A 60,948-nucleotide genomic window follows, 5' to 3' on the forward strand; every position below is an offset into this window, starting at 1 on the left:
GCCGCGACGCAAACGTTCGCACGTCCTCCCCTACCATCTGTTCGGCGTCACGGAACCTCTGTACTCGCACGTGACGTGGTTCAGTGTCAAAAATGCTCAAACGCGAGCTTCTTAAATTCCGCAAATGATTTTGTGGATTTTACTTTTTCGTCTCGCCATGCAAAATCATGAGCAGCTCCTGCCATCTTACACCTCGCCATTCCCAGCATTTGAGCATCGGACCATCCCCCCATTTTCCCAATCTCTTCTAGCATGGAAAAGAAATCGCAGATTGGAACCCCTGTCTTATCTCCCGTAAACGTCGGAATGACGCTTCCTAATGCCAGCATGCTTGCTCCGAGCGACGGCTGTGGAGTGGGAGCTCCCTCAGATACAGTCATTTTTTTTTTCAAGCCCTCCAGTGCCTCAAGCCTCTCAAATGGGGGTAAAAGTCCCACAATCAGTCCCGTGATTCCCTTTTGATTACAATTTTGAAGTCATGAATGTCACAGCATTCAGAGGACATTTGCTTTTGAGACCCCACTTCTGACACCAGTGTGATGACCCCCATAATGCGCAGGTCCACACGGGACGGAGAGGCAAAGAGACACCGTATGGCTCAGTTTAAACAAACAGGTATATTCAATAATTACACATGATTAAGATTATACATCAGAGGCTGGGGCGTCCGAGCTTACGTGCCGACGACTTCATGGGGGCGATGGAGTGGCTCCGGAGTTGGGCTCGAGCGGTTGCTGGCAGAAGCTGCACGCCGACGGGCTTCGGCGCTGAAGGCCCTCTTGGCAAACGATGTCGTCCTGAGCGTGCTTGCAGTAGAATTTCAATAGTCGTCCGTTTCTTCGAGGATGGTTCACAAACCCTTCCTCTAGTGTCGTTTGGCTTGGAAGATGAACAGGAGGCGAGCTTGTAGATGATGACAGCAGAACATAATTTTACAACATACATATACAGAGAGTTAAACTGGAAAAATCAGAACTGAATTTACAAAAGAACAAACTTTGCACTACTTTACTCATCGACCGGGCAGGTTAGTGCCTAAGTAGCATCACCTTACATGCTAAGCATGGAGCCCCAGCTCAGACTGGACTGCATCCGTTTACATGTGCTTTTAAGCACTTGATTAACAGAGGACTAAGGGCGGTCATTTCCAGTGGCCCGCCCAAAGCATCAATTCTCCAATCCAAAATAACATGCGAGATGGGGACCACCCCTTGGGTTGGGCTTAGCCTCGAACCCAGAGTCTGTTAACAATACAAACTAAATCAACAACAAAAACGCCACCACTCTCTCTCAAGTGAGAGTATACACAGGCTCTCTCTTCGGAGCTAATTCACTAGCGCCTGTCTTTCCACATTCTTGGCGAGTACTGCCTGTCCGCCATGACAGGTGTCCGTCACGGCCCTTCTGGGAATGCGCTTTTTGTTCACGAGGCACGGCGGGAAGCTGTGGGTGCCTTCCCGGCGATAGCCCACGTCGAAAGGGGAAGGAGGGAAAGAATGTTGTCTTCGCGGTAGCGCATAGCGTCGGCTGTGGTACGGCGCGCTCTGGCCCGCTGACAGCTACCTTGTCCTGGAATGTGCCCGGAAATTGGGGAGGATAAAGCCTGTTTCCCCGCGGCGGCGGCGGCGGGTCCGGTTGTTCTGGTCGTCACTCAAAGAGCATGGCTGGGTAATTGATGATGCCGCTGTCACGGCGGCGGGTCCCTTCGTCTACGCCGCGCCGTCGAACGTGGGTCATCGTAGCACACACAAAGAAATACCTGGGTTTCCGTCTACGCCGCGCCGTCGAACAATGTACCTCGTAGCACACAAGGAATGTCACAATGGTAACTCTACAAAAAATTAAGAAAAAAGCTACAGTTGCGGCTAACACACATTTATTTATCTCTGATAAAATGTACAAGACATGGAATAAAGCGTGAACTGCGTTGAGACTTTGTTAAAGATGTAATCACCACATTAACACGTAATAAAAGCTAGGGATTTTTCTTCAATCTAGAGATTTTTGGGGGTTCATTTTAGGGATAAAACGTTGACCTGAGTTGGCATCACTGCTGGCAACAATGAAGATTTACAGAAGTTGATAGACATATGTGGTACAGAGGGAGATAGATTAGGTTTCAAATTTAGTAAGGAAAAATTTGCAGTCATGATAGCTAATGATGAGGGTGGCGAGCATAGAATACATGGGTTCACGCTTGAAGTAGTGGATGAGTACAAGTATCTTGGCGTGTGGATAAAGAACGGTGCTGAGTAGCATAAAAAATATGTAATGAATAAAGCTAGTAGGAATGCAGCTGTCAAGAAAAATAGGGCACTGTGGAATAACAATAGGTATGAAGTCATAAGAGGGATCTGGAAATGGATGGTGGTTCCTAGTCTGACTTTCGGCAATGTGGTTCTGTGCATGAGACCAGATGTTCAAGCAAGGTTAGAAATTAAACAATGCGGCGTAGGGAGGCTAGCTTTAGGAGCACATGACAATTAATACACCAAATCAGGGGGTAGAAGACAGGAAATTGCGAAAGAAAATATCTGTGATAACTGTAGGGGAAGCTCTTTGCTGTTTGAGGCCAGGACGGGAGTTTTGCGAACTTAGATGTGAGAACTGAGTCAGGTACCGAGAGATAGACACGTTGTGTGGTGCTTGCGGAGAGGAGGGGGAAACGGCTGAACACTTGATACTTTTCTGTAAAGGGCTTCACCCTGCCGTGGAAAGCAGCGGTGCTGATGTATTCAAAGCATTGGGGTTTAAGAACAGTGAAGAGAAAGTAGATTTTAAGCGGGTAGAAGTAACCAAGCGAAGGTTATCTGATTGGTGGCTAAAATCAAGACAAGAGTAGAATTTCATAGGTCATGGCTAGGTGGCTTGAGCCACCACCCGATTTAAAGGGTTCAGCCTTATCTATCCATCCACCCATCCATACTTCCAATTTTCGGTTTCAATGGCTGGGAGACTGTGAGGCACGGCGCCCAATGATATGCTGTTTCATCATTTTTGCGGGCTTTGAGCAACTTTTATTTTGCTAATGATAAAAAACAAGTTTTTGAATGTCTCAGAGTGCAGCAAATGCTTAAGAAGTCTGAGCTGACTTCCACATAATACTCAAAGGGGATCATCAGTTTCGATTTCGGAATCTATAAAGCGTGCTGTGCACGCCATTCTATCGTGGCGTTAGGACCTTTTGTCTGCTGCATAACCAGTAACTTTTGGACGGTTTACAACAAAAGAAACATGTTCGAAACATCCATATTGCAACAAGTGCTTGAAGTGGCTAGAAATGTCGCAAAATAAGTATTTACTCTGCATGATGCATATGGTTGTATTGTACTGTTGCCAATGGGAAGAAATCAACTACTTCGGACAAGCAAAAAGGGAAAATGATTCATGAGATAGAATAAGGGCATGAGGAAGTCCGGAATTACCTGAGCTCTCGACCCGTGGCAAAGGAAGACTGCATATGGCGCTCAATGGATGGAAGCCGGAGGCGTCGCGGTAACCTGCATGGGGAGTCGTTGGCCCGCAGGGGGCAAATCCCAATGTTCTTCGAACTGTCCGAAGCGCGCCTCTGTTACAATCTTGCTGCGGAGCATTGCGAGAGATGTTTCGATCGGGTGAAGCAGGTCTTGGAAGGACCAGCCTGCGCTATTCCTGGTCACTTTTCCGACGAGCTTTCGCCGAGCGTACGGTACCTCCTGGAATAACGCTGACAAATTTCAAATAAACCCCTCATCTCTGTTCCTTTCGCAAGAAACACAGCTCACTAGGTTCCCTGTGTGATGCACACGCAAACAATGAATTTGGGAGTAACAATGCAGGCCGGATTTTTGTTGTTACAGGCCTGATCATACAATGGCACATGCCCACATAAGGGGAATGGCCAAGAATTGGCGGTCACAGAGAGTTTTTCAGATAAATATTTTTCTCCAAATGACAAGTACGTGGGTTGATGAAATGACAGCTGGAACAAGGGGATATTGAGCATCAATATGACATATGACGAGCGACTTCTGCAATATTAAAAAAAAACTGCGCTGGAACGCACAGACACATGCGCACTTACAACAAAAATCGCATGCGTCGGTGCGATGAAGGAGGCGGAAATCGTTTCTTACTGCAGTTTCAAGAATTTTCGGGAAAGAGGTTTCCTGTTGTACATCTTCGCAACTGCGTTAATTCTTAATTGTCTGTTATGTCAGGTGCATGGTTTGTTAGCAACGGTTTGATGAACTCCTTGCATATAATATGCAGTAGTGCTTCCCCATTGCCGCTATCCTTGTTCTCACAAGTCAGGACAGGCAAACCCGTGATTTTTATATTCACACTAGTGGTAAAGCAAGCATGTGTCAGTGGCCTTTGAAGATGTGTTCAGTCTTTGAACATGATATCGACGAACTTCTTGAAACCCTGTAACCCTCTTAGGAGCGCTGACGTCGGGTAAAAGATTCCACTCCTGTCTTGGTGGGCATGCAGTCAAACTGGGCAGTCAAAAATACAGGGAAAGAAAAAAAGAGGGCGAGGAGGGTACAGGAGGAGGAGAGGCGCCGTTGCGAGAGGGGTTTCGGCACGCCAACGAGGAAATTGCCGCGGCCTCTTGTGTCGCGTAGGTGAAAACTAATCGTGTCTGGCCTTGAATACATCTCATGCTGGCGCTGGGGCTAGTCTCTTGTTAACTTACGTAACAAAACGGAATGTATATTTAGTTTTCGTCATTCACGCTGCAGTTTCAACAAAAATTTAATGCTTATTCAGAAGTGCCTAGAGTGTGCATGAAGGGCAAAATAATAATAATGTCTGCTGCGACCGATGTCACTCTAGCAGGCGACGATTCTAACCAAACGGGAACGCCCTCTTGCAGACGGCGTTCGCATCAGCCGCGTCAGCACTCTTATCCATCTCCCGGCTTAATAATAATAATAATAATAATTGGTTTTTGGTGGAAAGGAAATGGCGCAGTATCTGTCTCATATATCGTTGGTCACCTGAACCGCGCCGTAAGGGAAGGGATAAAGGAGGGAGTGAAAGAAGAGAGGAACAAATAGGTCCGCAGTGGAGGGCTCCGGAATAATTTCGACCACCTGGGGATCTTTAACGTGCACTGACATCGCACAGCACACGGGCGCCTTAGCGTTTTTCCTCCATAAAAACGCAGCCGCCGCGGTCGGGTTCGAACCCGGGAACTCCGGATCAGTAGTCGAGCGCCCTAACCACTGAGCCACCGCGGCGGGGCATTTTCCAGATTCGGTTTTGCTACCGCCTCTCGTCAACGTGCAGGCGTAGAGTGTGCAGGTAGCGTGTCAGTCTGGGTCTTGGGTTGCTGCTGCCGGCAACCGACCACTTTGGCAGCTGAATACAGTGCGGCCATGCCGAATCTAACGATGACACTGGCTGTAGCCAGGAAGCGTCCCTAGACGGCTCCAGACATACCCTTTTAAAACAATTGAACACCTCAAACCCAATTGTGATGGTATCCATCTCGATGCAGGCACAGTCACTCTTCCTGAGTTTCTAGGGTTAAGAGATAACAATATTCATGTAAATAAATCTGCGGTGGAAGTTAGCAAAAAGCGATTGAAAGACTGATCTCAAAAGCAGAAAGGTGACATAAGGTTAGAAGTGTGGGAAGACGTATTTAAAAAAAATGGAGAATTTTAACAACAATTTACAACAAACAAAAAGAAAAATTTTTAAAAACCCAAGCATGCTGGCAATTGCCACCACCCTGTTTCAAAAAGGACGCTGCTATCTTCCATCCATCTGTACATAAACAAGCTCTGAGAGAGAGAAAACAAATACGTTTTTTTCTTTAGTGTGCTTATTTTTTGTCTGTGGATGCGTATGTGCATGCTTGTGTTTTCGTTACGCAATGCAAACCAATCTTCATTTCGACACAAGCGAAATATAAAAACACATTTGGTCTGTGCGATGTCAGTGCACGTTAACAAATCACAAATGTTCGACTTTTTTTTTATTGTGCTAATAAATAAAGGGCCCCAACTTTAATAGCTTATTTCTTTGGGACGATGTGCAAGACATTATTAAACACGGATCGCCTCGTAGAATCGGCTTCAGATCAGTAATTAATTCGTAATCTGCCTTTGTCACATCGCCGATTCGCGAAGGAGCGCCTTCTCCCCAGCTTCAAAGGTTGAAAATTATTATTATATTAAACCATAGGTGCAGCTTTATATAACCGCAGTTGGCAACAATGGGCCATGGTCTGCGGTGTGTTGTATTAAACCGCAGACCAGTCTGTGACCAAGTCTTGTTACCAGTCACAAGAGTAAACGAAATCAGCTTTTAAATGCATGACTGTATGAAACACGCGAGAGTCATCAAAATTATTGAGCACTTAATTTCACGTTATGATGCACTGATCTTTAAGGTAACAAGATAAGCTGTAACCGTCTACGATCTATTTTCTTGTTGCAAAGGTATTCTGAGCGGTGGCCATCAGTGTGCGTGGAGCTTCACCGCATACTTGTTATATCCGCCTATATTGCGCAGTTTACGCTGGCGACAGGTGCAGGCGACAGATGTCGGAAGCTGTAAACCACGCACCTGCCACTTCCCATACTCAGTTTCTGTCTCTAGGTGCCTGTTGAAGTGGATCGCACCTGCGTCCCCCACCTGCTATTGTTCTCAGCGATTTTTTTTTTTTGGCTAGCAGATATTTCCGCACGCTCCGCTGAAGACGCCACATGGTGTGAAAAAGACAGGTTCAGCTTTTTCCCTCCAATTTTGTTTACTTATTTTATTTCCACAATACTGCAGTCCCTCATTTGAGTCCAGGCAGGGAGGGCAGAAAAATACATTCACTCAATACAAGAGGAGCTAGATCGTAAAAGAAAGAATAATATTGTCTAATGCACATATATCTAAAATAGCCCACAGGGTACCTTGCCAAAATCAACAGCCGATATCGCTCGTAGATGTACGGCGTTGCATTTGTCAATCGTTCGCGGAAAAAAAAGAAAATTTAAATGCGTTAGTATGTGCGAAGTATGGCGCTAAAGTGTGATTATGGTGACGACGAGTTCTACGCATTTCTGAAAACTGCACATATATGTGCAGTCCCCTATAGGGTACTGGAGAAATGACTAGTTTTCCATGAATTAGTTGGCGAAGGAAGGATAGGCGGGCTATCTTGCGTCTGACGTGGAGCGGTTTAATATCATTTGCTGCCATTAATGAAGATGGGGAACCAGTTCTATTGTACCTATTAAATATAAAGCGTACTGCGCGTCTGTGTATTTCTTCTAATTCTCTTTTGTCTTTTTTTGCATGGGGGTCCCAAACGATGGAGGCATATTCGAGTTTTGGTCTTATAAGCGTATTGCAGGCTAATATAGCTTGCAGCCGCTAGGTGCGCCCCTAAGTTTATGGCGAAGAAAACAAAGTTTACGTAAAGCCGACGATTTAATGTGGTCTATAGGGTCATTCCACTTTAGATGCGAGTTTATTGCAGTACCAAGATACTTATACCTTGGCACTTCGTTAACTGAAACGCCATTGATGGAATAGTTGAATGAAAACGGATTTTTCTTCCTTGCTATCCGCAAGAGCACAGTATTCCGAGTATTTATTTCCAGCTTTTCGGTTTCATCAGCCGCCTGGTGGCAAAGACGGACGTACGAAAAGTCTGTGATGTAGTTTTCTGATTCCTTTGTTGGTTGCCCTGCCGGCCCTTGATGCAGACTGGCGTAAAAAAATAGGGGGAATAATAACGGGCGAAGCAGTCATTATATAGCAGTTTTTGTATACCTTGCCTGACGTCAGCGGCGTCCCAACCCGTCTTTGAGGCTGCGGTATGGCCTTGAGAGAAACGGAAAAATAAAACAAGAAACTCATTTATCCATTGAATTCGTTACTGAGCGCGAAAAAAAAATTCTTCATGGCGACCCATGCATACGTCGCCATGCAGAATTTCTTCGCTTTCTTACCATACATATGGTGACTTCCAATCGCAGAGTTGGAGCACTTCTGGAGCAACGTTTCCTGCTCTTTTCGGAGCAACTGTATTCGAAACGCAGATCTGAGGCACGGATCGAGTCTTCCAATCGTAGACAGGGAGCGGTTGCCGAGCCGAGATTGCTCCCTGGAGCAGTCGGGACTGCTCCGCCGAAATCGGCAGATCCGACCGGAAATTTGCGTGACGTTCTTTTTCAGCGGCGATAGCGGCGCCCTACATGCTCTGGCCTGCATGCTCTGGCCAGAGCAAGTGTACTCCAATCGCAATTTCAGGTCGCGCGCTCTGCGCCGGATTCAGGCGCTCTGTCACAGAGCGTGCAGACCGCTCAGGGCCTGCGATTGAAATTCACCAATACACTGCCGTAGCCGAGTGCATAAGCGTTCACAGGCGCGCTTCTCACTTCACCGAGCGAGCCAACACTGCAGGCGCTCCCATCAAAACAAACACGCCGCGGGTTAAGTGGCGCGCAGCATATTGGCTAGATGTCAAATTCCGTGCTGCTAACGGCGTCGACGGCTCTAGAACTGAGGAACGAGCTTAAAAGAGCCGAGGACATGACAACCGTATTAAAGCAAAAGCTTTGCGAGGCTATGTCGACAAGGTCGTGTCCGGAAAACGTGTCCGCAGCAGTTGTGAGAAACTTATAAGAGGTAGCGCCAAACGAATGGTTGTAATCGAAAGGGAATGATGTCGAAAAAAGAATGACGTTGATAAGTTGATAGGTAATTAATTAGAGCCAATAAATGTCCAAAATGTTGGCGGAGCTTGGGCAACATGTGGCGCCAAATTTGAAAAAATCGGAAGTGTGAGCGGGGCCAACGCGTGGCGCCAAATTTGAAAACTCAAAATGGTCAACTGATTGAACGTGATTAAGAATCCAATCCACGGAGCTGTGCTGACGTGTCTCGCATGGGCTCCCGCCTCGAAGCCACTTTTCGGCAGAAAGAGTCAGCCTTCGGGCTCGAATATTTTGGACGACATCCGGGCCATTGTCCAGTGCCTGCTGCAGCCGGATTTTGCCCATCTACGGACACCTAGGCATATTGCCGGCTGACTGCCGGCCTAGCCATCGAGCTCGACCTAGCTCGTCACCTCTCCGCCGGGAACTGAGCGCCCAGGGACCCGCACAAATGGAGTACGCCGTGGAAGGCGAGAAAATATCACCGTCGGAGCTCGAGGCCGGAAAATGGGAAACCATTCTTCGTTACCGCGACCGACAACGAGGCCTGAAGAATAAAGGGCCCGCATCAACCGACGACGAGCCTGCGCAGGGGCACGGCCAAGGCAAGCCTAATTCCAATTTTCCATCGCGAAAGAACGGGAAGAAGCTACTTGCACTCAGCAAGAAAGCCCTTCTCCCGCGCTTACCGACCGACGACTACAAAATCGTCTGCCGACCACAAGGTTGGAATCTGAGGGACTTTGCGCCCGGACTACTACTCTTCTGCGCCTGCGAGGTGGCCAGGCTGCCGTATGATACGGTGAAGAATGAAGACATTATCAGAGTCAATACGGCCAACAACACCTTTACGCTATGCACGCCCGATCGTCAACGGGCGACTGCATACGCCAATATTGAAAAACTGAACCTCCAAGATCAAACCTACAACGTAACGTCGTACGTGGCGGCGCCCGAAGACTCGGTAAAAGGGGTCATTTACAACGCCTACGCGGGAGACTCGCCCGAAGCGGTTCGCCAAGGCTTTGGAAACCGAAACGAAGGAATAGAAGTTGTGGATGCCCGAAGGATCGGGAAATCCAGAACCATACAAATCACCTTTTTTGGAAAGAAGCTACCCAGCCAAGTAATCTATCAGTGCGGCGTCTTTCGGGTCCACCCCTTCAGGGAGCAACATGAGGTATGCTACAACTGCAGGAGAGTAGGACACCGGGCCGATGTCTGCTACAAACCTACAAGGAACCTTTGCCGCCGCTGCGGAGAAAATCACTCGCCTCCACCTGAGGGAGAACAGCCAACCTGCCAACCCGTATGCATCGTCTGCAACGGGGGCCACAACACAGGCAGCCGGAACTGCAAATTCCGGCTGATCAACAAGAACAAACAAGGAACGCCCCATGGCAACCAGACACCCAAGCAAGGGGACAACGACTCATCACTACACGGACACCAGTCTAGGCCCAGGAAGAAGGAACACGGTGCTACCGGAAAAGGAGGAAGCCACAGCCGGAACAACTCCAGCTCCTTCCCGCCCCTGGGGAACCCTGCAGGGAACGACAAGAGAAGCTCAAGCCGCGGACGCAGCGATAGCCGCTCCAATAAAAAGGTGAGCTGGCCAGCAGAGGCCTCCCAATCTATTGACGCTCGAGAGAAGGAGTTTCAGATCCAACTACAATCCCGAGACAGAGAAATTGCCAGCCTTAAAAAAGAGTTGGCTGACATTAAACGCCTGTTACAAGCGCATCAGGTACAGAATGCCACTGCGGCTAGAATGCCACCCACCGCGTCCCAGGATTCGACCAATAATGCGATGGAAACAGACGCTATTTGCCACACTCCCTCCAACGCGTCCCAGTCTTCAGCCCATAACGCGACGGACACAGACGCCAGAATAGCAACTAAAAGACCGCATCCTACAAAAGAAGGCGAGGAATCCAAAAGAAAGGCCGAGGCTTCGGAAGCCGACACCCCGCAGCCGTCGAAAGCGCCTACCAAACTCAGGGCAGACATCAATACTCTGTCAGAGAGAACTAGCGCTATATCAACAGAACAAGCAACCTTCCAAGGCCTCGTTACTACCAAATTTGCAGAGATAGATTTTCGCTTTGCAACACTAGAGGGACAGGTATCCCAAATAGCCACCTGCATGCAGCAAATAATGGATAGGCTTACAACTATCGAGGCCCGCCTACCCCCCACCGTGGATCTGTCCACGACGCCACAACCATCTATAACCCAACATGGCACCACGCCAAAAATTTGAAATTTGGCAATGGAACTGCAGAGGCTTCCGCCGTAAGCGGGCCCACTTGCAGCTCCACATCCAACAAGCACCGTCTGTTCCAACCCCAGACGTGATTGCATTGCAAGAAGCTAGCGGCAGGGCTACACTGCCAGGCTATAAAGCATATCTGCCACCTCATTATGATACTAGTAACGCAGCCGGCTCCTTCACAGCCACTCTGGTGCATAGAAATATCACCGCAATTCAACATTTTATAAGTGATTCGGAAGAAGATTACACCCTACTTGAAATAGTACCAAGGCAAAAAGGAGGCTCAAATCTCTTCATCCTTAATGTATACAACCCTCCCAGAAACAAAGGCAATGGACTCCCACACTTGTTGATAAACACAGTAAAGCTGGCTGCTAGGGCTCAACTATTAATTGTGGGAGACTTCAACGCTCAACACCCAGCATGGGGATATACCAAAGCAACTCCGAAAGGGAACCTGCTCTGGCAAATCATACAGTCACTAGGGCTCACAACGCTAAACAACCCGAGCGACCACACACGCATGGGTAACAGTGTATGTGTAGACACATCTCCAGACTTATCCCTCTCTAAAAACGTCAAGGACGCAAAGTGGGTCAACACCGGGCAAAACCTTGGTAGTGATCACTTCATCCTTAGCATCACCTTCCCCACGACAAAACTTAAAAACAAAGCAAAAGAAATACGAACCACGGATTGGGACAAGTTCAGGCAACTTCGCGACAAAACAGCTCCAAAGGAGATCTCTAACCTTAGCGACTGGGTTATCTCCCTGAATGAGGATGTCAGCTCCACTAGCGTTGTGGTGCCAGTTGAGAAGGAGGAGCAGATTGCAGACTCAAAACTGTTACACCTGTGGCAGGCACAAAAAGGCCTCCAAAAACGCTGGAAGCAGCAAAAACACAACAAGCGACTACGCAAAAAGATCGCTGAAATCGAGAGGCGAATCGAGGAACATACACTTACTCTCCAAACACAACAATGGAACCAAATATGTGAAAGCGTCAATGGACAGCTCGGAAATAAGAAGACATGGCATCTTCTAAGACACCTGCTCGATCCAGAACAAACACGTCCCGTGCAACAAAGTCAACTGTACAGACTCATACATAAATATGAGGGTACAACTGAAGACCTAATCAAAGAGCTAGCAGAACGTTATCTAAACACGGATGATAGTACCACACAACCAGACTACCGGGGGACTCCTAATCCAAATTTAGACGCAGACATCACAGACGCAGAGGTCTGGTACGCAATTGGAAAACTGCGGACAACATCTGCGGCAGGACCAGACAAAGTAACAAATAAGACTCTCAGGAACTTAGACGCAACGTCGATCGCGGCGGTTACAGACCTTATGAACAAATACTGGCATGCAGGCAACATACCACCAGAGTGGAAACACGCGAAAATCACTTTTATTCCTAAAGCGGGTAAGAAACTCAGCACTGAGAATCTACGCCCAATTTCATTAACATCATGCCTAGGCAAACTCATGGAGCATGTCATCCTCAATAGGCTCCAAAACTATGCGGAGGACATGAACCTCCTACCTGAAACAATGTTAGGATTCAGGGCCCAACTATCTACCCAGGACATTCTCTTGCAGCTTAACAAGGACATAATTGAAGCTGACGAAGGAACAGGAACGAAAGCAATATTGGGTTTAGACCTTGTTAAAGCTTTCGACAACGTCACCCACAAAGCCATCTTGACAAACTTGTCAGAAATCAACCCCGGAGAAAGGACGTACAACTACATCCGATCCTTCCTCACTAACAGAACAGCAGTGATAACGGTCGGAACAATAGAGTCTGCCCCAATCAAACTAGGAAGTAAAGGAACGCCACAGGGCTCCGTCCTGTCCCCTTTCCTTTTTAACCTCTCCCTCATCAAAATTCCCCCCAAACTGGCACAAATACCAGACCTACATCACACGTTCTATGCAGATGACATCACACTTTGGGTAACCAAAGGATGCGAAGGCTACATAGAAGACACACTCCAAGCAGCAGTGGACATCATCGAGGCATGCGCATGGGATTCCGGCCTCACTTGTTCTGAGCAAAAATCTGAACTCTTCGTGATCCGTCGTAAACAAAGAGGTAGGCGTACCACGACATCCCCCCCGCAAATAAACGTCTATGTTAATGGACGATCTGTCAAGGAGGTACAGACCATGAGAATACTGGGGTTGTATTTACAAACAAATGGAAAAAATACTGACACACTCACTAAGCTAAAACGCACGGTAGAAGCGACGGCGCGATTACTCCGCCGCATAGCTAACCGCAGACAAGGGGTGAGGGAAAGAGATTTATGCCGCCTAGTGCAGGCCTTTGCGCTGAGCAGGATACTCTACGCCACCCCTTATCTGAAATTTTCGAAAGCAGAAAAGGACAAATTGGATAGCATGATACGGCAGGCCTATAAGGCTGCGTTAGGACTCCCACTAAATGCCTCAACCGAAAGGCTTATGAGGTTAGGAATACATAACACCTACAATGAACTGAAAGAAGACCATTTAATGGCTCAAACAGCGCGATTAGCCAATTCCAGAACTGGCAGGAGTATTCTTACCAGGCTCGGAATTAACTTTCAACCTACGAATAACGATGCTAAAGTAGACTTACCCCGCGCCTATAGGACGGCCCTACTAATCAAACCACTCCCCAAAAACATGCACCCCTTACACCATGAGGGTAGAAGACAAGCACGAGCCAAAGCCTTACATAAGAAATACAGACAGTGCGCTGCAACACTTTATGTAGATGCGGCAGAATACAAAAATACCAATGCCTTTGCAGTTGTGGTTGTGAACGAGAATGGTGACCACATCGTCTCGGCGACAATCAAAACGAAATCCTCTGAAACGGCAGAAGAGGCGGCTATAGCCCTCGCCCTAGCACATACTCAAGGGAGCATCATCCTCAGCGATTCCAAAATGGGTATCAATAATTTCGCTAAAGGGCGAATTACAAACACCTCCCTTAGAATCCTTAACGCAACCAAATTCTCACCAAATTATTCCGAATTGATATGGGTCCCAGCCCATTCGGGGAATCCGGGGAACGAGGCAGCCCACAATAAAGCCCGAGGTTTCGTCGACCGGGCAGTGGATGAGTCTGGCTCCCTGAATCTCACGAAGGACTCAATGATCACATATCATGATCTCACCAATCATTTTAAACTAGAGAGGAGAATTTTCCCCCCTCCAGACAAAAGACTTACTAAAGAACAAGAGGTTACGTGGCGTCGTCTACAGACGAGATCGATACGCACCCCATCACTCCTCGCGCACATTTATCCAGATCTTTACAACCCAAACTGCAAACACTGTGGCCAACGTGCTACCTACGATCACATCCTGTGGGACTGCAAAATAGAGCCACCTCCGGGTGATCTAGTTACAGCTCCTTCTCTCGAGCGGTGGGAGACCGTGCTGGCTAGCTCTGACCCCAGAACGCAAGTTTTGGCGGTGGAGTGGGCTGACAAAGTCGTCGAGGGCTATGTACTCTCGACCACTTAACGCGACCTCTTGCCAAGCTCTTCCCGGCGAATAAAATGTTTTACAATCAATTGAACGTGATTAAGCAAGACTATTAATATTGGTATTTGGGAAATTGGATGAAATTACATCAGTGCTTAATCGAGTAAATGTGAGGGGAAGGGACAAGTGAAGCAAAGAGGGGCCGAGAGAAACGAGGAGGCGTCAGTGCTTTCGCATTCCTCCAATGCGGGTTACCGCAGTGACCTCGATTTTTTTTTTCTATTTGAAGGGGCGATTTTCTGATGACGAAGAGACCACAAGCACACGGAGAAGCTATAAGGCAGATCTGGCAGAGACCACGAACGGGTGCGGACAGCTCAAGCTGGAGATTCGCGCGCGGAAGATCGGCGATTTCGAAGATACGCTGCTGTAGGCGCTTCATGTTCATCGTCTTCCTTGCAACGTGCGCTGCGGAGGGCGCCGGAGACTTCGATAAAGCGAAACTCATGAACAGTATAAGGAGGGTTAACGCTCTGAAAACAGTGAACACCGTTGCTTTTTTCTCCGAAACAGGTTCAAATATGCATGCTTCTCCTCTCCCTCAATCTGATACCCAGTGCTTCCCGGTGATACAATGGGTACAAGCTTTCCCCTGGTCTGGTGCTCGGCTTCTTTAGGGTGAAATGCCTGGGAAATGTGTCTCTGACCCCACCTTGAGTAATCAAAATACCTTGTGCCATGGCGCCCTTTGGCCATAGATGCCCTTGCGCCATAAAAATACATAATCATCATCATTGTCTGAATCATTCCCTCCGAGAATTACATGCAAGTCCTCCCGTGAGGACTGCCCCCGCGTATCGGACATTGACGTGCGGGTATCGATGCTTGACGCCGCGTCAAGAAATGTCAGAACTGATAACGCTTATCTTTTCAAGGGCCTAGCTGATAAAAAAATGAATAAACACAGCTGCTCTACATCATTATTCAAACTGAGGAGGGGATTTGCGTTAGCGTGTGCAATTGGTAATGAGACAAGTTCTGAGATAACGTAAGCAGCACAGTGTTTGATGTCCTTACTAATTGCGAGAATACTAGGAAATGGTTCAGCCGAATATGATTATTGCTGTTGACTCTACAATGAGAAATGGATGGCAAGCTGGCCTGTTTTAGTGTACGTGAAATCACTCCTTAAGTACGATTGTCAATTGCTTCATCGCAATAAACATGGCAATAAATATAGGTCACTGAATCTAACATACCGGGAACGAGTCCCGAGGAACACATGCACCAGTAAAAGGCAGGATTACAATCAAACATCAATTTGAGTACATTTTTTTAACTTTCGAAACTATACTTATCTCACGATTCCTTGCTTATGTTCATTCATATGGCCGCACATCTGGCTGAATCGCAGGTGCACTTCGTTCCAAGAGCACTCTTATTTTCATACGTGGCCCAACTGCCATATTGTTGGAGGTGGGTCAAGTAACGAACTTTGGAGCTGGGCTACAAGTCAAATTTTCGCCTTGGACCAACTGCCGAATTCTTGGGTTGGGCCACCTGCCGAATTTCTGGTCACCGCCCTGAGTGCCAAATATGTGGGTGGGCCAAGTGGAAAATTTTTGGAGGTAGCCCACCTGCTAAATTTTGGGTGTCATTCGGAATTTCAAGTTTGAAACTGCTCTCACCGAGTGCCAAATTTTGAGAATTTCAAATTTGGCGGGGCTCTCTGATCGGTTTCGGTGGGTTCACGTGACCCTGATGATGTCATCTCCCAAATGACCAAACAGGGAATTTCGTTACCTAGAGACCGGGTGGTTTTTGCAAGACGAGACTATAAATGCGTCGCATTAAAACATATACGTGGACTTAAAAATTCTAACAGTCCTAGCAATAAGTCAGTTCTGGGGCACCTATAGAAATGATGTTAAATATCTTTTCTGAGAATGGTGTTAATGATATGAAGAGTAAATTTAAATTTGCTAGCCATTTTTTGCATAACACACTATTCCGAGTAAAACTACTAATATGTACCGTAATAATCCATGAATTGCCCATGAAATAATTCACTGATTGAGCACAATAAAAAGGCTTACAAGGCACTCGACGAATAATTATGTCCGTCACAACTTATTCATATGCTTGCGTAAACACTTCGCACTATAGTTGTTAAGAACGCAGCTGTTTTCCCCCTAAAAGGACCCCCCACCCCAACCCTCCAGCCAATGGCGTCGGCCGATTCTCGTGACCCTGCTAGCGCAACAAAACAGGGAGTGGTAGATGAGTCCCTTTCCTCCATGGTCGGGGATAGGCCCTTCTCTCCATTGTGGCGCCGCTCCCTGCATTTTCACACTAGCAGGGCCATGACAATCGGCCGACGCCATTGGCTGGAATCGTGTCGTCTGACGTTGAAAAGCCACTGCGTTCTTGAGTTGTGTCCAACTATAGTCAGGCGTTTTATTCATATAGTATATCAACATTACCGCTGTTTTTCAGGAGCGATCCTTCCAAATTTTGGAGTCATCTTAAACCTGAAGCGTGCAAAACCGTTGAGCACGTCAACACGAGAAAAAATGGTGGGGTGTTAAATGGGGAAGTTTGTTTAAACAAAGTGGGCGTGCTAAAGCACGTCTTTAACCTGACGGGCTGATGGTTTTGCTTTGCTGGGTCGTTGGCACGTCTGGCGACGATGTTAGGATAAGCTCTGATCGAGGCTAAGCTGATCTGATTTGTTCGCGCCGCATATGGAAGTTGATAAAGACGACGATCTGCAATTCACAGCGTGAGAGTGTTGCAGTAAATTTAACACGAGGCGTGATCGACTGCGGCGATTGCACAAGTTGCACACTGCACATGGTACGTTGCCGGTTAAAACATCGTATGGAGGAGAAGGAATTGTTTTTACCATGGAGTGCTCACTGCTTGTTATGTCACAAACCAGAGTCAATAGAACACGTCTTTATTGATTGCTGGGATGCGCTGCTCTTTCGGGACGTGCTCCGGCGTAGAATAAAGAAAGACTTACCTTTGATCCGACGTATGGGATACGGTTACTGGACGTTGAGCCGGATCTTTATAAATACGATGTAATTTTCCTTCTTGGCCTGCACAGCATTTGGCGAAGCAGGATGGCTGTGCGACACTGAGATGATGATGCGCAGTCTGTACGAGACTACTTCAAAGAAAGCATATTTAAGCTGCGTGAAGTGTACAAGGAGCTATGTTTTGGAGATGAAGTCATCGAGTTGATGGGAGAGTTGTGTTCCCTGAAACTGTTTTGATTTTCTCACGTGAGTGAAAGCATCTCCGCTCTTGATGTTTGAGAATGTAGCGCGGCACATGTTTATGATCTGTTGTAAACTGTCGAAACAGGCAATAAAGACAAAAAAAAAACTGCGGTGATAGAGTAGTGCTCTCGTGAAGTGGCCGGCGTAGCTGACCTGTTCGTGCAGCCACAGGTTCGAATCCAAGTCACGGCATTGTTTTTTTTTTGTTTATTCATTTAAGGTCAAGACTTCAGCGATGGCCTGGCTTTTGCAGCTTTCGTCGCGAAGAAGAGCTTTCGCTCTAAAAAAATTTTGCGCAGCAAGCCGCAGATAGCCACTGAATTTTATCTTGTCTTCCAGTCCGCCTTTTCAGATTCCCGTCTCCGATCCATTTGTTAAACTAAAACGAGTAGTAGCAGGCTGTAATTCATAATTAGGGAGGTTTTTTTTAGTACTCCTAAATCTGAAATCGAAATCACCGGGTGGCCCTGAAGGAATTTTTAACGCCTTCCTGCTTCATTACGCTGAATCCCTTCCCCTTCCACGGTTTCTTGTAATCGTTCATCTTTGTAGTGGCCTTGTCCAGGCTGGAGGATTGATGGCGCAGAAGTAGAGTATCCGCCTAGCGTGCAAGAGGACCGGAGTTCGAATCCCGGTACACGCAAATTGCAACCAGGTTTGAAAAATAAACTCCGCGTGTCGATGGAATTGCATAACCAGGCCTGGGGTGCGGCCTGATCTCGGTGACCAGAACCGACAACGCACTCCCTCACCAGAGCAGGATTTGGCCAGCCTGGTGTAGTACTTGGCCACAACCTTCCGTGAACAAACCCTCAGTCCGAGGGTGCTTGATGATCCGAACCCACGATCTCCAAATTTCGCGTCCAGAGCTCAACTAAGCTACGGCGACGGCTGTCAATGTTCTGCTTTCGGGGGTATTTATGTGTAGTGTGACCTAACGTTGGAACTCTTCACCAGCGCTCCCCACGTCTGTCGTTCAGTTGGTAGAACACCGGACGCGAAATTCGGTGGTCGTAGGTTCGGATTCCACCGACGGCATCTGGTTGCTTCTAAAATAACTAGCCTATCAATCTCCCATTCATGCGCACCACAAATTTCATATAAAAAAATATCCCCTATGTTCCTATAGCTTTCGGTCACTTGGCTTCCGTCACGTGTCTAATCTGCTCAATAGCTACGAGGGTCTCAATTCTGGCAGTCTTGATGTCATAGTCTGCTTAATATACATATAGACATAAATACACAATCGTAATAGAGAAATAGACAAATACAAGCTGTTTCGGTGTATTGGTTTGTTTCATAATGCACGAGACAAACAATGGGGTTTCTGTTGAATTTCAATCGACAACGGAGCAAATCATGCAGTACTAATAATTTATGTTGTTGAGATCGCACCACGCAGGCATGACATAATTCATTTGTGAGGAACACAGCACAGACAGTATGCTGCTGCACGTAGTGTCACATAGATCCAAAGGCTTGTGAGGAACACGGCTTAGTAAACGTTGGAAATGAAGTATCGTATGTCTTTCAGTCGAAATGCATGTTCACGTTATTACTATAACAGGGCCCGAAACCACAGGGGTTACTGCGCCTAGGAAAGGCATCAAAACATTCAGCGATAAGTGTGGCTCTCCTTTCGGTTTTCATGGCCGTTTTCATTAATAAAATGTGTAAAAAAAAATCCTGCTTCTTGCAAGCAGCTTTCAAGATCAACAGACACGGGGAAAGTTTTTTTTTTTATGTAACCTTGATACATGAAGTAGTGCTTCTCGGTGGGTCATCCTTCTCATTTTCCACTGAAGCCTACTCCCGAATAGACCAGCGTCTGTACAAGTTGTAATGTTGCAGATCAGGCGGGTAAGTTTTGTGATCAACTGTCCTAGCTACAGGTCAGACCACGTTCTATTGCTGCGAACAGATCTTTCTACATGAGTCATTAAGGTCGTGGATGTGGCGCTCTCTGGTGGGGCATTTTTTTATTTTCAGTTTCCAGTGCACGCAAACAAACCTTTCGTTTTCTCTTTCCTCAAAGCAGCATATATACCTCTCTGGTTTTCTGAGTGTCAGTCATAGGACAGGCCGAATGCAAAGCAGGCAAACAGTGTTCACATTATGGTACGAATATCTAGGAAACCTGGATTCCTTTCCAGCGCGGATCGCAGTGTCTACTTCTGCAGGTCGAACCGTCGAATCGTGACGCTGCCTTCCACCACGAGCCGCTTTACCAATGAGCAGTTCATCCGGTGCTTGAAGAAAGTAAAATCTTTGTTGTCGAAAGCCACCTGCAAAGCACACGCCCGACCTTGTTGGTAGAACAGTTTCAGCAGTGAAGCTTGCAGAGCATCCAAAGCCTAACCAACCACCTTAATAGAGTTGTTTTCCAGCAGCACATCCTGTGGGTGGTGGAACTGGTTACTACATAGAAAAGCCATGTGCTGTTGGGGAAGAGCATATTACAAGTTTTGTTTTCACAGGAACACAAGTTGATCTCGACGCTTAATGAGAAAGTTTATGCTTATGTCGGCGATAAGCGTTTCAACTTAGGTGGTGGCGGTGATCATAATTTCAGTGGGGACTTGATATGCACTGCCGTCTCGGACATAGGGGTAGTGCAGGTAGGAGAAGCTCGGAAGTGCGCACGACAGCGCGAGATAAAGGGGTGTGTGAAAAAGGTATAAAATTTGTAATCTTACACTACTTGAAAAGCTAGCTGTTCTCAAGGAGAATAACAGTATTAAAGGGTGGTACCATTATAGATTCTGCCCAATGAAAACTTTAAAGAACAGTAAACCTCTGCCTTAAAGCCATGGCGCGATAGTGTTAAAGGGACAGTGCGGAGAACTATCGATTTTTTTATCAAAATCTGACAGTTCGGCATTTCATGGCTTTGTTGCCGCTTTTCCGGGAGCGAAAGATGCGTTTATTTCAAAGAAATTTGGATTCGAAGGTGAAAAAGTTTTCCCGCCGCTCCGATCCAAACTCGAAAACTCTTATGACGTCACGGCGCACTCTTATGACGTCATAGGACGGAGTGACGTGAAATGTGACGTAAACTCCGACTCCATGATTTCTGGCCGCTCGCGGTGCGGTCTAGCGCAGCAGCCGAAATGAAAGCTACCGCCGCCGCACGTTGAAGGCATCTATCGGGGGTCGCTACCGTCGCTTCGTTTACGTTTGCACAGGCGTCTTGCCATGGATCCCGTTCCCGAACCCGACGACGTAGTTCTCGCAAAAACTCCGCCCTGCATTTCAGCGACCTCAGCCCCAGAGAGCGTGCGATGCTTTTGTGGGAGCACGGTTAGGTTAGGCGCCGGCGGGTCATTTCCCCCTTCCGCCGTGAGCAGTCGTTGCAAATTAAATATCATAACCCCAGAGCGGGGAGTCGCGAGGGGCCAGGACAAGGTCGGCACGTCGCGCCCATCGGAGGCTGGCCGAGGCTTTGGGGCCAACGGACTGTGATTCCTTGAACGGTGCGGTTGCACGGTGCAGCAGGCGGCGTCGAGGTCTCCCACGGTTGTAAGGGCCGGGTTATTTATTTTTTGCCATAAAAAAACGGATGAATGCTCAAGGGCTCTCGCGTTTAAAGTTGGCGGCTTGAAAGTAAAGCCGACGCACGACGTTTCAAAGGCTTCCGCGGGTTTCCGGTGGTACGGGGTCCACTGGATCGGGCTCTCTCGCCCACTTGCATGTACCTTCAGGTGTGTGCTGTGAAGGGATTGATTTAGCCGAGAGCTAAAACAACTCCGCCCAACTGCCGAAGCTATTGAATGACGTCACAACGCGCACCTCGCCGCGGAGCCGAATTGGTCTGGCCGAGCCGGCGGCGGCTGGCGCACTCGGAGCGTAATAGACACATGCTCCAAGTCTCTGCCAGTGCGGTCAGAGTGCGCCGAAGCCGCCGAACGCGTCGGCGGTCAAGCGCAGTTGGAGTATAGAGGGTCTCGCTTTGGCCCACGTGACGTCGCCGTGCAGCGCGCGCGCGTTACGCCGGAGTATAAACGCGTCTTAACAGAGCCTACGCTTAACCGCTAACCAACGTATTCGGTGGCGGCATCTATGGGAGCCACTGAAACCCCCCGCCCACTCACTGAATAAAAAAAAAACCTGTGCCACGGCTCGGAATCGAACCCGGGCCTTTCGCGTATGAGGCGGAGACGCTGCCACTCCGCCATGACGGCCCAAAAGTAAACTATGAATAAAGGCACATCTACTGAATGCACTCTTCTGATGCAGAAGCCTCCGCGCTTTCGCTACGTATATCCTGGCCTAACAAAGCTAGGCCATCAGCAACTTTTCTTAACTGCCTTGTACCTTGTCTCCCGTTCCTAATAAACGATCTCCGTTAAGTAGTTTGAAGTCGACTGGCCCAGCCGGGAATGTTTCGCCGGGCGAGCGTGCGAAGACACAAGTGCTCTTTATACTGCGAACTGCCTTGTACGATCACCGACCATTGTGCCATCATAGTTTTTCATCGATCGTGACCAGCCTTAACAGGCTCCTTCAAAGGTTAACTAGCACTTGAAGCGGCATTTGGAGTTCCTCTGCAGTTCGGCGCTTGTAAATCGAGGCGCGTCAAAAACAAAACCACGCGACACGCAAAGCTCATAGACGTGAAGCGCCATAACAAATCGAAACTCTCCTGGCCGCCGCCAAGCATCGGTTTTCTTTGCTTCCAACATTTAGATTGTATTTTTTCTGTCTTCCTTGTGTGATAAAAGTGCACTATTGGTTTTAAAACAAATCTTACTTCAATATTGAACCGCGCAACCTTCCTTTGTCAGCCTCACAGATTCGTGACCCCAAGGAGTAAGGAAAATTCCTCCAAGGTGGCGTCTCTTGTCCTATGATGTCACCACGCTTGTACTTGCGAGATTTAGACCTCGTCCTTCTAATCCCTCTAGCAGGACGAGGTCCCAATCTCAACAGAAGAACGCCTCAACGCCTCAACAGAAAAATCAGTCTAATTTGGACCACCGCACACGCCTCCGTTTCTGGCAAAGAGGTGGCCCACGAGTTAGCCCGAGCTCTCTACTTCCGGGTGGCTGTGGAGCCGTCCGACTGCCGGAATATGGACGAGCGTCTGCAAAATTACACGGAGATTGTTGAAAATTATAGGTTATGCAGGAGACTGGTGCCACCACTGGACAAAAATCTAAACAATAGGGAAGCAGTCGCATGGCGGCGCCTTCAAGCTGGGAACTTCGTAAACCCGGTCTGGGCTTATCATATTCAGACTATAGTGATAGAAAAAACGATAAGTGCAAGCACTGTGGTGAGAGAGGGACCCTCGACCACATAATCTGGGAATGCGCTAGCTCCTCAGAGGCTAAAGCAAACATAAATCGTAGATAAGCCTGAGAAGCCCTGCTGCGGAGCGAGGTCTCTGCTCAACCGCAACAAGCCATCCGCCTGGCGACAGAAGCCGCGAAGAGTCAAGGCCTCTTTGCCTGCTTGTGATCGCGGAGGTCCCCGCCCCCGTCCTCTAGGCCTGCGTGCCGGGGTCGGGGAGTAGGGGGCCTCCTTATCTGGTGGAATATTAAAGTTGTTATCATCATCATCTTGCGAGATTGGCCTGTGGCGCCGATACCTGTATTTTAGTTCTTGCTTTTCTCTACCTTACAAGAGCTTTGTTTTCAGTAAGAGTGGCGTTTTTGTGATCAGGAGCTGGTATTCTATCGATCAAGCCAACTTCAATTTCTCCTCAGTGTCCCTTTAACGGGTCCTTCACCTGCGCCCAGGGTCCTCCTTACGTACCACTTTGCAGACACGGACACTCTTCTTTCTTTCACCATCACATAACGCTCAACCTCCTCTTGCAATGCGATAGAATTACAGATCGTTCCCGTGAAAGTACTCCTCCTATGTCGCCTATGTTCTGCCTGCATGCCCATACATGGGGAATTGTTCATTCTCGACTTTACACTCATAGATCGCTGGGAAGCCCTCGTATATAACACTCCTGGAGCAGCCGTGTATAGCGGTTACGCGATGCTCCACTGCCACGACAGGTGGCTGTTTCTAACACAGCCACCAGTGGGGCTTGTGAGACCTGCAGGTTGCACTTCCCGAACAATCTCTCGCGCCCCATCATTAATTTAACTGCCACTGCCACGGTGGGGCAGCATTGCCAGAAAGTCGGGGCACAGCGCAGCCACAGCCACTAAGCCTAGCGCCCTAGAGCGTTTTAGTTTAAACCACTCGGTAATTGTTTCTTACGTCACGGATGAGGTCAGCGCGCCATTTTTGATTGCCCAAAGTCATGCACCACGTGCTCGCTGCCAAGGGAAGTTGAAGTGCTTGCCCAAAAGTTCTGGTAGTGGTTGTGATGACGTCACAAGATCGCATCACCTACGTGGCTTGTAATATAAGCCTCCTGCCTTTCCGCTGACAAAGCTGGCGACGAGAATGCCCGTGTTCCTGCAGAACGGCAGCCTATTGCGGTAAAACTTATGCGCCCAATGCAGATATGTTTGAAAGACGTACTAAGTTTGGTGTCTGTACCTCTGGCTACGCGCTAACCCTCAGAAGGATGCACTGCTAGAGCGTAGCAGCTCGAGAAATGCCTTCTGAAATACTGAAATAAGCAAACTTGATTAGGTATGCCTTGGGTGTCCAAGGTAGCTGGTTCAACCGGCTCATTCGTAAAGTAAGGAACAATGGGGATTAGAAATGTTGTCACAAGCAAAAGTTGCTGGGCTGCTCTGTCAATCAACAGGACAATATGATACTATCAACTATTCTGCTTTGTCCTGAACGCGCATGTTAGATCGAGATAAACAGGCCCGAACCAATTAAAACACTGCAATCAACGTCGCAGTGCACGCTTTCCAGAGGTCAGTACCAGAGCAGCGCACGTATACCTGGTAACCTGCGTCATCGACGCGTATCCTGGTCTCGAAGTGGCTCCCCCGCTGCACAGGCATTCGGACTACGCGCTCCTCGTGCTCCCAATAGCCGCCGCGGTAAGAGTTGAAGACCACACACCCCTCATCGAAGAGCGGATTTATGTGGATGGCTATGTCACCCGTCTCAGCCACCAGGTTGATGCAGAACCTGCGCAGAAGCAGTGATGGGGCATAAACGTACTGCAGCGGTGGCCTGCAGGCCCACTCACCTATCGGTGCTTCTCCCGACTCGGCCCGCCAGGTCGATGGTCGTGCCCGAGCAGAGCGTCTCCAGGGTGACGTCCAGCGCCGACTGCACCAAGACAAGAGCCCCGGAGGTCTGGAACGTGCTTTCAGCAATCCTCATCGGTTCAGATATAACGGCAGGGTTAGGCGCAGTCTGAAATTACGCCTCATCTGTACAACCTGCCGATAGCAGAGGAGCCCCAATGATTACGACATACCTTGAGTGACACACCACACGACGCAGATTGAAAGCGGATGTCATACAGTACACAATAGGTCACGGGTGTCGCCTTTGTTTCAATGCGTCCATGTTTACCGGGTACCATCAGACAGTGGGACTCCTTTGAAGCTATCAATCGTGAGGCTATGCGCGTCATAACATATCTGCCTGCAGAGTAAGCATGCTTACCATTTTCTTTGAAATCAGGCAAGAAAGCAAGCAGCAGCCGTTGCGATAAGGGACTGCAGTCCTGGGCTGTGTATTTTCGGCTATAGAATACGACGTTCTACGTGGACAATAATGACCAGTCAAGCACTTTTCTGGTCATTGTTGTGGATTCCAGCGTGCCAGACCTGCACGGCCGACCTGCGCGTGGTGACGATTGGGACAGCGCGGCACACTATTAAGACGTCATCCCTCATGGCCTATGTTGCCGAAAGCAGCGACCAATAGCACAAGTCCAAATTAAACGGAAATTAAATACTGCAAGACAGGACGTTCTTGCATGAGATGGTGGAGGCTGCTCCGTATAGCTGCGCGCGATTTAAGAAAACATTTCGCCCTTGAATTTCCCTTTTGTTACTGTATCTATATTTTGATACTGATATACTTGTTTATTTTCTGTAGTTACAGATACTTCGAACTAACATCGCTCCTGTACCAAGCTGTACCCAAATCAGTCATGCGGTGGGAACACTGTAGCGTATGTGGATGCATACATTTAACTTTAGCCCTCAGCTTTAAAATCCGAAACCTTACCGGCATGTTAAGTCCTCAAGGCTAATCAGTTTGGATTTTGTCAATACTAAAACTCCTCAGTTGTCAAGTTAAGTAAAAGAAAGGGTACTGCATTTAAAACGGGCCTGTAGTGAAGACCCTCAAATTATATCAAATAGGAAAAATAAATGGTAAAAATGAAATGTTCGCACGGCAAAGCTAGAGAAAAAAAAAAGAGGCCATGAAATAAATTATTGCACTAAAGGCCAAAAATTGGCTTCCTGGAAAAAAGCTTTTCAAAGAGAATTTCCGGAGGTGAGCTTTACGTGCCAAACGTACGTGGCATTAAGTTCAAACTTAATTAAGTTCAACTTAATGCCACGGGAAGAGAAAGACAAGTAGCACTTGCGCTCTGCGATGCCCCAGCTCCCATTCCGGAAGCTGCCGCGAATCAAGCTGGCAGTGACTGAAGGGTGGGTTCAAGTGGAATGCAACGTCAAAGCCCGGGCCTCCTCACTGAAAGTTGATGCTGAACCTGCGTCAAGAGAAGTCAGTTAAAATATGTTCTCCAAAAAGTCAAATATCAATGCCCAGCAGATTTGCCTCCATAGCACACAGACACGCCCAGAGAGAAACATTAGAACGTCGCTCTAGCTTTAAGATGGCAAACAAGGTTCGCTGCATCCCAAGAGAGGCTTGTACGAAATCAAGCTTTCTTCTCCTCACGGCTTTACCCATACACTTTACCTAACACTATTTGCCAACATCAGAGTTTCTATAAAGTCAGCCTTTTTTGTTCCCAGTGCAGTGGTGCTAAACGTAGCTAAAACATTCTCAGAAGACAGATAGTTGTCATGAGTGATGAGAGTTTCAGCAGATGCCGACAGAAGTCGCCTTCACCATGCTCACAAGGACAAAGTGCTGACATAAATGATAAAGACCTTTGTGACGAACTTTTGCACCTAAGCAGCCTGTTTCCTCCTGATTGTAGCACACCTCTTAACGTTCTTTAGTTTATATTAAGTTGTGTAGCTTATATCGAGGATAACTTCCCAAACACATGAGTCGCGCTTTGCATTATTCCTTACACTGCCCGTATCCGGGGCAACAGCGAAGAGAAGTTTCTCAAAATTAAAGCTGATAAAGAATTATCTATGGTCGACTTTGACAGATCATCTCTGGCAATTTCGTCCATCGAAAACAAAGTTGCATGTCCAAAGCTGTAGCTCAATTCTCAGTTCAAAAGGCCCGCAAGGTTCCGTAACGATATCTGAATTAGATTCATGGCGTCATGGGGACGACCTCTGGCCTGCGCCATTGATTTGCAGTCTCACTTCAGGCTTCACCCATCGAAATTCACAGCTCGCGTTAATGAATTGCCAAAAACAATTTTGTTTTATTACCAGGTATTCTCCTGAAAACGAACAAAAGGAATCAATCTAGAAAAGGTTACCATGAAGAAAAGATGAGTTTATTAGCCGGAAAGGAGGGGGGAGAGAGCCTTGGTAAGGGTCGCACATGGCGCCGAATGAGGTAAGGCCGGTCCTGCTCTCCCTCCTCCTTCCACGTTAATCACCCTCTGATTGCTCATCCCACAGTTTTCGCCGTACTCTCCTAGTTGTACAGTAACCACCTTCCTTCTCAGTGGTTCTCATGGCAACCACCCTCCGCTTACGCACTGACGCAAAACCCACGGAGGAACGGACCTCCAAGAGCTGTCGCGGTTAAAAAAAAACTCAAATGGTATGAACGAATATTGGTGTTTCTTTACTTACTCGAGTTAGACTTCGTCGACGGCTTAAGGGCAGTTGTACGATCGTTTCGGAGCGCCTTCCGCCTCGTCCGCTTCGCGAGCGGGCCTGGCGGATCTGCCTCGTTCGGCGAACGGATGGAAAGTTGGTCAACTTCAACTTTCTGGCGGACGAGCGCACCCGGCCGGGGACCGGATTGCAGCTATTGGCTGCTTTTCCCGTGACGTCAGTGACGTCTCGAGCCCCTCCGCCCTCCGCCTCGGTTCTGCCCTGCCGGGGCAAGATGGCCATCCGTCGACTGAACTGGGGAGCGCGGCCTGGGCAGTGGCAGCGATGTCGCGAAGCATATTATATTGGCCACATCTTGATATTACCAGTGTTCAGAGCGACTGCAAACTTCGCCGCGTTCAGCAGTGGCGAGCGATAGTTCCACTAGTTGAATTCTGTAATCATCTAAGCTGACGGAGTTGACAGAGCGCCGCTTCAAACCGATGCAAGGCCTGTGCAGTGGCGGTGTCACGAAGTGTTTATTTCGAGCTGTTTGTGGTTGTTGTAAGCGTTTGTAATTCCTGCGAGGATCATCACGGACAGCGGCGAGTCACGGTGAATTTCTTGTGCGTGCATGAGCTGCATAGCACAATGACAAGTGTCCGCGTAGTGAACGTGATTGCGATCGGAGCGAGTGCTTTTACGTCAAGGCAGCGAAATGTGTGCCTGCGAAAGCTCACGACGGACGCTGTGCTTTCCGAATGCTGAAATGATCGTGGCGTTGCGCAGCTAGTCGCATTCGTTGCGATGGTTGCAGTGATCGCTACCACACTACGTTATTTCTGCTACGTATCCATTACCATTTTGATCGCGATTCGTGCGGGCGCTGTGCTCGAGTACTGCTGTGTGTGCGACGTGACACGATCTTTGCTGCACGGCCGCCGGACTGTTTTCCGCGGCGACAAAAGCAACGCTGCCATCCTTTTGCGTCTTGGCGCTCCATTCAATACATTTTGTGATTATGGGTGCTCGGGTTACGAGTGGCCGGCGGCACTGTGTGACTTGTGTGAAAACATTGGTGTGCAGTGCAGATGTATCTTCGGGGGCGTCATTTCTTTTTATTTCCTGCCGGCTGTGCAGATATTTGTCTGCAATAAATATTTGCGCGATGAATGGGTGACTGAACACTTCCTCTAGCCATTTCGGTTTAGGTTGTGACATGGTATTACGCGATTACGAACAAGAATCATTGCCGCATTTAAATCACGGCTAGTTCACAGTGTAGAATCTCTCATATGTGTTAACTCATGAGTCTACTTTTCAATGAGCATTCTACTCTGTTATGCAAAAAAAAAAATAACTGGCAGCAACTTATGGGGTAAAAATTGTCCACAGAACAAGTTGTGCATAACAAGTCTTGAAAAAAATATATATATATGTTAAGGAAATATTTCCCCATTGCTTTTTTTACCTTTTTGCTTTGACAAATTCTTGGCAATGTGAAGTTGAAGTGGGATCTTGGTTTCCACTGTAATCGGAAAAATTCGGTGACCTTGAAGCGCCTCATGAACCGTGACACTGTTTGTTGTTGATTTTACTCACGGTCCCTTTCGATCAGGAGATCAGCGGTACGAAAGTGGATGTGTGCACAATGCTATTGTTGCAGAGCAGCTCGTGAACTCTGCTTTGCTGGTGTTAAGTGGTTATTCACCAGCACTCCCTGGGACAGCCGCACCAGTTTGTTTAACAACACAGTTTCGAAGCCTTGAGAAGGTGATGTCAGAATGCACATGCACCTTGCTACCTTCATTTGCCTGTGACTGCGTGCTACGGACATGATTACTTGTCTGCTGAGTGACGGCGATGGCGAGCACAATCAGCTGTGTATCGACAGTGTAGAACGCTTCCAAGATTTCCTTAATCCTCCTTACATTTTACACTAACAAAAGTTTATTTGCTGACATATAGACGCATATTTGCTCCTTCCCTAGTGATCGGCTAGGTTGTCTGGCCCACTTATCCTTTCACATTTGTGTGGTCACGACAGTACCATTCCTGCACAGATTCAAAGCTACAATAACAAGGCTAATTTCATTTCCTTGAAATGTGCTAAGCATTGTTGCATGGTGGTTGGTTCTGCAATACCGATGTTGCCCTGTTTCTGAGAGTCCTGTAGTATCAATGGAACCACTGACCTGCCAAGGCAAAGACCACATTTAATTTGAACCCATTCCTTTACTTGAATGAAATAGCTGTTGCTGCTTGCATTAGCAGATTCCCTGCTTTGCACCGGTGCCTAGTTCTGTTCTTGCCCGCTGCGCATGCCTGAATCAGGAGTGTTGCATTTTTCTTTTCTTCTGCGGTGTACTCAGTATAAAGAGTGCTAACCTATAATTGCGGGCTGCGGGTAGGCATACGTGAGGTTATAATATAAGCAAGCGATTCTGTTGTTTTAATTTTAAGCAGGTTATTTCATTTTGTGCAATGAGGAATCCAAGCCAGGATGTGATTCGCCGAGCCCTGACAGTGATTTTTACACTAGAAAGAGAAGCTCTTTGGCAACCAGAAAGTGTGTGAGCTGGTTAGAAGTCAGTGTGCCTGGCAGTCCACGGGTTAGCATAACAGTCTGTGCAGACAGTGGGGCAAGCATTGTGATGGCAATTCCAGTGTGCAAGATAGGTATATGATTCAGGCAGCGTTCGATTTATCTGCTCAAATCCAAAATTTTAAGTCTTTCCCCTCTGCACATTAATGGGACAAGAACATATGCAACAATGGCCCGTACGCATTTTCACTCTGTCCACTATGATCAGCAAGTTTGTTAGCAAAGCGTAAGTGCACTGAAAAAAGTTTTTTCCCCAGAAACACTGCTAATAGTATGAGTCCATATTAACGAGGACTGCACTAATGAGGAATGGCTGTATATGTGAAAGTATGGTTAATTTTTTTAGTTCTGATGATGACACAAGCAATTAATCTTTGTTATTTTGAATATGAGACTAAAGAAGTACATTTATCTTGCAACTTATGAAGATGATTAGAAGGATGTGTTGTATGGCACAGCAGTTTGTTGGTTGAAGAATAGCGATTGGCTTTACCTGACACCACTTAAAACAGCAGACTGCAAAATGAGCCCTGTAGAGCTGGTAAAGGTATGTTAGGAACGAAGTCGACGGAAAACAGCACCACTACACATAGTAACAATTCTTGCTCTGTTGTCCTCCTCCCTTAGCGCAGTTTCAATATGCAAACTTACTGCCGGTTCACCCGACAGTACACCCGTACCAAGTTTTGTGAAATTTGTAGCAAACATCAACGGGACAGGAAGCACGGTGTACGCATATCTAGTGCATACTGTGCAGATAGCTTCCTGCCTCATCATAGCTTGGCCCCTCTATGTTTCTTACCCATCATTACCCAGCACCTATGGCCCTATTTATGCCATTGTCATGTGCTGCAAATCACCGAACACATTTTGTACTCTTGCCCTGCTAGATTGTTTTGGCCCATTAAGTTGTTTCATCCAAATTGGCAAGCTTTTAGAAAACATTCCTGCAATAGCCAACTTGCTCTTGTTCTTCACGACATGCACCTTGACTGCAATATCCCCCCAGATGCTTTTCTTCTTGGCTTTGAAAAAGCATGTGATTCCCTTATTTATGTATGGCTTTTTTTGTCGTGCTTTAACCTGTATCCAATAGCTCTAAACTAGATCCAAGCCAGCCGTCGGCAGATTTCCCTTGCCAATCCTTAAGCATCCTGCCTTTTCCTGCAGTCTTGGATGTCCCCCAAGGCATTGCCTTTGGGCCTCAACTTTTTATTATATACATTATGGCTTTCCCTTCAGTGTTTTGTTACATGCCTTCACTGATGGCTATATAAAGGGGTCTGCCATCTTGCAATAACTACCCATGTTTTAGTTCTCCAAAACAACATTTTGCATGCTCTAGAATAGCCTGTTTGCTAATGTTACTAAGAATGTGCTCACGTCTTTTTTTATTGTCAGCAAAACTACATTTTGCCTACTTATAAGGGCTTACCGAGAAAGGTATTTTCACTGGATACTGGTTGAAATACTCAGCCGTTCACATGGCTCGCAATGTAGCATGGTCTCACCTCATAATGCTTGTACACCCTCCCACAGCCTAGGATATTTACACCATAACATGTACTTAGCATCGCCGTCTTCCAAGTTACTTGCGTTCAGATCCCCTGTGTGGCACCATCTGGCACATGGCACAAACCGAACTTAACTAAAATCCTAGAATGAGTTCAGACCTGAGCCCTTGTTTTATTTGCTCAGACTATTGTTGAAGCTCCAGTTTCACAGCACCAAAGGTGTATCTTCAAATTTCTTCATGTCGGGCAGAAACTGCAGAGTTTTTTTTAACTCTTTACCATCACATAACCAACTAATCTGTTCTGACTCATCTTTCCTTCTGCACTAGCCGCACAAGTACTGTTGTGCCTCAGTTAGCTCACGCCACTGCATTTCAAGATTGATTTTTGTTTTTGCCTCTAAAGGCTGGAATGGCCTTCCACCTCACAAGGCTTACTAGCCTCTTGTCCTTTGAGCTGGTCACTGCAGAAATCCACCCAGCAAATGATGGTGTCCATCCACTGATCAAAGTGATTTCCCCAAGGCAGAGAATATTTGTAATAAGAGAATAAATACTCATTAATGTCCACCCAAGTGCAGCCATAAGGCCATAAAGAAGAGCTGCAAAACTTTCCTTTGTAGCCGTATGGCTGTGCTTGGATGCTAATGGTTGATTACTTCTACACAAAGCTGACCCCTCAAGTATTGTCATTTAGTACTATTTAGGTATAATGTTAAAATAAATTGTTCTAATGAAGTGCTTAGTCGCTTGCTCAGCTTGGCAAGCCAATGCAATGTTCTCTTACGCGTAAGAACTTTCCTCACAATCTATTTCAAGTAATATTGGGGCACATTTACACAATACTTTTGTTGGACGGCATACAGTTGCATTTACGCTTACTTGCACACTGTTCAAAAGCTAGGTCTAGCCAACTGAACGTGTGCACTCAAAAGCTCAGCATGCATTATTGTGCCTGTCTAGGTCAGATTTTTCTTGGTTTCTCTCTTATAGTCTCTTCAGCTAAGCAACACACCGCCTTCATAACATGGCTCAGTGAGAATGCTACGAATGCATGTTTATGCATGTGACTTTTATATATTCAGGATAGTGTTAACAGGGCTGTTGGTTCATCTTGAACACAAAAGCCGTCAACTTCAATTTGCAGCAAAGAGACACCAGTAAAGACAAAGGTCATCACTGCTTTTCTGTTTTTTTTTCGGCTTTCTTCGGCCTAACTTCAAATTGGTCTTTTCCAAGTTTCTGATGCCTATCGATGCCTCAATTAATTTCATTCTTTCAAAACCAGACTTGCAGTGAAATAGATATATTTTGCTGAAAATGTTGACAGTCAACAACTAATAGCACACTCTTTTTAAAATTCAACACATGTTGAGTTGTATAAACATCAGTTAACAGTGAGCAATGCTCACTTTTGCTAGCTAGATTGTGAACTGATCACCTTTACATTCAATCAGTCTACATTTTACTAATGAGTGAAAATAACTCTTAAACATTGCTTAAAAGTTGTATCAGAGAACATACGCATATATGCTTGTCACATACTTAAATGGCTCAATTTTTATTTCATTTTATTGTGCAACATCATAGACCTCATACTGGAAATCTAAGTTTACAAATTCTTCTTGAGATGTTGGTGTTTGTGCGAGATAAGCAGATTATAGGGTCATTGTATCCTGTTTCCCTGACTGTACAAAGTATTCTTTCCCAGCCTAAGCCAGGAGCCATTGCAATGTAAGCCCTCCAAATTGGTTCTTGCATTTCCTCTACCTGTAATCCACTTTACTGGCTCCCATATCTCATTATGTTTATAGTAATAGAAAGACGTGTAGACTTTTATGCAATACAAAGGCACCCATATTGTTTTCCACTCACAGCGACATTTGAGAATGCTCTGGAGTTGAACAAAGTATATGCCAGCTTATTTTGTACATGGCAACAGTGACATGGCCTTCAGCAGAACTTCCCATACTTGTTTTCAATTCTGTAGTCTGACTTGTGCAACGGCAATATCAGCTCATGAAGATGTGCTAAAGGACTACCTGACGGCCCGCTGTCTCTGTGGAGAACAAAGCGCCTTGCACTACAACCAATAAGTGATGCATGTCTAAGCCCCTTTGCAGCCACACAGTGCTATTTCTATTTTGGCTTTAATAATGGACTGAAAAACAACAAAAATAAGTCACTATTGTTACATTGTCACTGTTCTGTAAAATGTAGAACTGCTTTAATTAGAACTGATTTTACCTGTTCCAAACAACTGGAAAAGTCAATTTCTTATGTGCATTTGTGTTTGACTGCAGTGTGCTAAAATGTGAATTTTTAATGCATACACAATTCAGACACACACAACTTATATATTGAATAGATAAGCATGTCTTTTGCATTAGCAGTGAGCTGGCTGTATACGTAGTTGGGGGTGGGGGGGTTTGTTTACATATTAAAATGACGACTGTGCAAAAGACAGGCCAACAGCCGGCCGATTCGGTCTGCCAAAACCATGTCGTCGTGATGTCTGGCTCTCTGTCACACTGCGCCGACGAAAACAGTCGGTCGACTGTCGGCGCCACGTCTCCCACAAGACGGCAGTTGGCCGATGGTTCGCCAACTCCCATGTCACACTAGCGAGACGTGTGAGACCTCCCGCCGACTTGGCCCTTTCTCGTTCTCACTCTTCTTTTGTCATTTCCTGCTATGCGAAATTCATGGGCCTGGACGCTTCATTTTTAACTGTTTTAAATAAATCTCACCATAGTAAAACAAACTCTTAACACTCGTGATTATATGAACCTATATTGAGTGCAGCCCAGTACTGAGCGGCACTTATTGCTGGGTCAGAAAGGCATGGCTCGAAAAATAAATCCAGTCGCTTGCGGGTAAACAGACAGGAGAGATTATTTAAAACTAAAATAATAAAAAGAAGAAAAAATTCCCGACCAAGCGGATTCGAACTAGGAACCTCTGGAATGCGAAACTACTGCTATAGACGCTTTACAGCGCGGAAGCATGGGCGCCGCCATATTTGGTCACGTGACCACTCTTCCATTGCTGGCCTTCTAACTCCGCTGCCTGCCTGTGCGGAAGCCTCATCTGCAAGCGCGTTTTACTGCGATAGTACTTATTTTTGCTCGCAAAATGGATGCAGGATGGGTGGATGACACCAAGCTTTGGCCGAAGCTTCAGCGGCCGTGTAAGTGCGCTGTTTTTTTTTTGTATTTTAGGACTCTTTGCTCTTGTTTTTGTGTGAGCCTTCACGCCACATCGCTTTGCTTGGTGACGATGGTATGCTGGCTGTCTGTCTTTTCCCGCTTTTCTAAAGCCAAAAACACTGCTTGGATTTCTGTCCTGGTGTGCTTATGACTGTTTTCGTGCGTGAGTTTAAAGCGAGAACTTCCCAGATTTGATTGCAGCACAAGTTAGTTGCGCAAAGTTGTACTTTTTGTGCAGCTGGCTCGTAACGGCCTCATTCTGCAAAAAATCCCCAACACCTGCGTACCAGTTGCTGACAAATAATGAAAACTAATTATTTGTGTCTGATCGGCCGCGTCAGTCATTCTGCGACCCGCCGCATATGTTTACAATGGCTGAACGGCTGGTATTAGCTCCTGATGTTCGACTTTGCATGAAATCGAACTTTTACTCGATTGCGGAAAGGGTTTCCGAATTTATGCTTTTTGTAGCCTGTCGCAAGGAGCGCGAGATTCAACGTGCACTCGTTTGCAAACAAGTTAGCACTTGAGAAAAGCTCTTTTGCGTTTAACCTACAGCTGCTGCATGGCATCGCGCGATCTACTGCGGTAGCCTTGCGTACGATAAGCGAAGTTTCCAGCGTGGACAGTAAGCCAAAACTGGCAGCCGCTAGTAAAATGCGACGTAAAACTTTCAGCACAAGTGACAATATTCCTCACTGCATGCTTCTGCGCCAGTCATGTTAGATCAAAAAAGGTTGGAAGTGTGGAGACATTTAATAAGCAGTCCTTTTATTTTGGTTTTGCAAAGTCGAACATCAGGAGCTAATACCAGCCGTTCAACCATCGTAAACATATGCGGCGGGTCGCAGCATGACTGACTCGGCCGATCAGGCACAAATAATTAGTTTTCATTATTTGTCAGCAACTGAAAGCATAAGTGTATTATGCAGAACCTTACTAGATTTCTTGGCATCCAACTTTCAGCATGGGGACAAAGTTTTATTACCACAAAACTAGCTACATAAATCGCACACATGATGACATACTGTACTGATATCATTCTTTATTTCAGTTGTCTACAACTACATGGTTGAAATGCCTGACACAGATGGCAAACCATCCCTCAACTACAGAGGATTTGCTGAAGGCAGCAACCTGCTTGACAGTGGCCATGTTGGCGTGGCACTGGCAAACATCAGGTCGTCGCAAACAGTGAGCAGGACGTACCAAGCACAAATAAATTTTGGACAACCTTTCTCAGCAAGTTGCACATGCAAAGCGGGGCTAAGTGAGCGGTGCAGCCATATTTGTGCACTGCTCATGAAGGTTGTCGAGGCAACATCCAAGAGGCTCACCGGACAGTCATCAGCTGACAAAGCGTGTGCACGGAATGCGGCAACAGCGAAGAATGTCACCCGAGCAACAATGGAGGTAGTTTATTGCCATAGGAAAACACAATCGAAGACGCAGCAGTTTTTATCTGAAAAGGAGATGCTCCTTCACTTCGAAAAATGCCCTCTCGACGTCAGCAAGCTTCAGAACACCATGAGCCGGGGTTGAAGTCTTTCCTCTGTAGATTCGCAATCCAGTGCTGTCGCCTGCAGTCGCCTGCTATCCAGAAGGCCACTGATGTCGCGACGGCGGTCCAGAGGAAATCGGGGCATGCCCCTGGGTCCCCGCACGACCCCACTTCACTCAAGTGTTTATGTCCCTAAGGTCCATAACACTGGAGAACAGAGCAATCCGCGGTTTTCAGAGGTGCTGATAAGAAACACTCAGCAGTGTGACGATAGAACTAAAAAGCAGGCGACCCATGTGCGAAAACTCGGCCGGCGCGCTGCACCGGTCGCTGCTTGCGAATTGTAGCCCCACTGCAAGCAGGGACACACGGAGCAGCGAGCACCGCTGCGCCGCTCGACTCAAGCACTCGAGCTCAAAGCGTACGCTTTGCCACTCGCAGCGGTCTGATTACTGCTTGGCTTGGTGTTGAAGTTCGCACCATAAAAGACAAAATAGAAATATTATCAGAAAGACCGCCTGCTATACACGAGCAGCGACAAAGCATGCTTGCGCTAGTAGCGAGATTTCGGCAACGGCACCGCCTGCGGTCGCGCCAGGCGACGAACTGCGCTGCTGCCTGGCGCAGCACACGCCGCTTCGCGAGTAGCCTGCACTATAATATCTCTTAATATCGCTTTCCTGTTAGCAGTATAATCTTACCACAAACTAAGTTATGGTCAATTTCCGCGACACCTTCGGCTGCGGAGCCAGCGGACCGCTGCGGGCGAAAGGCGAGCCGGACCGCAACGGCGGGCCAGCGGCAGCTTGCGAGGCGATTCTGGCGAGAAATTTTGCTCCTATCAGAGTTGTTGCTTTTACCAGCAACTCGGTGTTGATCAACGATCCTCAGGAATGATACATTTGGCACATTTCTCTGTCTGAGCGTTTATTGCTTACGTCAAAAACAATCTTAAGCTGATTTTTATTACGGCGGCGTACGGTATCCAGGCTGGCCTGCCGGCGAGCAGGCTCGGTTTACTTCACGTTCGCACCAAAAAAGACAAAACAGCCATGCTATCAGGAAGGCCGCCTGCTATATTCGAGGTCAAAAACAATCTTAAGCTGATTTTTATTACGGTGGCGTACGGTATCCAGGCTGGCCTGCCGGCGAGCAGGCTCGGTTTACTTCACGTTCGCACCAAAAAAGACAAAACAGCCATGCTATCAGGAAGGCCGCCTGCTATATTCGAGGTCAAAAACAATCTTAAGCTGATTTTTATTACGGCGGCGTACGGTATCCAGGCTGGCCTGCCGGCGAGCAGGCTCGGTTTACTTCACGTTCGCACCAAAAAAGACAAAACAGCCATGCTATCAGAAAGGCCGCCTGCTATATTCGAGCAACGACAGCATGCCTGCAAAACAGCCGCGCTTTCGTCAACGACGCCGCCTCGCAAAGAGCGAACGAGAGAAGCGCCTCGAAGAAAGAAAGAAAAATCGAAAAAGGAACGAAGAACCAGAATAAGGAGGAGAGGTTTGAGCCTGCGCGTAGCCACTCGGCGGCGCCGCAGGAAACGTTGTTTTTCCCCAAGAGGTCAATGTTTGCAACCAGGGCCAGACTCTGCCCTGACCTTGGACTGACCCCCCACTGTGTACAGAAGGGAGTGGTTAGGCCTCATATCCCGTTATCGAAGCTCGCAACGGGAATTCTCTTCTGACTTCACTCCCCCCCCCCTCTGGGCGTCGCGCGTGGAAAACCAAAAACCGACGGTCCCCCACTCTCACTTCCTTCTTAGTGACGACGGCACTTTTTCTTCTTCCAGTATCGGGGTTTGTTTAACAGCTATCGTCCGCCGCCAACCATAGCGATCCGTCCGCCACATGTTTGCGGCTGCCCTCAAGGGTAAAGTTCGCGGGCTACGTGGTCTCCGGTGCTCACGTGAGTGTTTGCATGTGTTTATCGTGGAAGAACCGGCTGCGAACCTACCACTCCCCCTCCCGTTGGTCCGGAGTCCAGATAAAAAGCGTTCTCGTCTTATTTTCTTCAATCTCGCTTCTCATTTTTCCTAGCGCTATCTCCGCACTTGACCCGGTGCTGACTTGTCTGCGAGACCACGATAGGGCACACAGCTTTCCACTTGCCTTTCGCTTTGCCCCGTGTTGGACAGCTGATGTAGTTAGTTTGATAGTATTTTGTAAAAATCTCCGCTAATCGGGACAAGCTGGCTGCGGTTGTCGCTATGGGCTTTCCTCGTATACAGGGAGTTCATTGACTGACAGCTGGGATTAAGAAGAGGCGGATCTACAGAGGTACAAACTACTTGTGCGAAAGATTCCGATAAGTAAACCCTGAGCAAGATCTCGCAATGTTTACGGTGTTTGTGGGTTTGTGTCACCACTGTCGACGGTGCCTCCATCACGCAACACCGTTTCACACTCCTAGCGCCCCCACTTGGCCGACACTCCCGCACACACCGCGTCGCCGGCGTGCCCCGCCCTCCCCGTTCGCGAACGCGCGAGAGCCATCGGCATCGCAATCACGCGCGAGCAACCGAGCGGCGGCGATGGACACGCGCTCCTCGTGGCGTGTCTTTTCATGCGGTTGCCTGCGAGGCGGTGTTGCCTCAATTTCTTTCGCTCGCCCTACTCGGTTTAATTACGGTAAAATCCTACCATTTACGACGTGAAAAACAGCATGATAAGCCAGCAGCGAAGTAACAAGACAAGCCAACGTTCATGCAATTCTGCTTTCGTACATTTATCGATTTTAGACGAAAATTCTCTAATTTTTTTTTATTACCGCATTTGCTACGAACCCGCCGCAGAGGGCAACACAAAGTGACCACAAATCAAGGCATCAAAATTAATCACGTAATTCACGCGAAAAACTCCACGAGAATTATACGGCGTATAATTAGCCTGGAACTTTTCGCGTGAAGTCCAAATGTCCCACGCACACGTCACGGATGTAAACCTGCTTTTTTTTTTCTTCGCGCAGCGATAATTTTGTGTGTGTGCTAATCATTGTTGGAGTTTGTTTAAGGACGTACGCGGGAAATAACATGGCCATTAGGTAAAAATTCTCAATTTTCTATTTTTTTTTTCTCGTGAGGCTCGGGTCTTCATCTGTCTCGTGGCGAAAAACTATAGCGAAATGTTTAGAAAAAAATATTTTTATGTGTGGTCGTCGAAAAAAATTGGAGCGGTCACTTAACCTCCGCCTTAAAGGTATGACGAGGTATCGTAATTAATTCCCGTATATGTAGTTCTCTACTTTGCATTCATAGGCCCTTAAGGCCTTGGGGGTCGCTCATACGACTCCTGGCTCAGTGGTGTAGCGGTCAACCGATGGTCCTGCGATGGCAGGTGCTCCCAGCGGTGGGCCAGTACGCGAAGTCGCTCTTCCCGAGCGACCAATCATTCATTTAACTGCCACCTGCCACTGTGGGCAGTTTGCTCACCACTATCCGGTGGGCAGGTTGTGATGACGCTGCAAGGTCACCTGACCTAGGTGGCCCACCTGCCTCCTAGGTTGCTCTCTGGGGACCACCTGCCAAAGCCATGCCCGCATTTAACGTTACCGCGTTAATGCCGAGCGAATTGTGCCTCTGCTGGTCGTGGTACAACGCTGACTCCCTGGTACAGGGTAGCTCTTCTCATGTGCTAACTTCCAAGTCGCCCGATTCGCCAACACCACGCACTGATCCATTTGCTTGCTTCTTCGATACCGTGCAAATGATAATCTTCACCCGCGGTGACAAGTGAAGGTGACAAATTGCAGAATATCGAGCGCCCTCCACAATTTTCCAACCGAAAACTTTCGTTCACAGACGGAAATCTCGCATTCTTCTTCGAAAAAAAAAGGGGGGGGGGCAATGTTTCTTGATTTTAATGAAAGGGAAGTTGTTGAAAGGACACAATAGAGGGACACAAGTAGCGGACCCAGACAGGTACTCGTCAAGGGAACTTATCATTGTAAACTTTCACCAACTTCCTTTTACACTCTATTTCCAAAATCTGGTGGTGATCGTCAGTTGCTTCAGGTTCCCGCAGATTAGGCGGCAGCCTCCCTCACTTTTTCGAAAGAGAATACACTGGAGGCGACTGACAGTCAGCAGAGCAGGATGTAAAAACGAGGTCTGAGATCGAGGTACAGAAGTTATTCCGTTTACAATATTCAAAATACAAAGATAAAAAAGAATCGCATTTCATATGCTCACTTCACTCGCTTTGTCCTGCGACAAAACACAATACGCGGATTCGATCCCGACCGCGGCGGTCGAATTTCGATGGAGGCGAAATTCTAGAGGCCCGTGTACTGTGCGATGTCAGTGCACGTTAAAGGGAGACTGAGGCGGTTTTCAAATCTGCTAACCTTCTAGGCTTTTGAAGTATACTCATTGTTGATCTTGCTTGTGAAGTTATTTTTTCAGTTGTTGCAAAAGCATCGCCACAATCACAGATTGAATGCGCGCCGTTCAAATCTCCCGCGTCCCGAGAGAGCGCAGGAGAGGAGAAAAGCAGAGAGGAAAACCTCCTCCTTTTCGGCCCGTGTGACGTCATTTTGAGGAGCCGGAGACCCTCCGAGTCACCCGAACGTGCTTTCAGCGCGCGTTGTTCCTCGTGTTGCCTGCGTTGTGGTCGTAATCCCAAAGTGTTTCAGCCAAGTTTTGAGCATCCGACCACGTGCAGCCGATCTAACATGAGGTACTGCTGTGCGTTCGGGTGTACGAGCACCTACGGCCGCGACGATGTCGTCTTCCACACTTTCCCGAAAGATCAAAAGCTCGCAGCGCAGTGGGTCGTTGCTGTGAAGAGGGAGAATTTCAAGCCGACCAAAGCAAGCGTACTCTGCTCGAAGCACTTTCGTGACAGCGACTACGTGCAGAGCTTGTCCCTAATGCGATCGCTAGGGGTTTCTGTCAAAGGGGCACGGCTGAACCATGACGCGGTTCCTTCACTATTTATGCACAAAAGAAGCATGCCACCACCGCCAAGAAGTGCATTTGCTAAAAGAAGGAAACATGAGGTGAGTCTACTTCCGAATTTAAATTCATTACTCTGCGGCAATTCTGGTCTCATTTGCGTGTGGAGCTTTGCATGAAGCGTTGACCGCGAGTAGTCCACGCGGAGAGCGATCCCGCGATGGTACGGGCACAGCGCCGCGCGGCTGTACTCGGGTTTCCTTTTCTCGCGCAAGGGGATATGCTATAGAGACCCCTGCGCTAAACGGCACTTAACTCATCAATGAAACACTGCTGATGATTCCTCGCGTGCAGACGGGACGGGAAATTATAATGGTAATGGTCTTGCCCATGCGCACTGGCGCCTCGCTATTCCCCTATGTCCCTAACCGATAGCTTCACACTTTTCAAATCTGTCCAATTCCGATGTGGTTATGCAAATGCGATAAGTAGGCAGGCGTCATAGTATTCTTACAAGGTAAACATACATTTCGATGATCGCCAAACAGCCGAGAACGACTTCACATACGCGGTTTTCTTGCTTTGATAGAAAAATTTCCAGTAAAGAGCAATTCAGTAATTCAGTACACTTTTTATCCTTTCAGGTCCTTGCAGAACTGCTTGGAGAAGGATCAAGCGTGGAAAAACTTGATCCAAAATTGGGCAGTCCCTCTGGTAGCCCAACAGGTAATGACGCTACATTCAGTCTGAACATTTAGTTGTGCATGCCTATACTGTGCATCAAATCATGTCTCAGTCTGTGTTGCAGATGTCACAACAGAAGCTGGAGCAGATCTTTGCGCAATGCGACATGAAAACTTCGGCGTGGAAAATTCACTAAGTATCCTCGCTCTCACTGGTAATGACCAATCTTCAGCAAGCAAAGTAATGCAAAGCATTGACGCCTTACACATTATATGATAACCTGCTCATTATTGCAGATTCAGCACATGATGCAACGCTGGAGGTTAAACTGACAGAGTCTTGTGAGGGAAGACACAAGTCTGTCCAAGCAACGATGCGGCCAGCGACAAAAAGCACAGCTGTACAGGCATGTGTGAAAAGAAGCATGGCATCACACCACTCTCAGACAAAACCACACACTGTATCTATCAGTATGTGCATTTGTACAATAATGACGGGGAAGGGGGCAAAGCGCTATAGAGGTTTTCAGTTGTACTAAAATTTCCGCATATTCTATGTTGCGTGCAGTGGTAACAACTACTAAATGCAGCTGCACATATCACATGATTTTTAGGCATTCAGGTTGGCAGCCCCATGATAAATGTAGCCACTCAAACGACCATGCCAATCCAAAGAGAGGCCATTGAAAATGATGACAGCACAGAAGACGAAGGTGGAGATGAGGACTACGATGATGAGGACTACACTCCATGCGAAGAATTTGAAGAGAAGTATGCGATTTATTAACAGTATGATAAAAACCTGTTTGCCCTACTTTTACTCTGGTGCCATAAACATTCACTCATGTTTTTCATGCAAGGTAGCGTGTTTAGGCTGTCCAGTGCGATTGAAAATTTGCCCATTCTCTTCCAGGCACGGATGTGTCGGAAACTCCCCAGATGAACCCGGCAACAAAATTTTTTTGGTGCAGGAGAAGTACCTTTGGAAGCTTTTCCAGCTGTGCACAGAGTGCCTCGCACCTCGTACAGTCAGATTCGAGTGTGAAGGCACACTTCTAGAAGTTTATGGGGAGTGTGCATCTGGCCATTTCGTTTACTGGTGTAATCAGTACGTCGAAAAACAGCAGCCGATGCTCAACCTGCAGCTTTGCGCAGCAGTTATCTTCTCTGGATGCAACCCAACAGCTACACTGAGAATGCTGGCTTCAATTGGTGTACCGGTTGTGAGCAACAGGACATTTTTTGCAATCCAGCGTTCATATCTGTGGCCTGCAATTGACAGGGTAAGGAGTCATTGTGAAGAAGTTTCCAGCTTTCTTGTCATGGTCAAGGTTCAATGTGCACTGTTTTTTTCAGGTTTGGAAAGAAGAGCAGAAAAGTCTGCTGCAAGAGCTGCAAGGCCAACAGGTGAACCTTGCTGGAGATGGACGGGCTGATTCACCAGGATTTAGTGCTAAATATGGCACGTATACTCTGATGGACGTTGAACGCCACAAAGTCTTGCATTTTGAAGTCGTGCAGGTGCGTTTCCACTTTGCTACAACAACGTTCTGTAAATTTCTATAGCTCACTAATGCCGCCAAATGAACTGTAATGCAACATTTAAATATCATGACTTCTTTCTACAGCACATGCATTATCATTGGCTTAGCCTTGAATCCCCGTGCTGGTAGATGAAGCATCAGCACAGCACTACCATTGTTAGAAATACAAAGATTTATTTTCTTAAAAATAGTTACAGCTGGGAGGAGAGACCTCAATGCATGCAGTCTTTTTTTAATTGGTAGACACGCTACACATCACTCAATATCCTTTTCCATTATCATACCACAGTCCAATGATGCTGGCGGCAGCTGTCGCATGGAGTTAGAAGGCCTGAAACAAGGCCTTGCTTTTCTGGAGAGTGGGAGCATCAAGGTAGCAGTGCTGGTGACCGACCGTCATACACAGATCAAGTGCTTTCTCCGCAACAACAAAGCTGCAATCGCCCATGAGTTCGACGTGTGGCACATGGCAAAAGGTATCTAGCAGCTGTGGCTTTATGGTGGCTGATAAAGTGTTATTTTCAGCATATTAATGGAATATATTACATTAGTCCTATTTTCTTAATATGCATTTTAGGTATCACCAAGAAACTGCACACAGCTGCAAAACAAAATAACTGCAAGGAACTTGCCCCCTGGATTAAGTCTGTGTGCAACCATCTGTATTGGGCGGCAGCATCTAGCGAAGGCCAAGCAGAACTCATTGTGCCCAAATGGCTGTCACTTCTCAACCACATAAGGGACATCCACACACACGACCAGGCATCGTTCCCCACGTGCTTGCACGGTGACATCGAACCCAAGCAGTGGCTCAGAGAAGGTATTCTCACCAAATTATTCCGAATTGATATGGGTCCCAGCCCATTCGGGGAATCCGGGGAACGAGGCAGCCCACAATAAAGCCCGAGGTTTCGTCGACCGGGCAGTGGATGAGTCTGGCTCCCTGAATTTCACGAAGGACTCAATGATCACATATCATGATCTCACCAATCATTTTAAACTAGAGAGGAGAATTTTCCCCCCTCCAGACAAAAGACTTACTAAAGAACAAGAGGTTACGTGGCGTCGTCTACAGACGAGATCGATACGCACCCCATCACTCCTCGCGCACATTTATCCAGATCTTTACAACCCAAACTGCAAACACTGTGGCCAACGTGCTACCTACGATCACATCCTGTGGGACTGCAAAATAGAGCCACCTCCGAGTGATCTAGTTATAGCTCCTTCTCTCGAGCGGTGGGAGACCGTGCTGGCTAGCTCTGACCCCAGAACGCAAGTTTTGGCGGTGGAGTGGGCTGACAAAGTCGTCGAGGGCTATGTACTCTCGACCACTTAACGCGACCTCTTGCCAAGCTCTTCCCGGCGAATAAAATGTTTTACAATCAATGGAACGTGATTAAGCAAGACTATTAATATTGGTAATTGGGATATTGGATGAAATTACATCAGTGCTTAATCGAGTAAATGTGAGGAGAAGGCACAAGTGAAGCAAAGAGGGGCCGAGAGAAACGAGGAGGCGTCAGTGCTTTCGCATTCCTCCAATGCGGGTTACCGCAGTGACCTCAATTTTTTTTTCTATTTGAAGGGGCGATTTTCTGATGACGAAGAGACCACAAGCACACGGAGCAGCTATAAGGGAGATCTGGCAGAGACCACGAACGGGTGCGGACAGCTCAAGTTGGAGATTCGCGCGCGGAAGATCGGCGATTTCGAAGATACGCTGCTGTAGGCGCTTCATGTTCATCGTCTTCCTTGCAACGTGCGCTGCGGAGGGCGCCGGAGACCTCGATAAAGCGAAACTATGAACGGTATAAGGAGGGTTAACGCTCTGAAAACGGTGAACACCGTTGTTTTTTTTTCTCCGAAACAGGCTCAAATATGCATGCTTCTCCTCTCCCTCTATCTAATTCCCAGTGCCTCCCGGTGATACAACCCAATGGGCACTGAAACTGCCTCGGACGTCCTGTGGACGTTTAGGACATCCGTGGGACGTCCAAGGGGGTTTCAATGCCCATTGGGAATGGGTACAAGCTTTCCCCTGGTCTGGTGCTCGGCTTCTTTAGGGTGAAATGCCTGGGAAATGTGTCTCTGACCCCACCTTGAGTAATCAAAATACCTTGTGCCATGGCGCCCTCTGGCCATAGATGCCCTTGCGCCATAAAAATCCATAATAATCATCACTATCTGAATCATTCCCTCCGAGAATTGCATGCAAGTCTTCCCCTGAGGACTGCCCGCGCGTATCAGACATTGACGTGCGGGTATCGATGCTTGACGCCGCGTCAAGAAATGTCAGAACTGATAACGCTTATCTTTTCAAGGGCCTAGCTGGTAAAAAAAATGAATAAACACAGCTGCTCTGCATCATTATTCAAACTGAGGAGGGGATTTGCGTTAGCCTGTGCAATTGGTACTGAGACAAGTTCTGAGACAACGTAAGCAGCACAGTGTTTGAGGTCCTTACTAATTGCGAGAATACTAGGAAATGGTTCAGCCGAATATGATTATTGCTGTTGACTCTACAATGAGACATGGATGGCAAGCTGGGCTGTTTTAGTGTACGTGAAATCACTCCTTAAGTACGATTGTCAATTGCTTCATCGCAATAAACATGGCAATAAATATAGGTCACTGAATCTAACATACTGGGAACGAGTCCCGAGGAACACATGCACCAGTAAAAGGCAGAATTACAATCAAACATCAATTTGAGTACATTTTTTTTTACTTTAGAAACTATACTTATTTCACGATTCCTTGCTTATGTTCATTCATATGGCCGCACATCTAGCTGAATCGCAGGTGCACTTCGTTCCAAGAGCACTGTTATTTTCATACGTGGCCCAACTGCCATATTGTTGGAGTTGGGCCAAATAACAAACTTTGGAGCTGGGCTACAAGCCAAATTTTCGCCTTGGGCCAACTGCCGAATTTTTGGGGTGGGCCACCTCAACCTGCCAAATTTCTGGTGACCGCCCTGAGTGCCAAATATGTGAGTGGGCCAAGTGGAAAATTTTTGGAGGTAGCCCACCTGCTAAATTTTGGGTGTCATTCGGAATTTCAAGTTTGAAACTGCTCTCACCGAGTGCCAAATTTTGAGAATTTCAAATTTGGCGGGGCTCTCTGATCGGTTTCGGTGGGTTCACGTGACCCTGATGATGTCATCTCCCAAATGACCAAACACTCCCTCCTTTATCCCTTCCCTTACGGCGCGGTTCAGGTGTCCAACGATATATGAGACAGATACTGCGCCATTTCCATTCCACCAAAAACCAATTATTATTATTATTATTCGTTACCTAGAGACCGGGTGGTTTTTGCAAGACGAGACTATAAATGCGTCGCATTGAAACATACACGTGGACTGTTAAAAATTCTGACAGTCCTAGCAATGAGTCAGTTCTGGGGCACCTATAGAAATGACGTTAGATATCTTTTCTGAGAATGGTGTTAATGATATGAAGAGTAAATTTAAATTTGCTAGCCATTTTTTGCATAACACACTATTCCGAGTATAACTACTAATATGTACCGTAATAATCCATGAATTGCCCATGAAATAATTCACTGATTGAGCGCAATAAAAAGGCTCACAAAGCACTAGACGAATAATTATGTCCGTCACAACTTATTCATATGCTTGCGTAAACACTTCGCACTATAGTTGTTAAGAACGCAGCTGTTTTCCCCATAAAAGGACCCCCCACCCCCAACCCTCCAGCCAATGGCGTCGGCCGATTCTCGTGACCCTGCTAGCGCAACAAAACAGGGAGTGGTAGATGAAAGTGGTAGATGAGTCCCTTTCCTCCATGGTCGGGGATAGGCCCTTCTCTCCATTGTGGCGCCGCTCCCTGCATTTTCACACTAGCAGGGTCATGAGAATCGGCCGACGCCATTGGCTGGAATGGTGTCGTCTGACGTTGAAAAGCCACTGCGTTCTTGAGTTGTGTCCAACTATAGAGTCAGCCGTTTTATTCATATAGTATATCAACATTACCGCTGTTTTTCAGGAGCGATCCTTCCAAATTTTGGAGTCATCTTAAACCTGAAGCGTGCAAAACCGTTGAGCACGTCAACACGAGAAAAAATGGTGGGGTGTTAAATGGGGAAGTTTGTTTAAACAAAGTGGGCGTGCTAAAGCATGTGTTTAACCTGACGGGCTGATGGTTTTGCTTTGCTGGGTCGTTGGCACGTCTGGCGACGATGTTGGGATAAGCTCTGATCGAGGCTAAGCAGATCTGATTTATTCGCGCCGCATATGGAAGTTGATAAAGACGACGATGACGTTATCGAGTTGATGGGAGAGTTGTGTTCCTTGAAACTGTTTTGATTTTCTCACGTGAGTGAAAGCATCTCCGCTCTTGATGTTTGAGAATGTAGCGCGGAACATGTTTGTGATCTGTTGTAAACTGTCGAAACAGGCAATAAAGACAAAAAAAAAACTGCGGTGATAGAGTAGTGCTCTCGTGAAGTGCCTGGCGTAGCTGACCTGTTCGTGCAGCCGCGGGTTCGAATCCAAGTCACGGCAGTGTTTTTTTGTTTATTCATTTAAGGTCAAGACTTCAGCGATGGCCTGGCTTTTGCAGCTTTCGTCGCGAAGAAGAGCTTTCGCTCTAAAAAATTTTGCGCAGCAAGCCGCAGATAGCCACTGAATTTGGTCTTGTCTTCCAGTCCGCCTTTTCAGATTCCCGTCTCCGATCCATTTGTTAAACTAAAACGAGTAGTAGCAGGCTGTAATTCATAATTAGTGAGGGTTTTTTTTTAGTGGTCCTAAATATGAAATCGAAATCACCGTGTGGCCTGAAGGAATTTTTAACTCCTTCCTGCTTCATTACGCTGAATCCCTTCCACGGTTTCTTGTAATCGTTCATCTTTGTAGTGGCCTTGTCCAGGCTGGAGGATTGATGGCGCAGAAGTAGAACATCCGCCTAGCGTGCAATAGGACCGGAGTTCGAATCCCAGTACACGCAAATTTCAACCAGGCTTGAAAAATAAACTCTGCGTGTCGATGGAATTGCATAACCAGGCCTGGGGTGCGGCCTGATCTCGGTGACCAGAACCGACAACGCACTCCCTCACCAGAGCAGGATTTGGCCACCCTGGTGTAGTACTTGGCCACAACCTTCCATGAACAAACCCCCGGTCCTCAGTCCGAGGGTGCTCGGTGATCCGAACCCACGATCTCCAAATTTCGCGTCCAGAGCTCAACTAAGCTACGGCGACGGCTGTCAATGTTCTGCTTTCGGGGGTATTTGTGTGTAGTGTGACCTAACGTTGGAACTCTTCACCAGCGCTCCCCACGTCTGTCGTTCAGTTGGTAGAACACCGGACGCGAAATTCGGTGGTCGTAGGTTCGGATTCCACCGACGGCATCTGGTTGCTTCTAAAATAACTAGCCTATCAATCTCCCATTCACGCGCACCACAAATTCCATATAAAAAAAATATCCCCTATGTTCCTATAGCTTTCGGTCACTTGGCTTCCGTCACGTATCTAATCTGCTCAATAGCTACGAGGGTCTCGATTCTGGCAGTCTTGATGTCATAGTCTGCTTAATATACATATAGACATAAATACACAATCGTAATAGAGAAATAGACAAATACAAGCTGTTTCGGTGTATTGGTTTGTTTCATAATGCACGAGACAAACAATGGGGTTCCTGTTGAATTTCAATCGACAACGGAGCAAATCATGCAGTACTAATAATTTATGTTGTTGAGATCGCACCATGCAGGCATGACATAATTCATTTGTGAGGAACACAGCACAGACAGTATGCTGCTGCACGTAGTGTCACATAGATCCAAAGGCTTGTGAGGAACACGGCTTAGTAAACGTTGGAAATGAAGTATCGTATGTCTTTCAGTCGAAATGCATGTTCACGTTATTACTATAACAGGGCCCGAAACCACAGGGGTTACTGCGCCTAGGAAAGGCATCAAAACATTCAGCGATAAGTGTGGCTCTCCTTTCGGTTTTCATGGTCGTTTTCATTAATAAAATGTGTAAAAAAATCCTGCTTCTTGCAAGCAGCTTTCAAGATCAAAATGAGACACTGGGAAAGTTTTTTTTGTTTTCATGTAACCTTGATACATGAAGCAGTGCTTCTCGGTGGGTTATCCTTCTCATTTTCCACTGAAGCCTACTCCCGAATAGACCAGCGTCTGTACAAGTTGTAATGTTGCAGATCAGGCGGGTAAGTTTTGTGATCAACTGTCCTAGCTACAGGTCAGACCACGTTCTATTGCTGCGAACAGATCTTTCTACATGAGTTATTAAGGTCGTGGATGTGGCGCTCTCTGGTGGGGCATTTTTTATTTTCAGCTTCCAGTAGGACACGCAAACAAACCTTTCGTTTTCTCTTTCCTCAAAGCAGCATATATACCTCTCTGGTTTTCTGTGTGTCAGTCATAAGACAGGCCGAATGCAAAGCAGGCAAACAGTGTTCACATTATGGTACGAATATCTAGGAAACCTGGATTCCTTTCCAGCGCGGATCACAGTGCCTACTTCTGCAGGTCGAACCGTCGAATCGTGACGCTGCCTTCCACCACGAGCCGCTTTACCAATGAGCAGTTCATCCGGTGCTTGAAGAAAGTAAAATCTTTGTTGTCGAAAGCCACCTGCAAGCCCACGCCCGACCTTGTTGATAAAACAGTTTCGGCAGTGAAACTTGCAGAGCATCCAAAGCCTAACCAATCACCTTAAAGGGGCTCTGATACGCCTTCTGAGGAGAGCACATTAACTCACTTAATCACTGCACTGTGTTGCCATGAAAACCAGAGCCAAATAATGCTCTTCTACACGCAGCAGACGACCCACAATCACGCGTCAAAGTTGGCGAGCACTTCCCGGAGACTTTTTCATGCTCGCACCCTCCTCCGTCCCCCGCATCTGCGAATTCAAGGTGAGAGGTGGCCATTGGTTAGATTCTTTCAGACGTCAGGCAGTTACCGTGGCCGCGGCCAATAAGCCGCTTAGCTCCCGCGGGTCGGGAAGCTCCGCTCCCAGAGGGGGTCGGCGAAGGAGCGCCTATCTTCCAGCGTGCAAAAAGTGACGGGAGGAGAGGGAAAGGCGCGAAGACGCTGAAATTCAAATTTTAATTGCACTTAACTCAGCTTCTACAAAGCACATTCAAAAAATCCTTGCTGGACACCATTGGTGAAGCGGCGTGCATCAATATCCCAGGCATGCCGCAACTTTATTAGAGCCCCCTTCACAGCCCCTTTAATAAAGCTGTTTTCCAGCAGCACATCCTGTGGGTAGTGGGACTGGTTACTACATAGAAAAGCCATGTGCTGCTGGGGAAGAGCATACTACAAGTTTTGTTTTCACAGGAACACCAGTTGATCTCGACGCTTAATTAGAAATTTTTGGCTTATGTCGGCGATAAGAGTTTCAACTTAGGTGGTGACGGTGATCATAATTTCAGTGGGGACTTGATATGCACTGCCGTCTCGGACATAGGGGTAGTGCAGGTAGGAGAAGCTCGGAAGTGCGCACGACAGCGCGAGATAAAGGGGTGTGTGAAAAAGGTATAAAATTTGTAATCTTACACTACTTGAAAAGCTAGCTGTTCTCAAGGAGAATAACAGTATTAAAGGGTGGTCCATTATAGATTCTGCCCAATGAAAACTTGAAAGAACAGTAAACCTCTGCCTTAAAGCTATGGCGCGATAGTGTTAAAGGGACAGTGAGGAGAACTCTATCAATTTTTTTTAGTTAGCAAAATCTGATAGTTCGGCATTTCATGACTTTGTTGCCGCTTTTCCGGGAGCGAAAGACGCATTTATTTCAAAGAAATTTGGATTCGAAGTTGGAAAAGTTTTTCCCGCCGCTCCGATTCAAACTCGATAACTCTTATGACGTCACGGCGCACACTTATGACGTCATAGTACGGAGTGACATGAAATGTGACGTAAACGCAGACTCCGTGATTTCTGGCGGCTCGCGGTGCGGTGTAGCGCAGCAGAGGAAATGAAAGCTACCGCCGCCGCACGTTGAAGGCATCTATCGGGGGTCGCTACCGTCGCTTCGTTTACGTTTGCACCGGCGTCTTGCCAGCGTTGCGATGGATCCAGTTCCCGAACCCGACGACGTAGTTCTCGCAAAAACTCCGGCCTGCATTTCAGCGACCTCAGCCCCACAGAGCGAACGATGCTTTTGAGGAAGCACGCGTCGGCGGTCAAGAGCAGTTGGAGTATGGAGGGTCTCGCTTTGGCAGACTTGACGTCGCCGTGCAGGGCACGCGCGCGCGTTACGCCGGAGCATAAACGCGCCTTAACAGAGCCTGCGCTTAACCGCTAACCAACGTATTCGGTGGCGGAATCTATGGGAGCCACTAAAGCCGAAGTAGAACGTTCTTGCGGGCTAGTTGGTTCATTGCAGAAAAAACGTTAGTAGTACTGCGCGAATTAGACACGACAGGAGAACAGGAACAAACAAGACAACACAGGCGCCGACTTCCAACTGTTTGTTCCAACTAAAACCCCCTGCCCACTCACTGAATAAAAAAACAAACCTGTGCCGAGGCTCGGAATCGAACCAGGGCCTTTAGCCATGAATAAAGGCACATATAGTGAATGCGCTCTTCCGATGCAGAAGCCTCCGCGCTTTCGCTACGTATACCCTGGCCTAACAGAGCTACGCCATCAGCAATTTTTCTGAACTGCCTTGTACCTTGTCTCCCGTCCCTGATAAACGATTTCCGTTAAGTAGTTTGAAGTCGACTGGCACAGCCGGGAATGTTTCGCCGGGCGAGCGTGCGAAGACGCAAGCGCTCTTTATACTGCGAACTGCCTTGTACGATCACCGACCATCATGCCATCATAGTTTTTTCATCGATCGGGGCAACCATATGACCAGCCTTAACAGGCTCCTTCAAAGGTTAACTAGCACCTGAAGCGGCACTTGGAGTTCCCCTGCTGTTCGGCGCTTGTAAATCGAGGCGCGTCAAAAACAAAACCACGGGGCACGCAAAGCTCATAGACGCGAAGCGCCATAACAAATCTAAACTCTCCTGGCCGCCGCCAAGCACCGGTTCTCTTTGCTTCCAACATTCAGGTTGTCATTTGTCTGTCTTCCTTGTGTAATAAAAGTGCACTACCGGTTTTAAAACAAATCTTACTTCAATATTGAACCGCGCAACCTTCCTTTTTCAGCCTCAGAGATTCGTGGCCCCATGGAGTAAGGAAAATTCCTCTAAGGTGGTGTCTCTTGTCCTATGACGTCACCACGCTTGTACTTGCGAGATTGGCCTGTGGCGGCGACACCTGTATTTCGGTTCTTGCTGTTTTCTACCTTACAAGAGCTTTGTTTTCAGTAAGAGTGGCGTTTTTGTGATCCGGAGCTGGTATTCTATAGATACAAGCCAACTTCAATTTCTCCTCAGTGTCCTCAGTATCCACTGCCACGGTGAGGCAGCATTGCCAGAAAGTCGGGGCACAGAGCAGCCGCAGCCACTAAGCCTAGCGCCCTAGAGCGTTTTAGTTTGAGCCACTCGGTAATTGTTTCTTACGTCACGGATGAGGTCAGCGCGCTATTTTTGATTGCCCAAAGTCATGCACCACGTGCTCGCTGCCAAGGGAAGTAGAAGTGCTTGTCCCAAAGTTCTGGTAGTGGTTGTGATGACGTCACAAGATCACATGACCTACGTGGCTTGTAACATAAGCCTCCTGCTTTTCCGCTGAGAAAGCTGGAGACGAGAATGCCCGTGTTCCTGCAGAACGGCAGCCTATTGCGGTAAAAACTATGCGCCTAATGCAGATATGTTTGAAAGACGTACTAAGTTTGGTGTCTTTACCTCTGGATGCGCGCTAACCATCAGAAGGATGCACTGCTAGAGCGTAGCACTCGAGAAATGCCTTCTGAAATACTGAAATAAGCAAACTTGATTAGGTATGCCTTGGGTGTCCAAGGTAGCTGGTTAAACCGGCTCATTCGTAACGTAAGGAACAATGGGGATTAGAAATGTTGTCACAAGCAAAAGTTGCTGGGCTGCTCTGTCAATCAACAGGACAATATGATACTATCAACTATTCTGCTTTGTCCTGAACGCGCATGTTAGATCGAGATAAACAGGCCCGAACCAATGAAAACACTGCAATCAACGTCGCAGTGCACGCTTTCCAGAGGTCAGTACCAGAGTAGCGCACGTATACCTGGTAACCTGCGTCATCGACGCGTATCCTGGTCTCGAAGTGGCTTCCCTGCTGCACAGGCATTCGGACTACGCGCTCCTCGTGCTCCCAATAGCCGCCGCGGTTAGAGTTGAAGACCACACACCACTCATCGAAGCGCGGATTTATGTGGATGGCTATGTCACCCGTGTCAGTCACCAGGTTGATGCTGAACCTGCGCAGAAGCAGTGATGGGGCATAAACGTACTGCAGCGGTGGCCTGCAGGCCCACTCACCTATCGGTGCTTTTCCCGACTCGGCCCGCCAGGTCGATGGTCGTGCCCGGGCAGAGCGTCTCCAGGGTCACGGCCAGCGCTGACTGCACCAAGACAAGAGCCCCGGAGGTCTGGAACGTGCTTTCAGCAATCCTCATCGGTTCAGATATAACGACAGGGTTAGGCGCAGTCTGAAATTACGCCTCGTCTGTACAACCTGCCGATAGCCGAGAAACACCAATGATTACGGCATACCTTGAGTGACACACCACACGACGCAGACTGAAAACGGATGTGATATAGTACACAATAGGTCACGGGTGTCGCCTTTGTTTCAATGTGTCCATGTTTACCGGGTACCAGAGTAAGCATGCTTACCATTTTCTTTGAAATCAGGCAAGAAAGCAAGCAGCAGCAGTTGCGATAAGGAACTGCAGTCCTGAGCTGTGCATTTTCGGCTATAGAATACGACGTTCCACGTGGACAATAATGACCAGTCAAGCACTTTGCTGGTCATTGTTGTGGATTCCTGCGTGCCAGACCTGTGTGGCCGAGCTGCGCGTGGTGACGATTGGGACAGCGCGGCACACTATTAAGACGTCATCCCTCATGGCCTACGTTGCCGAAAGCAGCTACCAAAAGCACAAGTCCAAATTAAACGGAAATTAAATACTGCAAGACAGGACGTTCTTGCATGAGATGGTGGAGGCTGCTCCGTATAGCTGCGCGCGATTTAAAAACATTTCGCCCTTGCGTTTCCCTTTTGTTACTGTATCTATATTTTGATACTGATATACTTGTTTATTTTCTGTAGTTACAGATACTTCGAACTAACATCGCTCCTGTACCAAGCTGTACCCAAATCAGTCATGCGGTGGGAACACTGTAGCGTATGTGGATGCATACATTTAACTTTAGCCCTCAGCTTTAAAATCCGAAACCTGTCCGGCATGTTTAGTCCTCAAGGCTAATCAATTTGGATTTTGTCAATGCTGAAACTCATCAGCTGTCAAGTTAAGTAAAAAAGGGGGTACTTCATTTAAAACGGACCTGTAGTGAAGACCCTCAAATTATATCAAATAGGAAAAATAAGTGGCTAAAAAATAAATGTTCGCACAGCTAAGCTAGAGAAAAAAAGTCGCCATAAAATAAATTATTGGAGTAAAGGCCAAAAATTGGCTTCGTGGAAAATAGTTTTTCAAAGAGAACTTTCGGAGGTGAGCTTTACGTGCCAAACGTACGTGGCATTAAGTTCAAACTTAATGCCACGGGAAGAGAAAGACAAGTAGCACTTGCGCTCTGCGATGCCCCAGCTCCCATTCCGGAAGCTGCCGCGAATCAAGCTGGCAGAGAATGAAGGGTGGATTCAAGTGGAATGCAACGTCAGAGCCCGGGCCTCCTCACTGAAAGTCGATGCCGAACCTGCGCCAGGAGAACTCAGTTAAAAAATATTCTCCAAAAAGTCAAATATCAATGCCCAGCGGATTTGCCTCCACAGCACACACACACGCCCGGAGAGAAACATAGGAACGTCGCTCCAGCTTTAAGATGGCAAACAAGGTTCGCTGCATCCCAAGGGAGGCTTGTACGAAATCAAGCTTTCTTCTCCTCAGGGCTTTACCCCTACACTTTACCTAACACACTTTGCCAACATCAGAATTTCTATTAAGTCAGCCTTTTTTTTGTTCCCAGTGCAGTGGTGCTAAACGTAGCTAAAACATTATCTGAAGACAGATAGTTGTCATGAGTGATGAGAGTTTCAGCAGATGCCGACAGAAGTCGCCTTCACCATGCTCACAAGGACAAACAAAATGCTGACATAAATGATAAAGACCTTTGTGACGAACTTTTGCACCTGAGCAGCCTGTTTCCTCCTGATTGTAGCGCACCTCTTAACGTTCTTTAGTTTATATTAAGTTGTGTAGCTTATATTGAGGATAACTTCCCAAACACACGAGTCGCGCTCTGGATAATCCTTACACTGCCCGTTTCCGGGGCGACAGCGAAGAGAAGTTTCTCAAAATTAAAGCTGATAAAGAATTATCTGTGATCGACTTTGACAGATCATCTTTTGCAATTTCGTCCATCGAAAACGAACTTGCATCTATACCATCAACATGACCGAAGCCGTAGCTCAATTCTCAGTTTTAAAGGCCCGCAAGGTTCCGTAATGATATCTGAGTTAGATTTTCCTTCCGCTTGCTTTCTGTGTTGTACAGAGCAGCTTAATGCTTCGTCGTTGTTTGAAAGACTAAAATCTGATGCAGCTTGTATTTGGTATGCTTGGTGTGTGTGTGTGTGTGTGTGTGTGTGTGTGTGTGTGTGTGTGTGTGTGTGTGTGTGTGTGTGTGTGTGTGTGTGTGTGTGTGTGTGTGTGTGTGTGTGTGTGTGTGTGTGTGTGTGTGTGTGTGTGTGTGTGTGTGTGTGTGTGTGTGTGCGTGTGTGTGTGCGCGTGTGCGTGTGCGTGTGCGTGTGCGTGTGTGTGTGTGTGTGTGTGTGTGTGTGTGTGTGTGTGTGTGTGTGTGTGTGTGTGTGTGTGTGTGTGTGTGTGTGTGTGTGTGTGTGTGTGTGTGTGTGTGTGTGTGTGTGTGTGTGTGTGTGTGTGTGTGTGTCCATTGCCAGCTGCGCCCCTATGCCTGCAAACTTAGTCTCATCCAACCCCCTAACTTTCTGCCGCCCACTGCTACTCTTCCCTTCTCTAGTCTCTAGGAATCCACTCTGTTACCCTTGAGGACCAGCATTTATCTTTCCTTCGCATCACATGCCCTGCCCAAGCCTATTTCTTACTCTTGATTTCAACTAGGATGTCGTTAACCCGCGTTTGTTCCCTCACACGCCTTGCCCTCTTCCTGTCCCTTAACGTTACACCAGCCATTTTTCTTTCCATTGCTCGCTGCGTTGTCCTTAACGTAAGCTGAACCCTTTTCGTTAGCCTCCACGATTCTGCCCCGTAGTTGAGTGCGAGCGTTTATTACTAAATGGACGCTTTAGCGGTCTATTCATTACAAACATCATATTGCTGCTGTTTATCTTGGATACTGAAGAAGTTCGCGCGGAACAACGAGGACAAGCGAGACAAACAAAGACGAGCGCTTCTCACACTGAAGAAGTTGGCGCGGAACAACGAGGACAAGCGTAGACAAACAAAGACGAGCGCTTCTCACAACTTGTGAGAAGCGCTCGTCTTTGTTTGTATCGCTTGTCCTCGTTGTTCCGCGCGAACTTCTTCAGTATGCATATCAACCAACTAGCCCAACTTTCTGCTCTCTTAAGTGTTTACCTTGGAACAGCTATAGTACGGGTCGCTTTGGTGTTTGCTGTCACTAGCATTAGGTGGCAATCCGACTAATTTTATCTTTCACGGATAAGCCCTTTTGTGTATGCGTTTTTAAACGCATGCATAAGCCCTTTTGTGTATGCGTCATGGGGACGACCTCTGGCCTGCGCTATTGATTTGCGGTCTCACTTCAGGCTTCACCCATCGAAATTCACAGCTCGCGTTAATGAATTGTGAAAAACAATTTTGTTTAATACCAGGTATTCCCTGAAAACGAACAAGAGTGATGAATCGAGAAAACGTCACCATAAAGAAATCTTCAAAGAAAAGATGAGCTTGATGGCCGGAAGGGGTTCAGGAGCGCGCCTTGGTAAAAGGGTCGTACATGGCGCCGAATGAGGTAGGACCGGCCCTCCTCTCCCTCCTCCTTCCACGTTAATCACCCTCCGATTGCGCATTCCCATAGCTTTCGCCGTACTCTCTTCGTTGTACAGTGACCACATTCCCAGTGGTTCCCAAGGCAACCACCCTCCGGTTATGCACTCACGCAAAACCCACGGAACGGATCTCTAACAGCTGTCGCGGTAAAAAAAAAAAAAAAACTTGGCGATGGTTTAGCTCTGGTTAAACCTGGAGTGACGCGATAGCTACAGCTGGCTGAGTGGAACTTGGTCGCGTGACCAACCACGTGATCAACCACGGCGCCGCGCCGCCGGCAGCTGCTCCGCACAACGTGACAAACCACGTGACAGAGTGGCGACGCCCCCACGCTGAAGGCTCGAAATGCTACCGTAATGTAGCTATCGCTGCAAAACTCGAATGGTATGAACAAATATTGGTGTTTCTTTACTTACTCGAGTTAGACTTCGTCGACGGTTTAACGCCTGCAGCACACGGTCGACCGGTTTGCACAGTAGCGACGCGAGATTTAAATATCCAGGCTTGCAGAGGCGATGAGAAGAGTCGTGGCCAGTAGCACAGCTGGGTAGGTGGAGAGCTGAAGAAATTCAAGCGGATCTGCGTAAGTGCTCAATGTTCACCGCAGCAGCGTCTGCGTCTAACCTGGGAAACAAAGAAGAGTGATAAACAGGACGAGCGATTAAGCGAGCTGCATGAACTGCCGGCGCTGCTGCGTGCTATGTGGCCGGGCCATGATAAGCATCGAGTCCGACACGCTCCATCGATATCGCCAAAACAATAGAATCAATTTTTTATACGAATAAACAAGTTGATAGGTATCTCACATTCAATAGAGTGCCCTGTCTCAAAACAATAGAATCAATTTTTTTATACGAATAAACAAGTGGATAGGTATCTCACATTCAATAGAGTGCCCTGTCTCCGTCACAAAAAAAAAAACGCTTTTACGCGGCAGCGTATACAGCTCGTTCGGTAGAAAAGCCATCGGCGTCGTACGAGTAGCAGTCGTTGTAGTTGTCGGCACCTCGCGTCGGAAATATTGGAGCTGCGTATAAATCAGAGGGCACGCACACTCAATGAATAATAAAAAAAACACTGGGGTCTATGCCTGGAACCGAACCACCCAGCTGAAAAAAGGTCCATTGGTTCCAATTGGAATTTTTTACATTTACAATTCCAGTTAGGTTTTCGGACACCAATTGGACGCGCTTCTAATTGGTTCCAATTAGTTTCAGTGGCGTCAAAAATCAATTGGTTCCAACTGGAACCGTGAGACTGGGAAGACCGGCCACTTTCAGTTCTTATGCACTTCAACTTTGATTCTACCGCGTGTCGTTATCCCTAGTCACACAAAATTTTGTGCAGTTTACCTCGTTTTCAGTCCAACAGATAATAATAATAATTGTTTTTTGGGGGAGAGGAAATGGCGCAGTATCTGTCTCATATATCGTTGGACACCTGAACCGCGCCGTAAGGGAAGGGTAAAGGGGGAATGAAAGAAGAAAGGAAGATACAAACAAAATTATGGGTGTAGATAGGACAATCGGTGTCAGCCTTATAATACCGTCCCCACAGCAACTCACGACTTGCACTTTATGCATAACAAGGACACCAAGGCCTTTTTGCGAATGTGCGCTGGAAGCGCTTTGACTTCTGGAACTCTTCGACAGATGGAACACTGGAGCTTGCAGGATGCCAGCAACACATCCTCCCCTATGCGCTGAACTGGCTTACGCGCTGCAGTGGCCGCAGCCGGTGCCGGAACTCCAGGTAGTGTTCACCACTGACGTCGACATGAAAGCGCAGTCCCGTACCTGCACAACAAGCCCACGGACCACTGCTGCGCATCAGCTTAACGTGTCAGGGTGCCCTTCATAACAAATGCGTTTAGCCGATAAGCCTGCATAAAAAAATTCAGGGGGGCACTGTTGACCTAAACTGTGGTGAGGCGAAAGCCTTTAGCGCGGTGTTTCTGCTTGTGTCACTGGTGTGTGGCTAAGATGTTAATAAGTACGCAATTGTTTGTGAACCTTAAATGCTGGAGTCACTGGAGGGCGTTTGGTAGGCATGCATCCGTCTGATTCGACGCCTTTCTGCAAACACTCTCCAGCGTCCTAGACAAGGAGAGAGAGAGAAAGACAAACGGAAAGGCAGAAAGAACTGCATATACGTTGGCAGGAAGTAGCGCAGTCGTTAGCACGCTCGACTGCGGAACGGAAGGATGGCGGCTCGAGTCCCATCGTGCACAAAGGTTTCTTTTCTTATCGAGTTCAGGAGCGTAACGGACCGATGGACGGACGCGGACATTTAAAGGCTTCCGCCTTAATAAAAAGCTGCCCATCGCAAAGCCATGGATTACTCTATATGGAGACATATGTTTCTGTACACGTCCACAACTGGCGACGCAGATCCACCTCGGCGGCGGCGTAGAAAATTTAGAGCATGTTGTCGGCGCTGTCTTTGATAAGGGCACTGAATCTCAGCATAAGGGCTGCTCAAGACCGTATCCTTCTATGTAACACCTCCTTCAATCTCGTTAAGTTATGATGGAGGGTGTACGTGCACGGTGGAAACAAGGCACATGTACTCCTTGTAAATGATAAGATGGAAAGAGCAGAGATCAAAAGGGAGGCTAGCGGCGGAGACACTCGTGCTTGGAGCTTGGCATGTTAGGGCGGCTGCTTTCCTCTGCTTAATATTTTGAGCATCTTCTTGTGTCCAGTGTGCATCTAAAAGGCGTCTTCATTATTTTTTTTTTGTGAGAGTTAGCATGTGTCTCCTGAGTGGTGCTTAACGTCTTTGCAACTGTTCGTGGTTTTTTAATAGCCGCTAAGGAGCCCGTGTAGATACCGGCCATAAGACACCATCGCATCAGGGAGAGCGCAGAGCTGCACCATAAGCGGGTAGGGGTGGTCCGAGACGTATTCCCGACGTGTGATCAAGCTGTACACATTCTTGGACAAATGGCAATCACCGCTCGAGGTCTCGGCATTGCTTTATGGCGGAGTTTAATCGTATTTGTAGATACATTCATGCATGCCTCCGCAGAAGGATCTATCATTTTTGGTGTCTGTGCTGTCACCTTTTTGTAAGCGGCAGCAACGGGCGTAACGTAGGTTCTCTTTAAATCTCTTGTTGTCCCTCGCTGCTGAATAAGTGTCATTGTGTTCAACTGTGCGTATACTCATGGAGAATCAGGATGGATGTCAGTTTTGGCAAGACTGTGATGGGGAGCATTGCGTTTCCGTTGACTGTTTCTAGCGCCGCCCACCGGCGTCTCGATCGTCAGTTCGATGAAACTGAGCGTTGTATAATATTCTGGGTTCAAGTACTGAACGAACAAGACGTCTGACCACCTCGCTCTGTGCCCGTCTCGCCT

At 47.4% G+C, this 60,948-nt stretch overlaps 3 protein-coding genes across 7 annotated transcripts; 1 reads left to right on the forward strand and 2 right to left on the reverse strand.

The window, feature by feature from the left end:
- Positions 1–19,668: 19,668 nt before the first annotated feature.
- Positions 19,669–27,841, reverse strand: LOC144132913 (32 kDa beta-galactoside-binding lectin-like). 4 transcript variants are annotated; one of them, XM_077665654.1, is made up of 5 exons: positions 27,552–27,841; positions 26,186–26,311; positions 24,824–24,906; positions 24,570–24,762; positions 19,669–19,991 (listed from the first exon to the last, which is right to left on the reverse strand). In XM_077665654.1, exons 2-5 carry the CDS (start codon positions 26,207–26,209, stop codon positions 19,875–19,877), a joined length of 417 nt encoding a protein of 138 aa, XP_077521780.1. In that variant the 5' UTR covers positions 26,210–26,311; positions 27,552–27,841; the 3' UTR covers positions 19,669–19,874. The 4 variants fall into 4 exon arrangements, with proteins under 4 accessions (XP_077521780.1, XP_077521779.1, XP_077521781.1 ...); XM_077665653.1 differs by having other exon boundaries at positions 24,824–25,019; XM_077665655.1 differs by lacking the exon at positions 27,552–27,841 and adding an exon at positions 25,249–25,425.
- Positions 27,842–42,470: 14,629 nt separating this feature from the next.
- Positions 42,471–43,502, forward strand: LOC144135225 (uncharacterized). Its single transcript, XM_077667963.1, has 3 exons — positions 42,471–42,700; positions 42,843–43,212; positions 43,286–43,502. Exons 1-3 carry the CDS (start codon positions 42,564–42,566, stop codon positions 43,493–43,495), a joined length of 717 nt encoding a protein of 238 aa, XP_077524089.1. The 5' UTR covers positions 42,471–42,563; the 3' UTR covers positions 43,496–43,502.
- Positions 43,503–48,971: 5,469 nt separating this feature from the next.
- On the reverse strand, positions 48,972–58,205 carry LOC144132914 (32 kDa beta-galactoside-binding lectin-like). Of its 2 annotated transcripts, XM_077665658.1 has the most exons (5): positions 58,004–58,205; positions 55,169–55,294; positions 53,894–53,976; positions 53,640–53,832; positions 49,002–50,102 (listed from the first exon to the last, which is right to left on the reverse strand). In XM_077665658.1, exons 2-5 carry the CDS (start codon positions 55,190–55,192, stop codon positions 49,986–49,988), a joined length of 417 nt encoding a protein of 138 aa, XP_077521784.1. In that variant the 5' UTR covers positions 55,193–55,294; positions 58,004–58,205; the 3' UTR covers positions 49,002–49,985. The 2 variants fall into 2 exon arrangements, with proteins under 2 accessions (XP_077521783.1, XP_077521784.1); XM_077665657.1 differs by lacking the exon at positions 58,004–58,205 and having other exon boundaries at positions 48,972–50,102; positions 53,894–54,089.
- Between the last annotated feature and the right edge of the window lie 2,743 nt (positions 58,206–60,948).

This window comes from Amblyomma americanum, chromosome 5 (assembly GCF_052857255.1).
Source record: "Amblyomma americanum isolate KBUSLIRL-KWMA chromosome 5, ASM5285725v1, whole genome shotgun sequence".
NCBI classification, from domain to species: domain Eukaryota; kingdom Metazoa; phylum Arthropoda; class Arachnida; order Ixodida; family Ixodidae; genus Amblyomma; species Amblyomma americanum.

Coding starts and splice junctions, on each gene's coding strand:
- LOC144132914 (XM_077665657.1), bottom strand. CDS start 54,030: ATGAGGATTGCTGAAAGCACGTTCCAGACCTCCGGGGCTCTTGTCTTG. Junction 53,833..53,893: donor GTCGGGAAAAGCACCGATAG/GTGAGTGGGCCT, acceptor GCTTCTGCGCAG/GTTCAGCATCAACCTGGTGA. Junction 50,103..53,639: donor TCGATGACGCAGGTTACCAG/GTATACGTGCGC, acceptor GTGGGCTTGCAG/GTGGCTTTCGACAACAAAGA.
- LOC144132913 (XM_077665652.1), bottom strand. CDS start 25,165: ATGGTACCCGGTAAACATGGACGCATTGAAACAAAGGCGACACCCGTG. Junction 24,994..25,057: donor CGTGTGGTGTGTCACTCAAG/GTATGTCGTAAT, acceptor GCGTAATTTCAG/ACTGCGCCTAACCCTGCCGT. Junction 19,992..24,569: donor TCGATGACGCAGGTTACCAG/GTATACGTGCGC, acceptor TGTGCTTTGCAG/GTGGCTTTCGACAACAAAGA.
- LOC144135225 (XM_077667963.1), top strand. CDS start 42,564: ATGATAAATGTAGCCACTCAAACGACCATGCCAATCCAAAGAGAGGCC. Junction 42,701..42,842: donor TGCGAAGAATTTGAAGAGAA/GTATGCGATTTA, acceptor ATTCTCTTCCAG/GCACGGATGTGTCGGAAACT. Junction 43,213..43,285: donor TGTGGCCTGCAATTGACAGG/GTAAGGAGTCAT, acceptor TGTTTTTTTCAG/GTTTGGAAAGAAGAGCAGAA.